This window comes from Hordeum vulgare, chromosome 1H (genome assembly GCF_904849725.1).
Source record: "Hordeum vulgare subsp. vulgare chromosome 1H, MorexV3_pseudomolecules_assembly, whole genome shotgun sequence".
Lineage (NCBI taxonomy): Eukaryota > Viridiplantae > Streptophyta > Magnoliopsida > Poales > Poaceae > Hordeum > Hordeum vulgare.
In genome coordinates, this window is record NC_058518.1 from 483458152 (window position 1) to 483530240 (window position 72089).

General features: G+C 42.3%; 3 protein-coding genes, 1 long non-coding RNA gene and 1 pseudogene across 4 annotated transcripts; 2 read left to right on the plus strand and 3 right to left on the minus strand.

Annotated features, from left to right (window-relative positions):
- Positions 1 to 36502: 36502 nt before the first annotated feature.
- Positions 36503 to 37501, minus strand: LOC123447861 (annotated as a pseudogene).
- A 322-nt stretch (positions 37502 to 37823) lies between these two features.
- LOC123447872 (histone H2B.2-like) lies at positions 37824 to 44423 on the minus strand. Its single transcript, XM_045124583.1, has 2 exons — positions 44142 to 44423; positions 37824 to 38494 (listed from the first exon to the last, which is right to left on the minus strand). Exons 1-2 carry the CDS (start codon positions 44367 to 44369, stop codon positions 38045 to 38047), a joined length of 678 nt encoding a protein of 225 aa, XP_044980518.1. The 5' UTR covers positions 44370 to 44423; the 3' UTR covers positions 37824 to 38044.
- Positions 44424 to 55390: 10967 nt separating this feature from the next.
- LOC123416960 lies at positions 55391 to 56304 on the minus strand. Its single transcript, XM_045106827.1, has 2 exons — positions 56017 to 56304; positions 55391 to 55836 (listed from the first exon to the last, which is right to left on the minus strand). The coding sequence occupies exons 1-2, from the start codon at positions 56105 to 56107 to the stop codon at positions 55529 to 55531; spliced, it is 399 nt and encodes a 132-aa protein (XP_044962762.1). The 5' UTR covers positions 56108 to 56304; the 3' UTR covers positions 55391 to 55528.
- Positions 56305 to 62982: 6678 nt separating this feature from the next.
- Positions 62983 to 68406, plus strand: LOC123401390. The gene is made up of 3 exons (XM_045095182.1): positions 62983 to 63148; positions 63229 to 63306; positions 67744 to 68406. Exons 1-3 carry the CDS (start codon positions 62983 to 62985, stop codon positions 67845 to 67847), a joined length of 348 nt encoding a protein of 115 aa, XP_044951117.1. The 3' UTR covers positions 67848 to 68406.
- On the plus strand, positions 65682 to 67483 carry LOC123447894. The gene is made up of 2 exons (XR_006631560.1): positions 65682 to 65767; positions 67419 to 67483. It is a non-coding gene; the product is annotated as an uncharacterized LOC123447894 (long non-coding RNA).
- Positions 68407 to 72089: the final 3683 nt, after the last annotated feature.

Genomic DNA, 72089 nt, shown 5'->3' on the forward strand with positions numbered 1-72089 from the left:
ACGGATCGCGGGACGGTTCGTGGGACAGTTCGAGGGACGTGAAGACATTCCACTGCATCAACCGTGTTTCTTAATGTTCCCGCTGTGCGATCTACAAGGGTACGTAGATCTAATCTCCACTCGTAGATGGACATCACCATGATAGGTCTTCGTGTGCGTAGGATTTTTTTGTTTCCCATGCAACGTTCTCCACCATCAACATGTAGATAGCTCAAAGATAATAATGTGGTAGCATCAAACAACCATAGTGTATGATCAAACACACCTCTAAACGGATAAAATCATCCAAAAGACCAAAGTTTTGAAAAAACAAATGAGAGCAAATAAAATGCAAAGCTCACCCTCTCGAAGCCCTATTTGATCTATACACTTCTCCCCCTTTGCCAACAAGTTACCAAAAAGTTCAAAGGTCTAGAACTAATCGTCTCTCCAGGCTCAATATCCTCCCATAGCTGAAGATGGAGTGGACAAGAGAGTATCGATGAAGGCTTCCGCAAAAGTCCCTGGAGCTGGAGGTGTAGACATTGGAGGTGAAGGATCAGGAGCTGAAGCTTGAGCCGATGAAGATGGTCTGGCTTCCGGAACTGGCACATGTGTTGACCTAGTCTTGGTCCTAAACTGAGTGGTAGTAGGGAGGGGCGACTATTCATCATCACTGCTGGAGCGGGGAATCTTCACTAAACCAACTGAACAGTGGTAGTTAACTTCGTCACCTTAACATCTAGGTCATGGAATTTTGTCTCCATGATCCTCTCGAGGCTCTTTTGGTTCAGCAAGATCTCAGAAACTTTCTTCTCCATCCCTTGGATGGTGCTAACTGATGTCAGCTGTGCTTCCCTGGCTACGGCGCCAAGAATAGTCGTGTCGACGACACCAGGAATCCTTCTGCTGCGGCTACGCCTTAAGGGACTTCCTAGGCAAATATGCAAAGGATTTCCCCCGTGGCCTTGGAGCCTTGCGTTGGTGTCCCCTTGAAGCGGAAAGGGTGATGTAGCACAGCGGTGGTAAGTATTTCCCTCAGTTTGAGAACCAAGGTATCAATCCAGTGGAGGAGTATCACAAGATCCTGCACAAACACAAAAAGCTTCCTCCCAACGCTATGAAGGGGTTGTCAATCCCTCATAGATTGTTCGCCAAGTGAGAACTGAAAGCAACAAAGTAACAAAGCAAAGTAAAAGCGAAGGTGTAAACGATGGATGTGAATAGACCCGGGGGTCGTAGTGTTTACTAGTGGCTTCTCTCATGAAAGCAAGTAGACGGTGGGTGAACAAATTACTGTCGAGCAATTGATAGAACCGCACAAAGTCGTGACGATATCTATGGCAATGATTATATCTATAGGCATCACGTCCAAAACAAGTAGACCGATACTTTCTGCATCTACTACTATTACTCCAAACGTCGACCGCTATCGAGCATGCATCTAGTGTATTAAGTCCAAAAGAACAGAGTAACGCCTTAAGCAAGATGACATGATGTAGATGGACAATCTCATATCAACGAGAGAGCCCATCTTGTTACCCTTGATAGCAACTACTTAATGTGTGCCTTGCTGCCCTTACTGTCACTGGGAAAGGTCACCACATGGTAGAACCCAAAACCAAGCACTTCTGCCATTGCAAGAATCATAGATCTAGTTGGCCAAACAAAACCCAAGACTCGGAGAGACTTACAAGGATATCAAATCATGCATATAAGAAATCAGGAAAGACTCAAATATATATCATAGATAATCTGATCACAAATCCACAATTCATCGGATCTCGACAAACACACCGCCAAAGAAGATTACATCGGATAGATCTCCATGAAGATCATGGAGAACTTTGTATTGAAGATCCAAGAGAGAGAAGAAGCCATCTAGCTACTAACTACGGACCCGTAGGTCTGAAGTGAACTACTCATGAGTCATTGGAGGGGCGATGATGATGATGAAGAAGCCCTCCAACTCCAAAGTCCCCTCCGGCAGGGTGCCGGGAAGGGTCTCCAGATGAGATCTCGCGGAAACGGAAGCTTGCGGCGGCGGAAAAGTATTTTCGAGGATCCCCTGACTTTTTGCTGTATTTTAGGGAATATATAGGCCAAAGATCTAGGTCAGGGGGCGGCCAGGGAGACCACAAGCCCTGCCACCGCCGCCTCCCCCTGGTGGCGTAGTGGGGGCTTGTGGTCTCCCTGGAGCCCACCTGGCTTAGCCCACAGGCCCCCTGATCTTCTTCCGTTCGGGAAAAAATCATTTCGGGGATTTTATTCCGTTTGGACTCCGTTCCAAAATCAGATCTGAAAAGAGCCAAAAACACAAAAAACAAGAACTGACACTTGGCACTGAATTAATAAGTTAGTCCCAAAAAAGATATAAAAGGTACATAAAACATCCAAAGATGACAAGATAACAACATGAAACCATCAAAAATTATAGATACGTTTGAGACGTATCACTGACCAAGAAGGACATCCCTATGGTTCTGAGTTGGGGGGTGGAGCTGGAGCATTCCTAGCAGCATGTGTTGCCTCTCGAGCAGTAGCTGAGCTAGGATGGTTGTCGTCCATCACAACATCATTGTCTTCAAAATCAGGCTGAAAGCGGCAGGTGGGGTGATCAAGTATATATGCATGCTTGTCATTGATGAGCATCTGAATATATGGAGCATATCCATAGGATCTCTTCTGATCTGTAGTAGTCCTCTTGACATTCTCAACTATCAAGTCCATCACTCGGAACCGGGTGTGGGTGTCTATATGATGCAGCATGTTGATGGAATAACCTCTAATCATCTTGTCATCACCTGATTTGGGCATGAGGGTGTATCTCATGATAGTGTTCGTAGTAGGTATTCCTGCTTGCAAAAAGTAGACAAAGCCAAATTTGTGACACGACAGAAACTCATGGGGCACTAGCTTGTACATGTTGGCCATGGAGTTGTGATTCATCTTGAGCTATGAATACACATCCATGTCTCGTTCTTATTCTTTAGGAGCACCAATGATAGTGGCCCATTCGTCAATAGTGGCTTCATACCGGTGACCCTCAGTCATCCAAACAACTCTTCCATCGGAATATAAATGATCAGTGGAATAGAATTGCATGATCATCTCATCATTCCATGCAGTCATTTCTTTGCCAACAAAATCTTCAATATCAAACATCCCTAAATTTTCTCCCATGTGATGAAAATAGTATTCATTGGCTTTGATGTATTCCCAATCGACATATCTCATCTTGTTGACTACAGGACTCCTATCAAGCAAAATTGTCTCATAGAAATCTTGTTGTTCCCTTGTGTGAAAGCGGGGATCAACAAGAGTTCTCCTTATCACAGCATATGGATCAGTAGATCTCCACTTCCTCAAACCTGCATCTCTCCTCTTTTTCATGTCTTCAGCAGTTGGGTGAGAAGCATCATGGGTTTGCAGATGAGCCCTGAGCTTCATAAGCACAGGTGCATCCACATTTTCTTGTGCAGCAAAATCTCTGGACGCAAATCCTTTGTTATTCTTAGCTGCAGGAGTATCCTTTGTAGTCCTCTTGGGAGCTACAGGCTTCTTAGGAGCCGAAGACTTCTTGGGAGCAGAAGGCTTCTTTGGCATAGCATCAGCCGTCACCTTTGTCTTCTTAGGAGGAGGAACCTCACCTGGAATTTCTTCCTCCTCATCATTAGAAGCTTCTGCTAGATCTTCATACATTGAGGTTGGCCTTCCCACAACATGGATAGTTCTCTTTTGGGCTCTCTTCCGACGTGGATTCTTTGCAAGCCTAGCTTCTAGAGCTCCAGTGTCAGAAGGTTTAGCATACTCCTTCCTCACAGTCTTCCTAACTGTGGTCTTCTCCTTCTGCTTCTGGGGAGAAGATTCTTCAAGGATGAAATCAGCATCTTCTTCATCAGAATTGAGCTTCCATCTCGACCTGGTAGCTACCTTGTGCATGCCATGGGAGCTAGGAGTACCTGGGTCAGAAAGGGTCCTCTCAGGACTAGTGCCCGAGTCAGTTTCAGCACTGGGCTCACTAAAGTTGTTCTGTGTGCCTCTGAACGTGACATCTTGCAAGACCAAGCACACAAGCACACTCGCACACAAGCAGACAAGTAGACCCTATGAAAAGATATAGAAGATCTGGAAAAGGTAAGCATCACAAAATTCCAAAAGTTTTTGTAAAATTTTAACTCTAAAAATTTTAGTTCTAACATCGAGCAAAATAGGATTTCGAATCCATCGAGTCAAAAAAATTGGAGCCACCGAGACATATGTTCTTATTAATAGAAACTTTGCACCTTTTTTCTATTTCACTGAAAAGGAAAACTAGGTTCCACCGAGAACATTCTGAGTAACCCTAAAACCAAAATTGGTAAGACCGATTTTTGCGACTCGATGACACCGAGATTCAATCTCACTAACTGCTAACCCTAAAATTTTCTTTGCTCGCTAGACTAATGGAGTTCTCTGCTAGATAGAACTTGTAGCAATAGTGGATATATAATGGCAGGACCTATTTGCGCAAAGAATCAGATTTGGAGCACAAAAGGAAATCGAATACGTACCCTAACTTGGCATAGATTCTCTACGGCGACAGCGGCGGTGAAGAATCCGTTGACGGCGAGGACTCCTGACGAAGGAGCACGGGAGAATCAAGTAGACATCCATGGGACTAGGGCGCGGCAGCAAAGGGGTGCGGCTGTTCGATGTTTGAAGAATTTTTTTCAACCGTCGAGTTCCGCGGATATCAATATCCCCTTGCTGTCGCTGATACCAAGATGAGATTTTTGGTGCCGCAGAGTTCCACAACTGTCACATGATAGTGAAACTCGGTGAGGCCGAATAAAAAAACTTGGTTGCCCCGAGATAAAAAAACATGATCAACCCTAGGCTTCGGTGGGACCGAGATATTGAGGTTGGTCACACCAAGATGCACTTTGGGAGGTTTTGGAATTCAGGCCTTGTCGAGATGGATCTCCGAGTGCTCCTCACACAAAGTGTCCCTAAAGTGCTTGCTCAAATTTTGTGATGAAGCATGAATAGAATTTGAGACGAGAAAGCATAGATGGCTAGGGAAAGGTACTTAGGCATTCTTGTATATCCAATTGGCCAAAAGAAATAGAAAGCCACACAACAACAAATGGATATCCTCGAATGAGCAAAATATGCATACCAACATGCTCACACAATAAAATGTCAAATAAAACATGTTGAACATGCACAATCATTCTAGCATCTATCAATCACTTTGGCGATGATGAAGTCATCTATATATGAGTATATTGACTTAGGAGCCAAGTAAGAATACTTGATCATAGGTCATACTCATCGATTAATCACAAGTGGGGTTACCACTTTTACATAATGCATTAATGTGTTCACATTGTTTAGGAGACGCTTATACTCAAGTCTTAGATTAAAGCTCCCCTAGATGTGACACCCCCCTAATAGGGATAAACTAACCATGGGTTTTGTCCTAGAACACTTCAAGTAGGTGTAGTAGTGGTGGATGCTCATTGTTAACGAAGATCATCTTGAGTTGGGATCAATCCTTGTTGTTTCTTACTCTTCTCACCTACATGGATTAGTACCAAAGAAAAAGGAACAAATGCAAAGATGTATATGGACATGAAGTGAAGTACATGGGAGGTGATGTCCATAGATGCATTATTTACCTTGTTCCTTGCTCACCTTTGAGGGAATGTGTGACTCCTTGAACTAATGCATGTGGTTGGAGTTGATTGCATATAGTTCTTGCCAAAATGAATAAGAGTGAATTTCATTGGCGGAGTCACCCCTCAAGAACTTTCTAGTTCTTCCTCTTTGGGACCCACATCACCTTGATGGGGATCCTTGGAGTTGTGGTAGCACTAGATGAGGTAGTACTAGAAGTGTCCTTGGGAACCCACTCGACCTTGGCTTAGGGTTCTTCCTCAAATGAGTCAATCTCCTCTTGAAGCTTTCCCTTGCCCTTGTGGTCTTGTGGTAGAAGGACATCCTGAGAGCTTGTTCCCTTGGGAGGAGTAGAACCATACTTCTCATCTTGAGGAACAAACTTGGGAATGGGATATGGACCTTCTTCCCAAACATCTCCGTTGACATTGAAGTAGACAACACCTTGCTTCTTCCGATGTCCTCCTTGCTTGCGCACAATTTCCTCAAATTACTTACTTCGGGAAAGACTCTTGAAGACACCTCTCTTTATAATCCCTTTCAATAAATCATTTTCTTGCTAAAGTGTAACTTGGCTAAGAAAATCATTAGTGTAGTCGACAGAGCTACTAGCAACAATAGCATCTAATCTAGCTTTAGAATTGTTGTTACTAGATGAAGAAACTTTCTTACCTTTGTTACTAATGTTCTTAGGTTTAACTTCTGGAACAAAAGTAGACAAGAGTAATTGTTTGGCTAGATAAGAAGAACTCTTCTTTTGAATGTCATCATTGATTGCTTTTCGAAACTCATGCTCTTGCTCTAAATTTTGCTTCTTGAAGCGTAGCTTCTCATGAGTTCTTGCAAGCTCTCTATGATCTTCTAGAGTAGTTTCATGAGCTAACTTAAGATTGTTTAATTTTTAATTAGTCGTTCAATCTCTTTCTTATCATCATCATTTGATTTCGCTTGACTAGCATGATTATTTTCAAGTTCATTTTCAATGTTATCACTAGTCTTATCAAAGAGCAAGTCATCTTCTCCTAACAAGTCATCCTCATCACTATCAAAGTTAATGTATTCAGGGTGTGATACCTTGGGGCTTTTTGCCATAAAGGAGTTTCCAATACCTCCATTTGGTGAATCAAATAAGTCGTAGGAGTTGGAGGAAACGAGTGCAAGACCGGCAACACCTTCATCTTGACTGTAGTCACAGTTGGAGTGATAGCTTCGCTCGGATAGGTTGTAAGACACGGAGCCGAAAACCTATTCACCAACATGATCTTGATGTCTTCTTCTTGAATTGAACTTGGTGTATTTGTCCTTCTTCTCCGATTATTTGCCTCTCCAGGAGTGTCTTCGTTCATAATGATCTTCTTTACTCCTTCTCTCTCTGTGAGGTGACTCGTCTCTTGAGCTTCGTCTTCTAGATGACTCTTCTCTTCGTTTGTGGGGAGGAGAGCACTCATTGGAATAGTGTCCGGGATTTCCACAGTTGTAGCAGTTTCGATCACGACTAGACAAACGCTTCTTATCATATCTTGAGCTTGAGTTTCTTTCTTTGCCTCTACTCTTGTAGAACTTGTTGATTTTTCTGACCATGAGGCTGATCTCTTCATTGTTAACAAGGTTGTATCTTGAAGTAGAGGGACCATCACTTAAAGGTTTGTAGGCACTCCTTGACTTGTTGTGCAACTCACCTTTGTCCTTGAAAGACATTTGATGAGCGACAATCCTTCCAATGACTTCAGTTTTCTTGAGATCCTTGAAGTTTGGCATCATTTGGATTAATGTGCACACGGTGTCGTATCTTCCATCCAAGGCTCTAAGTATCTTCTTGATGATGAATTTGCCGGTCATCTCTTCACTTCCTAAGCCGGTAATCTCATTTGTGATGAGAGCTAGCCTAGAATAAAGCTTAGCAAGTCCTTCACCATCCTTCATCTTGAATTTGTCAAGCCAACTTTGAAGCACATCCAACTTATATTCCCTGACAGAATCAGTACCTTCATGCATATCAATCAAAGTATCCCAAATTTCCTTTGCATTCTCGAGATGACTGATTTTGTTGAATTCTTTGGGATACAAGTAGTTGAACATGATATCACATGCTTGAGCATTGTATTGCAACATCTTCAACTCATCCGCCGTCGCATCACGACCCGGTTCTTTTCCTTCTCCGAAGAAATCACCTTGCACACCAACACGAACAATAGCCCAAACAACAAGATTATGACCAAGAATATGCATTTTCATCTTATGCTTCCAACTAGGGAAATTAGTGCCACCTAAATATGGACCTCTACGATGATAATTTCTCACACTAGACACCATACTCTCCTAGGTTGTGAAACCAATGCAATGGAGACAAAAGCTCTAATACCACTTGTAGGATTGAAAGTATGTCTAGAGGGGGGTGATTACAGTACTTGGCAATATAAAAACTTACCTTTTCCCAATTTTAAGTGTGGGCCAGTTTCAACAATTATGACTAGTCAAGTACACCCTACACATGCACATCTAAGAGTATAGCAGCGGAAAGTAAGACATGAAAATGTAAAATAGAGGGTAATGTCGGGAGATCAAACGCAAAGGTTGACACGGAGATTTTTTGGCATGGTTCTGATAGGTGGCGCTATCGTACATTCATGTCAGTGGAGACTTCAACCCATGGCGGGTAACGACTGCGAGAGTCCATGGAGGGCTCCACCCACAAGGGGTTCATGAAAAAACGACATTGTCTATTCCACCATGGCTTTCGTCCACACAAGGCTACCCTCACTCATGGTAGATCTTCGCGAATTAGGCAATCTCCTTGCCCTTACAAACATCTTGGTTCAACTCCACACCACGAAGTAGGAGGCTCCCAAAATAAACCTAACCAATCTGGGAGGCACCACCCTCCAAAAGGTAATAGATGTGGTAGAACGATGAACTCCTTGCTCTTGTGCTTCAAAAGATAGTCTCCTCAAGACTCAATCACTCTCTCTTAGATTTGGCAGGGGTAGGAGAGATTGATCTTGTGGAAAGCAACTTGGGGAGGCTAGAAATAAAGTTCAAATGGTTGGAATGGAATCTCTTGATCTCAACACATGAGTAGGTGGCTGATGACCCACAAGTGTAGGGGATCTATCGTAGTCCTTTCCATAAGTAAGAGTGTCGAACCCAATGAGGAGCAGAAGGATCTGACAAGTGGTTTTCAGCAAGGTATTCTCTGCAAGCACTGAAATTATCGGTAACAGATAGTTGTGTGATAAGATGATTCGTAGCAAGTAGAAAGTAACAATAGTAACAAAGGTGCGGCAAGATGGCCCAATCCCTTTTGTAGCAAGGGACAAGCCTCGACAAACTCTTATAGGAGGTAAAGCACTCCCGAGGACACACGGGAATTTCTGCCTAGCTAGTTTTCATCATGTTCATATGATTCGTGTTCGCTACTTTGATAGTTTGATATGTGGGTGGACCGGTGCTTGGGTGCTGCCCTTACTTGGACAAACATCCCACTTATGACTAACCCCTCTCGCAAGCATCCGCAACTACAAAAGAAGAATTAACACAAAGTCTAACCAGAGCATTAGACTAGTGGATCCAAATCAGCCCCTTATGAAGCAACGCATAAACTAGGGTTTAAGCTTCTGTCACTCTAGCAACCCATCATCTACTTACTACTTCCCAATGCCTTCCTCTAGGACCAAATAATGGTGAAGTGTTATGTAGTCGACGTTCACATAACACCACTAGAGGAAAAACAACATACAACGCATCAAAATATCGAACGAATACCAAATTCACATGACTACTTATAGCAAGACTTATCCCATGTCCTCAGGAACAAAAGTAACTACTCACAAAGCATATTTATGTTCATGACCAGAGAGGTATTGAATAGCATCAAGGATCTGAACATATAATCTTCCATCGAGTAATCCAACTAGCATCAACTACAAAGAGTAATTAACACTACTAGCAACCTTACAACTACCAATCGGAGTCGCGAGACAGAGATTGGTTACAAGAAATGAACTAGGGTTTGGAGATGAGATGGTGCTGATGAAGATGTTGATGGTGACGAGTCCCCTCCTATGAGAGGAGTGTTGGTGATGACGATGGCGACGATTTCCCCCTCCAGGAGGGAAGTTTCCCCGGCAGGACGGCCGTGCCGGAGCTCTAGATTGGTTCTGCTCAAGTTCCGCCTCGTGGCGGCGGCGATTCCTCCCGAAAGCCACCTCTTGATTTTGTTTCTGGAACGAAACACTCCTTATAGCAAAAGAGGGGAGCCAGAGGGCCAACGGGGAGCCTACAAGCCCCCTAGGCGCGGCCAGGGGGGTAGGCCACGCCTACCGGGCTTGTGGCCTCCTGGTGGCTCCCCTCTGGTACTTCTTCCGTCCAGTATTTTTTATAAATTCCAAAATAATTCCTCGTTGATTTTCATGATTTTTGGAGTTGCGCAGAATAGGTATCTCAAACTTGCTCCTTTTTCAGGCCAGAATTCCAGCTGTCAGCATTCTCCCTCTTCATGTAAACCTTGTAAAATAAGAGAGAAAAGGCATAAGTATTGTACCGTGAAGTGTAATAACAACCCATAAAGCGATAAATATCAACATAAAAGCATGATGCAAAATGGACGTATCAACTCCCCCAAGCTTAGACTTCGCTTGTCCTCAAGCGAAAACCGAGATCAATAAATATGCCCACATGTTTAGAGATAGAGGTGTCGACAAAACAAAATACGGACATGCAGGCATCATGATCACAATCAGAACAACAATATCATCGTATAATCTCTTATGCTAAAGTGATAATTCCTTCACAAAGTAAAGTATGGATCAAGAACCTTATTGAGAATTAACAACCAATAGCCTTTAGTCATTGAAGCAATTGCAATTTATTATAACATCGGAAAGAGCCAAATAAGAGATTGTAAAGCAAATCCACATACTCAATCATCCTTTTGTATTCTACACTTGCTACAACTCACGTGGTACTCATGAGATCAAAGTTTCAGTCAGACATAGAGAAAGATAGGGGCTTATAGAGTAGCCTCCCAACTACTTTACCTCAAGGGTAATGTCAACAATAATAATTCATGAATACTTACTTCCAAGTTGACATATGAATATAGATCTTTCCCTAGCATATGACGTTAGCCAAGATAAAGGCGAAATAAGGAATTGGTGTAGATCACCATGACTCTTTCAAGGGCAAAAAGTAAAGGTACAAGATAGGCCCTTCGCAGAGGGAAGCAGAGGTTGTCATGCGCTTTTGATGTTTGGATGTGTGTCCTCTTAGTGTGAAGGAACGTCACTTTATATTGCCTCCTGTGATAAAGAACTTTATTATGCAGTCTGTCGCTTTTATGCCTTTCTCATCACAGGTTCGTACAAAGCTTATTATCCACACTCTAATAGATCATACATATTTAGGGAGCATTTTTTATTGCTTGCACCGATGACAACTTACTTGAGGGATCTTATTCAATCCATAGGTAGGTATGGTGGACTCTCATGGCAAAACTGGGTTGAAGGTTTATGGATGCACAAGTAGTATATCTACTTGGTGCGAAAGTTTTGGCTGATAAGGGGTGGAAGCAAGCGTCACGTGCTAAGGGATCTCTAGTCATATAACATTGCTCTGAACCAAGCAAACGTAATTCATTATGTTGTCTTCCTTGTCCAACATCTACTTCTAAGCATGCAATAGTTTAATGAGTGTTCACAATCATAGACGGTGTCAAAGATGATATATTTATATGTGAACCTCTCTTTCTTTATTACTTCCTATTAATTGCAGCAATGACCAAGGTCTACATTTGTCCACCCACAAAAAGTTTCAATCAACATTATTTTTATATGTGGAGCCATCACTTCCCATAAGATCATTACATGATCTTTTATACTTTTGTTCTTTTATCATTCTTTTCTTTCAGATCATGGCATGAAGCAAGGCCCTTAACTAAAACACTCTTTATTATATGACTCACGAACTCGAATACATCGGGGTGACAGAAAGCAAAACTCAAGCCTAGATCACTAAGAACTTTATTCTGCTAGAGAAAGATAAAACCAAAAAGGATCGAACTAAGAAACGGTAAAGGCAAAATATGTGATGGTGATACAATACCGGGGCAACTCCCCCAAGCTTGGCACAAGCCAAGGGGATTGCCCATACCCATGCTTAATTGTCTTCCTTCGGAGGTGGTGGTGGTGGAGTTGTTGCAACCTGGGTTTGATCCTCCCTCTTCCAAGGCATAGGTGCTCCATCATGGAAAGATGACCGAGTCTCCGGAATCCTCAAATCTGTAGCAAACGTTTTGATTTAAATCTATATTCATACTCACATTTTTGGTTCTGCACGTCATAGATCTGGGCTTGGACGTGATCAATTCTATCATAGAGCCTGGAGAGGTGTTTCCCGATGTCATTGGCATCGATCTTGTTCTTGTTGGTGAACTCCGTGATCATCATGTGGTTGGCGTTGAGTTCGCTTTCCACCATCCCTTGGCACTTGAAGACTTACTGCTCCATTGCTTCGAGCCTCGCCTCCACACATCCAGTCTTCTTGGGCCCCTCAACATCACGGATGTGCAGCACCCCCTCACGCATCTCGATAGATTGAGGGTGTTGCAGCACTCCCGCAAGGTAGGGATTGATGACCTTCTCGAAGAACTTGTCCTTCGGAGCTTTTGGGGACGCCATAGCGATCTAGATCTGTCTGCACAACAACTCGAAACGAAAATAGAGGAAAATTGCGTGATACGAGGGTCAGACCTTTCGGGAGAATATATAATGATTTTTTCCCGACCAGACGGAGTACTCCACAAGAAAACGGAGTCCAGGAGGCACACGAGGTGGTCACAAGCCCCCCAGGCGCTGCCAGGGGGGTGGCCCGCGCCTGGCAGGCTTGTCGCCTACTCGTGCGCTTTCCGGACTACTTTAAATTTTTCTATTTTTCCTAAAAATTCCAAAACGGCGAAAAATTCCTACTGGAAAAGTTTTGGAGTCAGTTTACTTACCGAATCACATACCTCTTCGTTTTCGGAGTCTGAAACAGGCTGATAAATATCCCTTATGTACTCCTCCGGAGTTATGGTATTGATAATATTGCTTTCAACATTTATGGGAGTACCTGAGATATAATGCTTGATTCTTTTCCCATTTACCACTCTCGGAAAATTACCTTCCGTGTTGTTGATCTTGATGGCACCGGAATGATATACTTCCTCAACAATGTAAGGACCTTCCCATTTAGAGAGAAGCTTGCCTGCAAAAAATCTTAAACGGGAATTATATAGCAAGACATAATCACCTACATTGAACTCACGTTTTTGTATCCTTGTATCATGCCACCTCTTAACCTTTTGTTTAAACAACTTGGCATTTTCCTATGCTTGAGCTCTCCATTCATCAAGCGAGCTAATAACAAATAACCTCTTCTCACCAGCAAGTTTGAAATCAAAGTTGAGCTCTTTGATTGCCCAATAAGCCTTATACTCTAGCTCAAGAGGTAAATGACATGCTTTACCGTAAACCATTTTGTACGGAGACATGCCCATGGGATTCTTATAAGCAGTTCTATAAGCCCACAGTGCATCATCGAGCTTCTTAGACCAATTCTTTCTAGACCTATTGACAGTCTTTTGCAGAATTAGTTTAATCTCTCTATTTCTTATCTCTACTTGACCACGGGACTAAGGGTGATAGGGGGATGCAACTCTATGGTTGACATCATACTTAGCAAGCGTTTTACGGAAAGCACCATGAATAAAATGTGAACCACCATGAGTCATTAGATATCTAGGGACTCCAAATCGAGGGAAAATAACTTCTTTAAGCATCCTGATAGAGGTGTTGTGATCAGCACTACTAGTTGGGATAGCTTCTACCCACTTAGTAAGGTAATGAACAAGAACTAGGATATGAGTATACCCGTTGGATTTTGGAAAAGGTCCCATATAATCAAAACCCCAAACATCAAATGGTTCAATGACAAGTGAATAATTCATAGGCATTTCCTGACGTTTACTGATATTACCTATTCTTAGACATTCGTCACAAGATAGGACAAACTTACGGGCATCCTTGAAGAGAGTGGGCCAATAGAAACCTGATTGCAATACCTTGTGTGCAGTTCTATCTCCCGCATGGTGTCCTCCGTAAGCCTCAGAGTGACACTTCTGTAGGATCTGTCCCTGTTCATGTTCAGGTACACAACGTCTAATAACACCATCTACTCCTTCCTTAAAGGTGAGGATCATCCCTAAAGTAATGTCTCAAATCAAAGAAGAATTTCTTCTTTTGCTGGTATGTGAAACTAGCTGGTATATATTTGGCAACGATATAATTTGCATAATCAGCATTCCACGGTGTACTTCGTCAAGCATTGATGACATTCAATTGCTCATCAGGAAAGCTATCATCAATAGGTTGTGGGTCATCAAGAACATTCTCCAACCTAGACAAGTTATCTGATACGGGGTTCTCAGCACCCTTCCTATCGACAACATGCAAATCAAATTCTTGTAGCAAGAGAACCCATCTGATAAGTCTAGGTTTAGCATCTTTCTTTTCCATGAGAAACTTAATAGCAGTGTGATCAGTGTGAATAGTGACTTTGGAATCAACTATGTAAGATCTGAACTTTTCACATGCAAACACGACTCCTAAAAATTCCTTTTCAATAGTAGCATAGTTTCTTTGGGCACTGTCTAGAGTTTTATTAGCATAGTGAATAACATTCAACTTCTTATCAACTCTTTGTCCTAGAACAACGCCAACAGCATAATCACTAGCAACTCACATGATTTCAAAAGCTAAGTTCCAATTAGGTGGTTGAACAATAGGTGCAGTTATCAAGGCCTTCTTAAGTATTTCGAAGGCTTCCTCACAATCATCATCAAAAACAAAAGGAATATCCTTTTGCAAGAGATTGGTAAGAGGCCTAGAAATCTTAGAAAAGTCCTTAATGAACCTTCTATAGAAACCATCATGACCAACGAAACTTCTTATACCTTTGATATCTGTAGGGCATGGCATTTTCTCAATCGCATCAACCTTAGCCTTATCGACTTCAATACCTCTTTCAGAAATTTTATGTCCTAAGACGATGCCTTCATTAACCATAAATTGGCACTTCTCCCAATTCAAGACAAGATTGGTATCTTTACATCTCTGCAAAACTCGATCAAGGTTGCTGAGGCAATCATCAAAAGAAGACCCGTAAACGGAGAAGTCATCCATGAAAACCTCAACAATATTTTCATAAAAGTCAGAGAATATAGCCATCATACATCTTTGAAAGGTACTAGGTGCATTACATAAGCCAAAAGGCATAATGTCTATAAGCAAAGGTATCGAAAGGGCACGTGAAAGTGTTTTTCTCCTGATCAGATTGTGCAACTGGTATTTGGGAGAAACCAGATTAACCATCTAGAAAGCAGAAGTGTGTGTGTTTAGACAGTTGCTGACCCACAAGTATAGGGGATCAATCATAGTCCTTTCGATAAGTAAGAGTGTCGAACCCAACGAGGAGGAGAAGGCTCTCATAAACGGTTTTCAGCAAGGTAATAACTGCAAGCACTGAAAGTAGCGGTAACAAGTGATGGTGTAGTGAGGTGAAACGTAGCAACGGAAAAGCAACAAGTAACAAGTAGTAGCAACGGTGCAGCAAGTGGCCCAATCCCTTCTGTAGCAAGGGACAAGCCTGAACAAAGTCTTATAAGAGGAAAAGCGCTCCCGAGGACACACGGGAATTTCTGTTATGCTAGTTTCATCATGTTCATATGATTCGCGTTTGTTACTTTGATAGTTTGATATGTGGGTGGACCGGCGCTTGGGTACTGCCCTTACTTGGACAAGCATCCCACTTATGATTAACCCCTCTCGCAAGCATTCGCAACTACGAAAGAAGAATTAAGACAACGTCTAACCATAGCATTAAACTAGTGGATCCAAATCAGCCCCTTACGAAGCAACGCATAGACTCGGGTTTAAGCTTGTGTCACTCTAGCAACCCATCATCTACTTACTACTCCCCAATGCCTTCCTCTAGGCCCAAATATGGTGAAGTGTTATGTAGTCGACGTTCACATAACACCACTAGAGGAAAAACAACATACAACATATCAAAATACCGAACTAATACCAAATTCACATGACTATTATTAGCATGACTTATCCCATGTCCTCAGGAACAAAAGTAACTACTCACAAAGCATAATCATAATCATGATCAAAGGTGTAATGAATAGCATCAAGAATCTGAACATAAACTCTTCCACCAAGTAATCCAACTAGCATCAACTACAAAGAGTAATCAACACTACTAGCAACCTTACAAGTACCAATCGGAGTCGCGAGACGGAGATTGGTTACAAGAGATGAACTAGGGTTCGGAGAGGAGATGGTGCTGATGAAGATGTTGATGGAGATGACTCCCCTCCGACGAGAGGAGTGTTGGTGATGACGATGGCGACGATTTCCCCCTCCGGGAGGGAAGTTTCCCCGACAGGATCTTCCTGTCGGAGCTCTAGATTGGATCTGCTCAAGTTCCGCCTCGTGGCAGCGGAGAATCCACGAAAAAACTCCACCCTGATTTTTTTCCGGACGAAACCCTTCATATAGCAAAAGAGGGGGGCTAGTGGGCCACCAGGGTGCCCACAAGCCCTGTTGCCGCGACCAGGGGGGTAGGCCGCGGGAACCAGGCTTGTGGGCCCGTGGTTGCTCCCCTCTGACACTTCTTTCGCCCAGTATTTTTTATATATTCCCAAAAAAATCACCGTTGATTTTCAGGGCATTTGGAGTTGCGCGGAATAGAGGACTCAGACTTGCTCCTTTTCTAGTCCAGAATTCCAGCTGCCGGTGTTCTCCCTCTTCAAATAAACCTTGCAAAATAAGAGAGAAAAGGCATAAGTATGGTTCAACAAAGTATAATAACAGTCCATAAAGCGATAAATATCAACATGAAAGCATGATGCAAAATGGACGTATCAACTCCCCCAAGCCTAGACCTCGCTTGTCCTCAAGCGAAAACCAAGATCCATAAACATGTCCACGTGTTTAGGGATGAAGGTGTCGGTAAAACATAATACGTACATGAGGGCATCATGATCACACATAGAACAGCAATACATCATAGAGATTCTTATGGGAAAGTAACAATTCCTTCACAAAGCAAAGTATGAAACAAAAACCTTACCGAGAAGTAGCCAACAACCGTCCATAGTCATTGAAGCAATTGCAATTTATCATATTATCAGAAATAGTCAAATAAAAGCTTGCAAAGCAAATCCACATACTCAATCATCTCTTTTGTTTTCCACAATTGTTACAACTCACGTGGTACTCATGGTATCAAAGTTTCAGTTGGACACAGAGAAAGATAGGGGCTTATAGTTTTGCCTCCCAACCATTTACCTCAAGGGTAAAGTCAACAATAATAAAGCATAAGTACTCAGCTCCAAGTTGATATATGAATATAGATCTTTCCCAAGCATATGACGTTCACCCAGAAAAAGGCTAAATAAGGAATTGGTGAAGATCACCATGACTCTTACAAGGGCAAAAAGTAAAGGTACAATATAGGCCCTTCGCAGAGGGAAGCAGAGGTTGTCATGCGCTTTTGAGGTTTGGATGCGTGTCCTCTTAGTGCGGAGGAACGTCACTTTATATTGCCTCCTGTGATAAAGAACTTTATTATGCAGTATGTCGCTTTTATGTCTTCCTCATCACAGGTTCGTACAAAGCTTATTTTCCACACACTAATAGATCATACATATTAGAGAGCAATTTTTATTGCTTGCACCGATGAAAACTTACTTGAAAGATCTTATTCAATCCATAGGTAGGTATGGTGGACACTCATGGCAAAACTGGGTTGAAGGTTTATGGATGCACAAGTAGTATCTCTACTTGGTGCGGGAGTTTTGGCTAATATGAGGTGGAAGCAATCGTCACATGCTAAGGGATCTCTAATCATATAACATTGTTTGGAACCAAGCAAACACAATTCATTATGTTGTCTTCCTTGTCGAACATCTACTTCTAAGCATGTAATAGTTTGGTGAGTGCTCACAATTATAGAAAGTGTCTAAGATGATATATTTATATGTGAACCTCTCTTTCATTATTACTTCTTATTAATTGCAACAATGACTGGGGTCTATGTTGGTCTATTCTCAACAAGTTTCAATCATCATACTTGTTATATGTGAAGCTATCACTTTCCATAGGATCATCTCATGATCTTTCATGCTATCGTTCTTTTCATACTTTTGATCACGGCACAAAGCAAAGCCCTTAACTAAGATACTCTTTATTATATAGCTCGCAAGCTCAAGTACATCGGGGGAGACACAAGGCAAAAGACTCAAACTAAACACTAAAGACTTATTCCACTAAGAGAAGAAATAAAACTGAAAAGGAAAGAACTAAAACAAAGGTAAAAGCAAAAGATATAAAGGTGATACGATACCAGGGCAACTCCACCAAGCTTGGCATAAGCCAAGGGAGTTTCCCATACCAATGCTTAGTTGTCTTCCTTTGGTGGTGATGGTGGTGGAGTTGCAACATGACTTTTATCCTCCGTCTTCCAAGGCATAGGTGCTCCATCATGGCAGGATGAACAAGTTGCCGGAATCCTCAAATCTGCAGCCAACCGTATTGATTTAAATCTATACTCATACTCACAGTTTTGGTTCTGTGGGTCATAGATCTGGCCCTGGAGTTGATCAAACCTGTCATAGAGCCTGGAGAGGTGCTTCCCAATGTCAATGGCATCCATCTTGTGATTGCTGGTGAACTCCGTGATCATCATGTGATTGGCGTTGAGTCCACGCTCCACCATCCCTTGGCACTTGAAGACTTCTTGCTCCATTGCTTCGAGCCTCGTCTCCATGCTTCCGGTCTTCTTAGGCCCCTCAACATCACGGATGTGCAACATCCCCTCGCTCATCTTGATAGATTGGGGGTGCTGCAATACTTCCGGGAGGTAGGGATTGATGACCTTCTCGAAGATCTTGTCCTTAGGAACTTTTGGGGAAGTCATGACGATCTAGATCTGCAACAGAAACAGGCTCGAAACGAAAACAGCGGAAAACTGCGCGATACGGAGATCAAAACCCTTGGGTGTATATATAATGATTTTTTTTCTGGACCAGAAGGAGTGCTCCGCAAGAAAACGGAGTCCGGGAGGCACACGAGGTGCCCACAAGGCATGTCGTCGCGGACAGGGGGGAGGCCACGGCAACCAAGCTTGTGGCCGCCTCGTGCGCTCTCCGGACTGCTTTCTATTTTTCTAATTTTCCAAAAATTCCAAAATGGAGAAAAATTCCTATTGGAAAAGTTTCGGAGTCCAATTACTTACCGAAACAGATACCTCTTCGTTTTCAGGGTCTGAAACAGGCTGATAAACATCCCTTGTGTACTCCTCTGGAGTTATGATATTGATGATATTGGTCTCAACATTTATGGGAGTACCAGAGATGTAATGCTTGATTCTTTGCCCATTTACCACTCTAGGAAAATTACCTTCCGTGTTATTGATTTTGATAGCACCGGAACGATATACTTCCTCGACAATGTAGAGACCTTCCCATTTAGAGAGAAGCTTGCCTGCGAAGAATCTTAAGCGAGAATTGTATAGCGGGACATAATCACCTACATTGAACTCTCGTTTTTGTATTCTTTTATCGTGCCATCTCTTAACCTTTTCCTTGAACGACTTGGCATTCTCATATGTCTAGGGCCCTCCATTCATCTAATGAGCTGATATCAAACAACCGCTTCTCACCGGCAAGTTTGAAATCGAAGTTGAGCTCTTTGATTGCCCAATAAGCTTTGTGTTCGAGCTCAAGAGGTAAATGACAGGCCTTACCGCAAACCATTTTATACGGCGACATGCCCATGGGATTCTTATAAGCCGTCCTATAAGCCCATAGTGCATCGTCAAGTTTGCTAGACCAATTCTTTCGAGATCTATTGACGGTCTTTTGTAAGATCAATTTGATCTCCCTATTACTCAACTCCACTTTACCACTAGATTGAGGATGATAAGGAGATGCAACTCTATGGTTGACATCGTACTTAGCGAGCATCTTGCGGAAAACACCATGAATGAAGTGTGAACCGCCATTAGTCATCAGATATCTAGGGACTCCAAATCTTGGGAAAATGACTTCTTTAAGCATCTTAATAGAGGTGTGGTGATCATCATTTTTAGTGGGGATAGCCTCTACCCACTTAGTGACATAATCCACAGCAACTAAGATGTGAGTATACCCCTTGGAACTCGGGAAAGGTCCCATATAATCAAAGCCGAGACATAAAATGCTTCAATAACAAGTGAATAGTTCATAGGCATTTCCTGACGCTTACTGATATTCCCTATTCTTTGGCATTCGTCACAAGACAAGACAAACTTACGGGCATCCTTGAAGAGAGTGGGCCAATAGAAGCCTAATTGCAATACCTTATGAGCAGTTCTGTCTCCAGCATGGTGTCCTTCGTAGGCTTCGGAATGACACTTCTACAGGATCTGTCCATGTTCATGTTCAGGCACACAACGTCTAATAACACCATCTACTCCTTCCTTATAAAGGTGAGGATCATCCCAGAAGTAGTGTCCCGAATCAAAGAAGAATTTCTTCTTTTGCTGGTAGGTGAAACTGGGTGGTATGTATTTGGCTACGATATAGTTTGCTTAATCAGCATACCACGGTGCACTATGTGAAGTGCGAATGACATTCAATTGCTCATCAGGAAAGCTGTCATCAATAGGTCGTGGGTCATCAAGGACATTCTCTAGCCTAGACAAGTTATCTGCTACAGGGTTATCGGCACCCTTTCGGTCAACAACGTGCAAATCAAATCCCTATAGCAGGAGAACCCATCTGATTAGTCTAGGCTTAGCGTCCTTCTTGTCCATAAGGTACTTAATAGCAGCATGATCAGAGTGAATAGTGACTCTGGAGTCAACTATATAAGATCTGAACTTTTCACATGCAAACACGACTGCTAAAAACTCCTTCTCCGTAGTGGCGTAGTTTCTTTGGGCACTGTCCAGAGTTTTACTAGCGTAGTGAATGACATTCAACTTCTTGTCAACTCTTTGTCCTAGAACAGCACCAATAGCATAATCACTAGCATCGCACATGATTTCAAAGGGCAAGTTCCAATCAGGTGGTTGAACAATAGGTGCGGTTATCAAGGCCTTCTTAAGTATTTCGAAAGCTTCCTCACAATCCTCATCAAAAACAAAAGGAACATCCTTCTGCAAGAGGTTGGTAAGAGGCCTAGAAATCTTAGAGAAGTCTTTAATGAACCTTCTATAGAAACCAGCATGACTTAGGAAGCTTCGTATACCTCTGATATCTGTGGGGCAAGGCATTTTCTCAATTGCATCAACCTTAGCCTTATCAACTTCAATGCCTTTCTCAGAGATTTTGTGTCCTAAGACGATGCCTTCATTAACCATGAAGTGGCACTTCTCCCAGTTCAAGACGAGGTTGGTATCTTTGCATCTCTGTAAGACTCGACCAAGGTTGCTTAGGCAATCGTCAAAGGAAGAACCGTGAACGGAGAAATCATCCATGAAAACCTCAACAATCTTTTCACAAAAGTCAGAGAATATACCATCATACATCTTTGAAAGGTGGCAGGTGCATTGCACAAGCCAAAAGGCATACGTACATAAGCAAAGGTACCGAATGGGCATGTGAAGGTGGTTTTCTCTTGATCAGATTGTGCAACACGTATTTGCGAGAAACCTGAATAACCGTCCAGAAAGCAGAAGTGTGTGTGTTTAGATAGCCTTTCTAGCATCTGGTCGATAAACGGCAAAGGATAATGGTCTTTCATGGTTGCCTTGTTCAGTTTCCCGAAGTCTATCACCATCCTATAGCCAGTAATAATCCTCTATGGGATTAGTTCATTCTTATCCTTAGGAACGACGGTGATACCTCCCTTCTTAGGTATGCAATGTACTGGACTTACCCAATCACTATGAGCAATAGGATGGATGATTCCTACTTCCAGAAGCTTTAATATTTCTTTTCTCACGACTTCTTTCATCCTCAGATTTAATCTCCGTTGATGATCAGCAACTGGCTTAGAATCAAGATCAGTTTTAATCTTGTGCTGACATAGAGTGGGACAAATACCCTTAAGATCATCAAGAGTATATCCAATAGCAGCACGGTGCTTCCTCAAAGTTTTTAATAACTTCTTCTCTTCGTGATTCGAGAGGTGAGCACTAATAATAACAGGATATATCTCCTTCTCATCAAGATAGGCATATTAAGAGTATCTGGTAACTGTTTTAGCTCAAACACAGGATCACCCTTTGGTGGGGGAGGATCCCCAAGCAGTTCAACGGGCAGATTATTCTTGAGAATAGGATATTGTTCTAAGACAATTTTATCTATCTCATCTCTTTCATCCATATGCATATCATTTTCATGCTCAAGAAGATATTGCTCTAAAGGATCCGTAGGAGGTACGGCAATAGAGGCAAGAGCAATGATTTCATCCCTACCAGACGACTCTTTTTCATGGGGTTGTCTTCCAAACTTGGAGAAGTTAAATTCATGAGACACACCCTCGAAACTAACAGTGACAGTCTGTTTAATGCAATAAATATGAGCATTGACAGTGTTGAGAAAAGGTCTACCAAATATGATGGGACAAAAGCTATCTTGTGCAGTAGCAAGGACGAGGAAATCAGTAGGATACTTCGTCTTACCACACAAGACTTCTACGTCTCTCACAATTCCCACAGGGCAGATGGTGTCTCTATTAGCTAGCGTAATAGTGACATCAATGGGTTCTAACTCAGCAGGTGCAATCTCATCTTTGATTTCATCATATAGTGACCGGGGTATTGCACTAACACTAGCACCCATATCACATAAACTATGATAACAGTGATCTCCTATCTTGACAGAAACAACGGGCAAGCCAATTATAGGTTCGTATTTGTCTTTCGCGTGAGGTTTAGCAATTCTAGCGGAGTCCTCACAGAATTTGATAACATGCCCGTCTATGTCATCGGCTAAGAGATCTTTGATAATAGAAACACTAGGTTCAACTCTAACTTCCTCAGGGGGTGCAAGTGGTCTAATGTAACCCCTACATATCACAGTTGGAGCTTTAGAATGATCCTTTTTCCTAGCAGGGTAAGGTGGTTTCTCAGTGTAGGCACAAGGAACAATAGGATCATTATAGGCAATGGCTTTCTCTTCAACTAGATTGGGTTTAACTATGTTGACTTCTAGAGGAGGAGAATACTTAAACCACTTCTCTTTGGGAAGATCAACATGAGCAGCAAAAGATTCACATAGAGAAGCTACTATCTCACAGTCAAGTCCATACTTAGCGCTAAAATCTCTAGAAGTGTTTGTTTCAACAAAAGATTTAACGCAATCAAACTGGAAATTCATACCTGACTCCTTACCTTCTTCAAGCTCCCAATCTTCAGAGTTACGTTTGATTCTTTCCAATAAATTCCACTTATGATCAATATCCTTCTTCATAAAAGAACCGGTACAAGAAGTGTCAAGCATGGTACGATCTTCACGAGAAAGCCGAGCATAAAAGTTTTGAGTGATAATTTCTCTCGAGAGCTCATGATTGGGGCATGAATATAGCATTGATTTAAGCCTCCCCCAAGCTTGAGCTATGCTTTCCCTGTCACGAGGCCAAAAGTTATAAATATAATTCCGATCACGATGTACTAAATGCATAGGATAAAACTTTTGATGAAATTCCAATTTCAACCGATTGTAGTCCCATGATCCAGTATCATCACATAGCCTATACCATGTCAACGCCTTATCCTTCAAAGATAAAGGAAAGACTTTCAATCGTAGTCCTTTCAATAAGTAAGGGTGTCGAACCCAACGAGGAGGAGAAGGCTTTGATAAACGGTTTTCAGCAAGGTAATAATTGCAAGCACTGAAAGTAGCGGTAACAAGTGATGGTGTAGTGAGGTGAAATGTAGCAAGGGAAAAGTAACAAGTAACAAGTAGTAGCAACGGTGCAGCAAGTGGCCCAATCCATTTTGTAGCAAGGGACAAGCCTGAACAAAGTCTTATAAGAGGAAAAACGCTCCCGAGGACACACGGGAATTTCTGTCATGCTAGTTTCATCATGTTCATATGATTCGCGTTCGTTACTTTGATAGTTTGATATGTGGGTGGACCGGCGCTTGGGTACTGCCCTTACTTGGACAAGAATCCCACTTATGATTAACCCCTCTCGCAAGCATCCGCAACTACGAAAGAAGAATTAAGGTAACGTCTAACCATAGCATTAAACTAGTGGATCCAAATCAGCCCCTTAGGAAGCAACGCATAGACTGGGGTTTAAGCTTCTGTCACTCTAGCAACCCATCATCTACTTACTACTCCCCAATGCCTTCCTCTAGTCCCAAATATGGTGAAGTGTTATGTAGTTGACGTTCACATAACACCACTAGAGGAAAAACAACATACAGCATATCAAAATACCGAACGAATACCAAATTCACATGACTATTATTAGCATGACTTATCCCATGTCCTCAGGAACAAAAGTAACTACTCACAAAGCATAATCATAATCATGATCAAAGGTGTAATGAATAGCATCAAGAATCTGAACATAAACTCTTCCACCAAGTAATCCAACTAGCATCAACTACAAAGAGTAATCAACACTACTAGCAACCTTACAAGTACCAATCGGAGTCGCGAGATGGAGATTGGTTACAAGAGATGAACTAGGGTTTGGAGAGGAGATGGTGCTGATGAAGATGTTGATGGAGATGACTCCCCTCCGACGAGAGGAGTGTTGGTGATGACGATGGCGACGATTTCCCCCTCCGGGAGGGAAGTTTCCCCGGCAGGATCTTCCTACCGGAGCTCTAGATTGGATCTGCTCAAGTTCCGCCTCGTGGCGGCGGAGAATCCACGAAAAAGCTCCACCCTGATATTTTTTTCCGGACGAAACCCTTCATCTAGCAAAAGAGGGGGGCCAGTGGGCCACCAGGGTGCCCACAAGCCCTGTTGCCGCGGCCAGGGGGGTAGGCCGCGGGAACCAGGCTTGTGGGCCCCTGGTTGCTCCCCTTTGACACTTCTTTTGCCCAGTATTTTTATATATTCCCAAAAAAATCACCGTTGATTTTCAGGGCATTTGGAGTTGCGTAGAATAGAGGACTCATACTTGCTCCTTTTCCAGTCTAGAATTCCAGTTGCCGGTATTCTCCCTCTTCAAATAAACCTTATAAAATAAGAGAGAAAAGGCATAAGTATGGTTCCACAAAGTATAATAACAGTCCATAAAGCGATAAATATCAACATGAAAGCATGATGCAAAATGGACGTATCAACAGTCTTTCTAGCATTTGGTCGATGAAAGGCAAAGGGTAATGATCTTTACTAGTGGCTTTATTCAATTTCCTAAAATCGATCACCATCCTATAGCCAGTAATAATCCTTTGTGGGATAAATTCATCTTTATCATTAGGGACAACGGTAATACCTCCCTTCTTAGGGACGCAATGCACCAGACTCACCCAATCACTATGAGCAACAGGATAGATAATACCCGCTTCGAGGAGCTTTAGTATTTCTTTTCTTACTACCTCTTTCATCTTAGGATTTAATCTCCGTTGATGATCGGCAACTGGTTTGGAATCAGGATCGGTTTTAATCTTGTGCTGGCATAGAGTGGGACTAATGCCCTTCAGATCATCAAGAGTATATCCAATAGCAGCACGGTGCTTCCTCAGAGTTTTTAGTAACTTCTTTTCTTCATGCTCTGAGAGGCTAGCACTAATTATAACAGGATATATCTCTTTTTCATCGAGATAAGCATACTTAAGAGTATCACGTAACTGCATAAGTTCAAACACAGGATCACCCTTTGGTTGGGGTGGATCTCCAAGCAGTTCAACAGGCAAATTATTCTTAAGGATAGGATGTTGTTCAAAGATAACTATATCAATCTCATTCCTTTCATCCATATGCATATCATTTTCATGCTCAAACAAGTATTGCTCTAAAAGATCGGTAGGAGGCACAACAATAGAAGCTAGGGAAATAATTTCATCCTTACTAGGCAACTATTTTTCATGAGGTTGTCTACCAAACTTGGAGAAATTGAACTCATGTGACACACCTTCAAAGCCAACAGTGACAGTTTGCTTCTCACGGTCAATATGAGCATTGGCAGTATTGAGAAAAGTTCTGCTGAATATGATGGGACAAAAGCTATCTTGTGTGGTAGCAAGAACGAGGAAATCAACAGGATACTTTGTTTTACCACACAAGACTTCAACATCTCTAACAATGCCCAAAGGGCAGATAGTATCTCTATTGGCAAGCTGAATAGTGACATCAATATGTTCCATCTTAACAGGTGCAATCTCGTCTTTAATTTCATCATATAAAGATTGAGGTATTGCACTAACACTAGCACCATCGTCACATAAACCATGATAACAATGATCTCCTATCTTAACAGAAACAACAGGCGTGCCAACAACAGGCCTATGTTTGTCTCTAGCAAGTGGTTTAGCAATTCTAGCAGCATCCTCACAGAAGTGAATATCATGGCCATCAACATTGTGGGACAGGAGATCTTTGATAATAGCAATGTTAGGTTCAACTCTAATTTGCTCAGGGGGTGTAGGTGTTCTAATGTAGCCCCTACGTATCATAGTTGAAGCTTTAAAATGATCCTTTATCCTAACAGGGAAAGGTGGTTTCTCAATGTAAGCACTCGGAACAATAGGATCATTATAAGCAATGACTTTCTCTTCAACTGGATTGGGTTTAACTACATTGACTTCTAAGGGAGGATGATATTTAAACCACTTCTCTTTAGGGAGATCAATATGAGCAGCAAATGATTCACACAATGAAGCTACTATCTCAGAGTCAAGTCCATATTTAGCGCTAAAATCACAAAAAGTATTTGTTTCAACAAAGGATTTAACGCAATCAAACTTGAAATTCATACCTGACTCCTTACCTTCATCAAACTCCCAATCTTCAGAGTAGCGTTTAATTCTTTCCAATAAATTCCATTTGAAGTCAATATCTCTCTTCATAAAAGAACCGGTGCAAGAAGTGTCAATCATGGTGCAATTATCACGATAAAGACGAGCATAGAAGTTCTGAATGATAATTTCTTTCGAGAGATCATGGTTGGGGCATGAATATAACATTGATTTAAGCCTCCCCCAAGCTTGAGCTATACTTTCTCTATCACGAGGCCAAAAATTATAAATATAATTCCGATCACGATGTACCAAATGCATAGGATAAAACCTTTGATGAAATTCCAATTTCAATCGGTTGTAGTTCCATGATCCAGTATCATCACATAGCCTATACCATGTCAATGCTTTATCCCTCAAATATAAGGGAAATACCTTCTTCTTGACCTCATCCTCGGGAAAACATGCAAGCTTAAATAAACCACAAACTTCATCTACATAGATTAGATGCAAGTCGGGATGTGATGTTCCATTTCCTGTAAAAGGATTAGCCAGCAGTTTCTCAAGCATACCCGAAGGAAATTCATAGCAAATATTTTCAGTAGGTGCAGCAGGTTGAGGAGAAACTCCTTGTGCTTCCGTTCGAGGTGAAGATACCCCGAACAAGCTCCTCAAAGGACTAGTTTCCATAGTAACAAGTGACAATAAATTTCAGCACACTATATAAATGTTTCCTTACCAAATTCCACTTACCAAAGGCGCTTCACTCCCCGGCAATGGTGCCAGAAAAGATTCTTGATGACCCACAAGTGTAGGGGATCTATCGTAGTCCTCTCGATAAGTAAGAGTGTCGAACCCAACGAGGAGCAGAAGGATCTGGCAAGTGGTTTTCAGCAAGGTATTCTTTGCAAGCACTGAAATTATCGGTAACAGATAATTGTGTGATAAGATGATTCGTAGCAAGTAGCAAGTAACAATAGTAAAAAAGGTGCAGCAAGATGTCCCAATCCCTTTTGTAGCAAGGCACAAGCCTGGACAAACTCTTATAGGAGGTAAAACGCTCCCGAGGACACAGTGGAATTTCTGTCTAGCTAGTTTTCATCATGTTCATATGATTCGCGTTCGCTACTTTGATAGTTTGATATGTGGGTGAACCGGTGCTTGGGTGTTGCCCTTACTTGGACAAACATCCCACTTATGATTAATCCCTCTCACAAGCATCCGCAACTACGAAAGAAGAATTAAGACAAAGTCTAACCGTGGCATTAAACTAGTGGATGCAAATCAGCCCCTTACGAAGCAACGCATAACCTAGGGTTTAAGCTTCTATCACTCTAGCAAACCATCATCTACTTACTACTTCCCAATGCCTTCCTCTAGGCCCAAATAATGGTAAAGTGTTATGTAGTCGACGTTCACGTAACACCACTAGAGGAAAAACAACATACAGCACATCAAATTAGCGAACGAATACCAAATTCACATGACTACTTATAGCAAGACTTATCCCATGTCCTCAGGAACAAAAGTAACTACGCAAAAAGTATAATCATATTCATGACCAGAGAGGTAATGAGTAGCATCAAGGATCTGAACATAAACTCTTCCATCAAGTAATCCAACTAGCATCAACTACAAAGAGTAATTAACACTACTAGCAACCTTACAAGTACCAATCGGAGTCGCGAGACGGAGATTGGTTATAAGAGATGAACTAGGGTTTGGAGATGAGATGGTGCTGATGAAGATGACGATGGTGATGAGTCCCCTCCGATGAGAGGAGTGTTGGTGATGACGATGGCGATGATTTCCCCCTTCGGGAGGGAAGTTTCCCCGGCACGATCGTCCTGCCGGAGCTCTAGATTGGTTCTGCTCAAGTTCCACCTCGTGGCAGCGACGAATCCTCCGAAAAGCCCCCTCTTGATTTTTTCCAGACCGAAACCCTTCTTGTAGCAAAAGGGGGGAACCAGAGGGCCAGCTAGGAGCCCACAAGCCCCCTAGGAGCCGCCAGGGGGTGGCCGCGCCTAGCAGGCTTGTGGCCTCGTGGTGGCGCCCCTCCGGCACTTCTTCGGCCCAGTATTTTTTATAAATCCCAAAAAAATCCACGTTGATTTTCACGGCTTTTGGAGTTGCGCAGAATAGGCATCTCAAACTTGCTCCTTTTTCAGGCCAGAATTCCAGCTACCGGCATTCTCCCTCTTCATGTAAACCTTGCAAAATAAGAGAGAGAAGGCATAAGTATTGTACCGTGAAGTGAAATAATAGCCCAAAAAGCGATAAATATCAACATGAAAGCATGATGCAAAATGGACGTATCAACTACCTCTAAGCACTTGAGCAACCAATTCATCATAATACCTCACCCCTTTTAATAGTATTGGCTTTCCTATGGACTCAAATTGATTTCTCACAAATATAAAATGTAGAGTCTTCTTGCTTGAAGCCTGAGCCAATCCTATTCCTTTCCTGCATCAAGGGTCTTCTCTCACAATCCTATGGCCAAGACATCTTTAAGCTTTTCTGAAATATACTTGAATAAACTCATTAGTCCAATGATGCATATCTTGTGATTAATTCCAAAACCACCTTAGGCAGAAATTGTGCTTTTAGTATGACTATGTATGGAATACACGCCTACATTACATTGATGAATTGGAGCTAGTTCTGTGTCATTGTAATGTGTAACTATTACATGATTGATGTCATATAAATCATTATCGATCACCGGTCCACGTGACTACACTTTTCATATATTTAATCATGCTAACTTTCTATAGCTGCTACTACTGTTACAATCACTACAAAATTGTTGCTATCACTGTTACTATTACTATTACTATCTTGACTTGCTACTAAAACTTTTGCTACAAAGACATATCAGAGGTGTGGTTGAATTGACAACTCAAGTGCTAAGAACAATAAATATTCTTTGGCTCCCCTTGTGTCAAATCAATAAATTAGGGTGCAATACTACCCGTGAAGATTGTTAGATCCCATGTGCTTGTGGGTTATCATTAACAAACATAATATTAGTCATTGATATAATCCATGCAAAACTATGAAAGAGGAGAGGATATTCACATACAAACATACTATCTTGGACATATTTTATGATTGTGAGCCCCCATCAAATATTATATAATGATCGAATAGTTTATGTTGGACAAGGAAGATATCGTAATGAGTTATGTTTGTTTACGTTCACATAGAATTTATATTGTCATGGATCCTCTAACATGTGGTGCTTGTTTAGGATCTTTTACTAGCCCAAAAATTTGCACTAAGTAGAGATACTATTTATGCACCCATCTTAAGCCGAGTTTCTTGCCATGAGAGTCCACCATACCTACCTATGGATTGAATAAGATCCTTCAAATAAGTTGCCATTGGTGCACAAAGCAATAAAAATTACTTCTAAATATGTATGATCTTTTATTTTAAGGGAAAATAAGCTCTGTACGATCTTGTGATGGCAAAGAAATAAAGTGACACACTGCATAACAAAGGTTGCTATCACAAGGGGCAATATAAAGTAACGTTTCTTTACATTAAGACCTTGCACATCCTAAATTCAAAAGTGCATGACAACCTCTGCTTCCCTTTGCGAAGGGCATATCTTTTACTTTCATGTATTTACTATTATGCAAGAGTCAATAATTTTTATCCCTATTCCAACCTATTAATTCTTTATTTGGCAAGCATCATGTGTTGGGTAAAGATCCATGCATATACATCAGTTGGATGTAGGTGATCATGAGTCATTATTGTTGACATTATCCTTGAGGTAAATAAGTTGGGTGGCACAAACAATGGAAATGTTTGCTTCAAAAAATGAATTGAGTATCATCAATTACAGAAGACTAAATGGTGGTTGAGTATGTGAATTTGCTAAAATAAAAGCTCTTACATAGACTCTTCTCTGAAATATGATGAATTGTGATTGTCTCAATGACTAATAATATAGTTTGTTGATTGTCAATAAAGTTTATGCTCCATACTTCAATAATTGTGGATAGATTGTTACTTATTTATGAAAAGTTATATGACAAAAAGTTGCCTCTATGTTAATATTCATGATGCTCCCATGTCCGTATTTTATTTTTATCAAGGCCTCTTTTTCTAATTATGTGGTCATTATTATTTAACTGGGCTTTCTCTTGAGGACAAGCGAGGTCTAAGCTTGTGGGAGTTGATACGTCCATTTTGCATCATTATTTCTTATTAATGATTATATTATTCTTGGTCGTTATTCCACTTTATGATACAATTCTTATGCCTTTTCTATTTTACTTTACAAGGTACATCACGAAGAGGGAAACTGTCGGAAACAAAAATTCTAGACATAAAAAACAAGAAAAAGGTTGAAAATTCTCTAGACACCAAATTACCTGAAAATTCACAAGGATATATTTTGGAATATATTTGAATTTATGGAGCGAAGAAGTGCCACAAGGGGCCACCTGTGGCTCCCAAGCCAATAGGGCGCGACCACCCCCCTTGGCGCGCCCTAATGGCTTGGGAAGCCCACAGGCAGGATGTAACGACCAAGATGCGGTCCTTTCCGATCTGGGGATCGAGGCCCCGAATTGGAAAGAAGCGCATCTAAGCGTCTCGCAAACAGGTAACACAGCACATACATAATAATAAAGATAGACAATCAGGGATTCAATTGCCTTCTCATAAATATCTCAGAGTACATCACATATACAACCAAGGTAGTTTCGCTACGGACTACAAAACATAGAAAGGCTATGCTACCATGTCTGCAGGCCCACGATCACGACCACGCCTCAGTCTTCTGGATAGTTCAATACAGGCGGTATGTCTCGTCATTGTACTGCCACGCCAGCTGCGTGTCGTCGGGATCATTTGTCTCTGGGATACCTCAACCTGTTGGTATTGTGGAGGAATCCGTGAGCCACGGGGACTCAACAATCTAAGACCTTGGTGCGAGAACTAGTCAAGTTATTGGGTAGGATAAGGTGAAGTGTTTAAGGTTGCAGCATCCTAAGCTTGATTTGGTGGCTATCTTACGTAGCATTTATGAAGGTGGATTATACTAGCGGTCGCGAATACTTGATCACTAAGTGATCCTGAACACCTACCTACATCATTCATAACCCCACCGTGTTCCCGGTCGAAGAGAGATCTTCGAGGGGACAATCACGGTTACGCACACAGTTGGCAATTTTATTAGCTTTTGTTTAAGTTATCTAATACCGGATGTTAACAAAATATTCCAAGTTGCCACATAACCGCGGGCACGGCTTTCCGAAAGATTAAACCCTGCAGGGGTACTCCAACTAGTCCATCACAAACGTACACAGGCCGCAAAGTAATCCTCTATCATGAATCTCGTGATCTCGTCAGATTCCTTAGAGGAAAACCTCAACTCTGGGGGAAACCAAAGCTTCACTGGGATTCCTATACGCAAGATATATCGCTAAGGTAAGGCAAGACTAGCAGGACCTCCCGTCGTGTCGACGACCCTGATAAGAGCCGCATATCTCAGTCTCAGGACACGACGGATGAGCTAGACGTCGGGATGGCTAAACCTCTGGGTGACTAGTGGGGCCCCGGACATCGCTCAGGTGGGACCAACACTCATGAGGAGCACTGGCCCGGGTTGTTGATTAAATTCCTCGGGGTAGCTATTCCCTATGCAGATTATTATGTGATTAGCAGATTATAACCAATGTTGGGTCCTGCCGGACAAGTCTTAGCGCTACGCGATTTATCGAGGGGGTCCCCATAACAACCCCGAACGTGTTAGGAGCGATCAATATGGAATCAAACACCGGTAGCCGGAAACTATGGCGGCAATAACGGAACAAAGCACCCGGCAAAAGGCTATGCCTTCCATCATTTACCAAGTATATAGGTGCATTAATTAAATAACAGAAATTTAAGATAATGATATCAAGCTCATGTTGTCACATGAGAAAAAGCACCTGCATCTAGCAACGCTAACATTAGTAGCTGAGCAAAGCCTACTTAGCCATTCAAGTTTGCTAGGAAGGGATTAGTGTTTGGGTTCATGGCATATCAAGAGGCAATTTAATTCAGTGGTAGGCAGCGAGCAATATGACATGGAAACGCAAACTAGCATAACAAGTCTAGAGATGGAATCAAGGTCATATCATCTTGCATGTGATATCCTCAGCTTGGAATGGTTCTTGATCGTCCTGCACGTACTCTCCTGACTCCACGTATTCGTTCTCCGATCCCGGTGCTACCCAACATAAGAATAACATCCAATGAACAACAGCACCTCAAGATGCAACAAGCACATGATGCATGAGATGAAGAATGAGCATGCATCACTATTTCTATCACTAACACAAGCTTAAGGAGCTAAACAAGTTCCTGGACAGAACTTCATGCTAACCTATTTTTACATGCATGAGGATGACATGATCAGATGCGTCTCGTGAAAACGATGCAAAACCATATAAAGAATATTACAATTGGAGCTATGGATCAACGGGAATCAACGAAACAAGATATGAAGCCCTACGTGTCAAAATCATCACCACACACTCAAATGGCACAAATATGGTATTCCCAGGTTGCCAAGACATATAACAAACCATCATGGATGGGGTGGAGCAAAGAAGAACACGACAACATCAACTAAGCACTCACAATCGTCAAAATGACAAAACTACATAATCTGCCATAAACTGCATCATAGCACTTTGTGAGCTACATGCATATGTGGTTGTAGCTAGCCAAGAATACTACCAGCACAATCAAGAATCACACAAAAAGGAATTAAACATAGGAAGATACAAGGCTGCAAACTTTCCCAAAACCATCAGGTTACAGGGACTTGGTGAAAATTCCTGCACCTGCTAGAGTGATAGAATCTTAAACACCACTTTATGCGTTATTTCATAAGGGCCAGATTTGGGTGCATGTGTTACATGCTATGGTTAGATTTATCTTAATTCTTCTTTCGTAGTCGTGAATGCTTGTGAGAGGGGGTAATCATAAGTGAGTTGCTTGTTCAATTAAGAACATCACCTTAGCACCGGTCCACCTACATATCAAATTATCAAAGTAACGAACGTGCATCAACTCAACATAATGAACATGACCAGATGGAAATTCCCATGTGTCCTCGAGAACGTTTTCCTTTATATAAGAGAACTTTCAGGATTGTCCTTTGCTACAAAAAGGATTGTGCCACCTTGTTGCACGCTTGCTACTTTTGTTACTTATTACTTGCTACCAATTATCTTGCTACAAAACTATCTATCATTGTTACTCACAACACTTGCAAAGAACCTTGCTCAAAATTGCTTATCATTTCCTTCTACTCCTCGATGGGTTCGAGTTATCGAAAGGAATACGATTGATCCCCTATACTTGTGGGTCATCAGCCACCACTACACGAAGTCGTCATCACTATTACCGCTAACATGGGGATTCTAGAGGTCTTCATGATTGCATACAAATGTTACCTGAACTAGTTCCCTGGCATAAACTCATAAGTGAAATCGTCATCATCATTTGTGCCCTTCGATGATGCTACACTCTTACTTGATGTACCACTCTTCGAGCTGGCAGAACCACTGGATCTGTTCCGAGCTTTCTTGCTAGGCATAAAGTCATCATCGTCGCTCTTCAGTTTCTTACAGTTACTGTCACCCCTCTCAGATGCAACATGAGCATTGAATTTGTCCTAAGATCGTTTGCTTAGACATAAAGTCATCCTCAACGTCTTCAATCACTTCCTTGGAGTTAGCGCCACCCCTCGCTGATGCAGCACTCTGTCGTGCTACCCTCACCTCTGGTATAGGGCCCCACATACACTTCATTCATCCAAAGTTGAAGATATTCTTTTTCAATAATTCCGCATCCGTAGGTACCTCCGAAAATTAGAAACAACAATAAAAAAACATAATTACATAAGAGCATGGGATCTAAATGGGTACAATCTAAAATGAAATATCAATTACCTTAACGTGGTGCTCATGTTGCTTATGTGGGAAGCTCATTCTTGGATTGCCAACAAGTAAATGCCTACCAGTAATGCGGGGCACTCATATGTTTTAGTTCAACAATCCTATCCCACCTTCCACGCAACCGGAAAAGTGTTTGCCGAATCTCCTCTGAGTTGCTTTTTGAGCACTTCTTCGGGAGCCTCGGACGGGAAAAACACTTACCCAACTTCGTACGGTGCCTATCACTACAAACTAATTCTTCAAAACACACACCTCCCCTAATAGGCATTTGGTTTCTGACGACATTGTACAAGAGCAAATGAGACATCAGTGGAGTAAAATCGCGGAAATTGTCGCCTAACATGACTGGAAATATTGCTAAGGAAAGATGCAGAAGATAACATGCGAGGGGGAGGGGTTATAGAATGAGGATAAGGGGTTGGAGGGAAAATTAGCAGAAAGGATGGTGGAAAAATATGAGCGGGAAACAATGGGCGGAAAAAGAATGGGAACGCTAAATGGTTAAGGTGGAAACAATGTACTAGCGAGAAAAACAAATTGAACAAAAAATACTCTTCAGCCTAGAGGACACCAAATAGGGGTCTTCGATCTAGTGGAAACCGACGAGAGGTGTCATGCATCTTCAGTCACCAGTTTACGTGAAGAGGTGGGCTCCTGAACACTCTTTGGCCTCGAGTAAACCAGAGATTGCTCTTCGGCCTTGGTCCATCGATTTTCGGCTAGGTACAAGCCGAAAACTGTTCTTCGGTCTAAGGATGGACGAAAAGTGCCTCTTCGGCTAACACCGAAGACCAGTCTTCGTCTTGAGCAAGGCCGGCGGGGTCATAGTTTTGATTTATTTGAATTAGGGCACATCTTTTTGGATACTTTTTTAAAAATATTTTATAAAACATCGGAATTGTCCCTATGCAATTGGTTACTAGAAAGGTAGTCATCATTGCAGTTTTTATATGTGGAAGAGGCATATACTAATATACTATCCGTATTTGAAATCATATGTACTTATGATTGAAACTCTAGCAAGCATCCCAAAATACTAGGAATTTATTAAGGTAAAATCCAATCATAACATTAAGATAAATAGAACCCCCTTCATCCCGTATGTATCAATCCCTACACTTAGCCATGCTAATATTTGTCACTTCGGTCAGCCTATGCATAGTTTTCTCAACATACAACTAGCCCTAAAGTGTGATCCACATACAAGTAACCAAAGTGACGGTATTTACATCAGTACATGTATTAGTTTGTATCGATTCTTGACACAGTTAAGAAAATCTACTTTGCTTCGAGTAGTGGGTTTAGGCTAGCTTCATTAAAATCCGATATGATCTGAGGTGCAAAGTTCTCTGCATTTGCGATCCTTGCAGTTCTACAGATATGCTAGGCATCTGATAAATACATCCAGCAAAAATGCAGTCAGCTTTATTCCCCTTTGCCTTTCATGCTAACTCTATTATGTTTAACAGATTCAGAATCGTCGCAACGTCCTTGACAACGATGACAAGCTGGTAAGCTTAGTGTAGACTATCAATGGCAAAGCTTGAAAGAAATCTTTGGAGGGGCGAAGCGGTAAAAAAACAAATACAAAATTATACGAATACAGCAAGTTAGATATTGCAAATATCAAACAACTTCGATAATTATATTGATATATTGATCTTCTCCAGATTAGCTTACAAAATACATTTCTAATCAGTAGAGACTTCGGTTCACTACAAAGTGCTATTTAACCATAGAGTATTCAGTTCACTGCAGATCAGCTTTTCATGTGCATTGTGATTTGAATCAGGTTGGGGCCAGATTTGAATCCAAGAACTCTCTAGTTGCAGCTGCCCAAGATTTTGGTGCCCCAAGGAATCTTAATCCAAAAACACTTTGATTGCAACACTCTAATTCCAGCAAAATTCTTACAATAGGATATAATGGTCAGAACACACGCGAGCATCCAACTACAACCACAGAGCAGCACCGGGGTCAAGAAGCCTTGGTGCCCATGATGCTGGCAATCTGAAGCTACACCAAATGTGCATAGAAGGCATCTGAGGTTTCCTCAGTTGACAGCAACAAAGCATCGCTCTAGAGCCATTTGTCAGCACACAAGTGATTGGAAACGATGTCAGATTAAGGAGTGGTTAACAATGATGTAAAAACTAACACTATAGGTGTAGCTAGCGATTCGGTCCTGAAGCAAAGCAAAGCAGAGCAGCTAGCGATTCGGTCCGGAAGCAGAGCAAAGCGGAGCAGAGCAGAGCGAAGCAATGTGAGCGCAAAGAGAGAGGCATGAGGGTCTGACCTCTCGAGGATGAACTTGCCCTCCTTGTACCTCTGGTCCTTCTCAAATGCAGACACTTGACACATAGGTAACCATGGCCATATTGAGTGCTCACACTACACAACCAATCAAACAAAGCCGCTGAAATGAGGAAGATGGATGGAGGTTCATGTTACGGACGTATTTCCAGCCGAGGATGGCTCCGCAGGCGACGCAGAGGATGTCGCGGACGGTGTGCAGCCGGTGGTCATCATCCGATCGTCCTCGCTCTCCCCGGCCACCACGTTCACGCTGTATTTGCCAACGAAGGAGGAAAGCGGTACATACACAATGAACAGAGCACAAAGCACATCAAATCTTCTGACTGAATGATAATGCAGCAGCAGCAGCAGCCGTGTTACAGACAAGAACAGAGCACACAGTAAATGAAACAGAGAATACAGTAAAGAAAACAGAGCACAGAGCAGAGAGCAGTAGCAAGATGGTGGATAAAAATGGAGAAGTATGAGCAAGATTCAGGCATGGTAGGCATGGCGATAGATCACTTACACCTTGTCCAAGAGGTAGACCTTGCCGTGCTTGCAGCGGAACATCTGGCCGGCCAGGGGACGGGAGACAAGAATGGATGTTAAGCACCAAATTAAAATGGAGAACGGACGGGAGACAATAATCTTGTTCAGCAACAACATTTCATTTTTCTCGAAAACAACTCACAATTGCCATTTTCAGAGTAACACCATCAAGAATAACACCAAGATGCTGCTCAAGATGAGCTGCTGCTGCTAATACTAATTGCAGAGTGCCAAAAACAAGAACAGGACATGGCACGGCAAGCAGTTCGGTTGATCTTACTACCTCCGTGCCAGCAGGAAATTCAGACCAACCGACTGAACAACACTGGGTTCTCAACATTGGTATGCACCGCATAATTCAGTTCTTAGAACCAACGGCGACAGCGCGCATTCAGAAATTCCCATGAAATTCAGTAACATTCAACGAGGCGACCGCTTGCGACATTAACATTCAGATAGTTTAGCAAAATCAGCTCATACAACAAACGAGCCAACAAAGTGTTGGCAACCATACAGCATTCAGACAACTACGACTACTTCTACTTGCAGATAGATAACCAGAGTCAGCAACCACTAAGAGGAGATAACAGCAACCAACCACATCTGTTACTTCAGGAAACACACGCATCGGCAGTCTAGGAGGAGGTGAACTTGGTGACTGCCTTGGTGCCCTCGGAGACAGCGTGCTTGGCGAGCTCGCCAGGGAGGACGAGGCGGACGGAGGTCTGGATCTCCCTGGAGGTGATGGTGGGCTTCTTGTTGTAGCGGGCGAGCTTGGCCGACTCCCCGGCGAGCTTCTCGAAGATGTCATTGATGAAGGAGTTCATGATGGACATGGCCTTGGAGGAGATGCCGATGTCGGGGTGGACCTGCTTCAGCACCTTGAAGATGTAGATCTTGTACGTCTCCACGCTCTTCTTGGCCTTGCTGCCCTTCTTCCGGCCCCTCGTCTTCGCCTCGCCGCCGGCCTCCTTGGAGGCCGTCTTGCCCGCCGGTAGCCGCTTCTCGGCCTTGGGCTTCTTGCCTGCCGGGGTCTTCTCTGCTGCCTTCTCCACCTTGTTCTCGGCGGCCGGCTTCTTGTCTGCCTTGGGGGCCATGGCTGCGGCTGGAGCTTCGGAGGTGAGAGAGGGAGTGAGGTGTTTCGCTCGGAGGTGGGGAATTGCAGATGTGAAATGAGGATCGGGCCGGCGAGATTATATGGTGGGGAGGAGGTCGCGCTGATTGGTGGAGAGGCCGGTGCCCTGGATCGGTAAGCTGAAGTGATCCCAGCCGTTCACAGATCCAGGGGATGGACGGGCCGGATGCGCTTCGTAGCGGATTGATGACCTGGCTCAAATGGCCGGCGGGAATTTTATGACTCTCCACGTACTGCACCTAGGTCCAAGCTACCGGTGATACACAGTTTGTGTGTGTGGGAAACCGGTGGTACAAGGACAAGGATGGTATTACCACATTTTTTAATGAATAAATGTAAAATATCTGGATTCCATGCAGAGCCTAAGGAAAATGATGGTACCACATTTTTGAATGAGTGAACAAAAAAGGTCTCTACTCTTATATACTCCCTCCATTTTAAAACGTAGCGCATATTTTATTTTCTAAAAGTCAAAAATGCTTATGTGGTCCAAAGTTTATAGAAAAAATATTGACATCTATAATATCAAACTCAAACAAAACAAATAAAAAATGAATCTCATGATCGATATAATGATACTAATTTTGCACTACGAATATTATATTTTTATCTATGAACTGTGTCAAACATAGGCTTGTTTGACTTTAAAAGAATATATTATGCACTGCATTTTGGAATGGATGGGGTATAGATCATCTTATAGAGATTTGAGTTACAGTCGTTGACAGCTAATTCACGCTCACTAATATTACCACACAAGTTATCGCGGCGGTCGTCTTCCCTTATGTATGGTTGATTCAATTTGACATGTTTCTGAAATAATAATTTTACTTTGGACAATGTTAGAGATTATAATGGAACGAGTTCATTTTAAAGGACTTACCAATATTGTACATTTAAATATCTTGTTATTTTGAATGATTGAAGGTAGTTGAGCAAAGTCATTTGTGTGTTTGGTTAAAGGGGTGGATAGGTTGTTGTGGTGAACTCTATGATAGAGCTCCTAGCACTTATAGATGGCAAACAATATTTACATCAAGGCAAGAGAGCTTCATCTTGGTTCTCCATCAACGCAAGAGAACTTCATGTGCGAGTGCATAATATATGAGAGACGCTCAACATTTTAATCATATATTGGCTCTTTTATTAGACCATCAATAATGCATATGAGAGACGCTCGACATTTTCATCAAGGTCTTCTCCTTTCAACGACTCAAAGAAAAAGAAAAGAATTTTAGAGAAACACACCGAAGTTTTTTCTGAAGTTTTTTTTTAAGAAAACAAACAAACAATGGAAAAAACGTAAAGACTATTTACAAGCGAATCTCCTAACAAGCAAAGGAAATAATTTTTGGTTTCGTTTTAATACTACAACTAATTAATCAGGAAAGAAAAAAAACTAGAAATAATTTTGGATTTTTCAAAAAAAAATCAAACACACAATAAGAAAGCGGAAAATAAAGCTAACATGGATATACAATGAAAGAGGATGAACACCGACAATTTATATGAAGCGTGTGAACATGAATGTAATATCGATGGAAAATACGTACTCCCCGAGCCTAGGCATTTGCCTAACTTGGTGGTCACCATTCGTAGTAGCCATCTGGTCCGGAAAAGTACTGAGGCTGAGGCACGTGAGCATCCCATGTGTGAGCAGCGACTTTCACCTCAGCCAGCTCCTTTCGATAAGCGATTATGTCGACTGACAAATGTTGTATATGTTTCTGGCATGATAGTTAAACAAAGAGGGTGCATGCAACACAATAAGGTCATGAGTATTCTTGATGTATACTAAGTTAAAACAAATATGCTGCGGGGGGTAGGTTCATGAGTAAACTTATGCTCTATCATGGACTGGTGATCTAGATAAACCTTAGGCAATAAGTAATCAGTTTGGCGTATGTCCACTTTAAAGTGCCTTGCTAAGCGAGTGGCATAAATACCACAATGAACCTTGCCCTTGGTTCGGTTAGGTGCAAGTGGTGTACGACAATAGCTCCTAGGTTGTAACTGCTATCACCATAAAGCGTGCGATGCAATATAGAAATGGTGGGGGCCCTAAGACCACCACTCTCACTCGTAGTAGTTATACATTCCCCATGGATACAACAAAGTAATGCATAGACAAGAAATATAAACTGGTCGCCCTAGCATTTGCTACGCCCCTAGTTTCTCCCAAATTTAAGGTAGGGATGAAGCTCTCCAACTCCTTAATTTAGGGTCACGCATTGCTCTGTCAAAAGGAAGCAATCACATTTCACAAATTTCACATAGTGGTATATCATAATGCATTGCATATAAGTCAAAGTGTACCATGGGAGTATCAGGCCCATTGTTAAAAAAAAAGTTTTGCACAAAGGAATTCATACGGAGATAGTATTGGTCACACTTATCCGCAAGGAAATTGGTCAACCCGACATTTGCAATGAATTGCATGAACTCTTGATGAAAACCTGCCTTGCTCATGAAAGGGATGTGTATCCATTCACATGGCCTAACTTTCGTGTTGCGAAAGATATGGATGCCATGGTCCTGGATCCTCCCAATAACTCCTTTGGGGCTTCGGCTTGAAGAACCTCTCCTTAGGAAATTCATTTTTCTACACAAAAAATTCTCAATGGGGATATGCATATCCTCGACAATAAGGGTATAATACTTCTTCTTGACAGTAGGAAGAGAAATTTTAGAACCTCCAATGGTGACTGTGGCAATTGGCTCAGTGATATTTATATTATTAACCAAAGTTTGCTTCTTCGGAAAGTGCACGGTATGTTGTTTTCCATTTATATGAAAAGTGACTTTGCTTTTGTTGCAACCAATAACAGCCCCTGGAGTGTTCAAAAAGGGTCTACCAAGGATGTTCAACATGTTGTCATCCTCAGGCATAATAAGAATAAAGAAGTTTGTTAAAATAGTAACATTTGCAACCACAACAGGAACATCCTCGCAAATTCCAATAGGTAAAGCAGTGGATTTATCAGCCATTTGCAATGGTATCTCAGTAGGTGTAAGCTTACTGAAATCAAGTCTTTTATATAGAGAGAAAGGCAAAACACTAACACCGGCTCCTAAATCACATAAAACAATCTTTAACATAAAAAAATTTAATGGAGCAAGGTATTGTGTGTATACCCGCATGTGCCAAGTTTGTAGGCACTCCACCATCAAAAGAATAATTAGAAAGCATAATAGCATTGACTTTATCCTAAGATCGTTTGCTTAGACATAAAGTCATCCACAACGTCTTCAATCACTTTCTTGGAGCTAGCTCCACCCCTCGCTGATGCAGCACTCTGTCGTGCTACCCTCACCTCCGGTATAAGGCCCCACATACACTTCATCCATCCAAAGTTGAAGATATTCTTTTTCAACAATTCCGCGTACGTAGGGTACCTCTGAAAATTAGAAACAACAATAAAAATAATAATTACATAAGAGCATGGGATCTAACTGGGTACAATCTGAAATGAATTATCAATTACCTTAATGTGGTGCTCATGTTGCTTATGTGGTAAGCTCATTCTTGGTTTGCCAACAAGTAAATGCCTACCAGTAACGCGGGGCACTCATATGTTTTAGTTCAACAATCCTATCCCACCTTTGCTGAATCTCCTCTAAGTTGCTTTTTGAGCACTTGTTCGGGAGCCTCGGACGGGGAAAACACTTACCCAACTTCGTACGGTACCTATCACTACAAACTAATTCTTCAAAACACACACCTCCCCTAATAGGCATTTGGTTTCTGACGACATTGTACAAGAGCAAATGAGACATAAGTGGAGTAATATCGCGGAAATTGTCGCCTGACATGACTGGAAATATTGCTAAGGAAAGATGCAGAAGATAACATGCGACCGGGCGGGGTTATAGAATGAGGGTAAGGGGTTGGAGGGAAAATCTAGCAAAAAGGATGGTGGAAAAATATGAGCGGGAAAAAATGGGCGGAAAAAGAACGGGAACGTTAAATGGTTAAGGTGGAAACAATGTACTAGTCAGAAAAACAAATTGAACAAAAAATACTCTTCAGCCTAGAGGACACCAAAAAACAATTGAGTTTAAGTTAGAGATAAGGAGATAAGGAGATAGAGATAGAATTAGTTTAAACCACATGTAACTTGTCTTGTACTTCAAGCCTCTACCCCTCATGTACTCCTATATATACCCCTATAAGGGTTAGATCAATACAACACAATATACAAAACAACAACAATATTCAGCCTTACACAATTTCCACACGGGGGGCGTTTGCTTGATTCAACAACCGTCCAAACCTGACAAACTATTTGATTGATTTTGGGTTGTATATGGCCCTGAAACTCTCTGCCGCACATTCGAGTTGTTATGGTCGATTTAAGCAACTCAGACTTTGGTAATTCCTGGTTGATTTACAGAACAGGCAACTGAAAATTGGCAGAGGTGATGTCTCTTTCCGCGTTCTAAAGCAAAATCATAGGCAAGCAAAAGATGACCAAATTGGCAGAGGTGCCTCCTAGTCCTGCAGATTCAGGGTCTTGACTTTTGGAGACCACCGCTGCGCCTTCACATTTTTCAGTTGCGCCTTCACATTGTCTAGGTCACGCAGGTGCACACTTGTATTGAACTTAAACTTCTCGATCGAAGATTACGAAAAATAAATAAGTAATCCAAGATTAAGAAAACAGACATGCAGGTTTGGCAATGTAAAACAGAGCATCATCTTGTTTTAGCTCAAAATTAAACTAAAAGTACCACTGCAAGTATTTTGGAACGGGGGTACTTTACAAGAAATGGACAACTCACATTTCCTATTTTCAGGGTAACACTCTCATGTATGACACCAAGCTACTCGAGTACAAACAATTCTCATTTTGCCACGTTAATGATCCAAACTCTTTTTTGCCGGGTATAATCATCAGTCAGTGGCAGCAGGTATTTACGCCCGGTCAATTGAAGACTAGATTCTGCACCTAATGCAGAAACGGAACCTAATGCTGGAGGATCAAGAATCTGCAAACTTACTTGCATTGTCAGCAATGAAGGCACGATCATGGCAGAGATTAGTTTAAGCACATAGTGAAAATCAAAATCACCAATCATGGCACAGAATTGCATAACCATTTCTGAATCTCTGTTGGAACAACAGAACAGTTCGCACTACCAACGAGGGGTCGGCAAGCATTAAGCGATTCCCATGAAATTCAGTACTCCAACATTAACATTCAGATAGATCAACAACTTCAGTTATCACAACCAAACTAGCCAAGCCAACGAAGCGTTGGCAATCATCCAGCACGCAGGCGGCTACTACTACCACTACTTGGAGATACATAAGCAGAGTCAACGACCACTACATTTGTCACAGCAGGCGACGCATCATCAGCCTAGGAGGAGGTGAACTTGGTGACTGCCTTCGTGCCCTCGGAGACGGCGTGCTTGGCGAGCTCGCCGGGGAGGACGAGGCGGACGGATGTCTGGATCTCCCTGGAGGTGATGGTGGGCTTCTTGTTGTAGCGGGCGAGCTTGGCGGACTCGCCGGCGAGCTTCTCGAAGATGTCGTTGATGAAGGAGTTCATGATGGACATGGCCTTGGAGGAGATGCCGATGTCGGGGTGGACCTGCTTCAGCACCTTGAAGATGTAGATCTTGTACGTCTCCACGCTCTTCTTGGCTTTGCTGCCCTTCTTCCGGCCCCTCGTCTTCGCCTCGCCGCCGGCCTCCTTGGACGCAGTCTTGCCCGCCGGGAGCCGCTTCTCGGCCTTGGGCTTCTTGCCCGCGGGGGTCTTCTCCGCCGCCTTCTCCACCTTGTTCTCGGCGGCCGGCTTCTTGTCTGCCTTGGGGGCCATGGCTGCGGCTGGAGCTTCGGATGGGAGAGAGGGAGTGAGGTGTTTCGCTCGGAGGTGGGGAATTGCAGTTTCAGATGTGAAATGAGGACCGGGCCGGCGAGATTATATGGTGGGGAGAAGGTGCGCGCTGATTGGTGGACAGGCCGGTGCCCTGGATCGGTAAGGTGAAGTGATCCCGGCCGTTCACTGCTCCAGGGGATGGACGGGCCAGATGCGCTTCGTCGCGGATCGATGACATGGCGGAAAGGGTAGGCAACCGTATGAACGAAGTTTATGACTCTCCGGGTACTGCACCTGGGTCCAAGCTACCAGTGATACGCAGGTTGCGTGTGTGTGTGGGAAGCCGGTGATACAAGGCAAGGACGGTATTACCATATTTTTGTATGAATAAATGTAAAATATCTGGATTCAATGTAGAGCCCAAGGGCAAGGATGATACCATATTTTTAAATGATTGAACAAAAATAAGGTCTCTACTCTTATATACTCCCTCCATTTAAAAATGTGATGCATATTTTGTTTTTTAAAAGTCCAAAATGCTTATGTTTGCCAAAGTTTATAGGGAAAAAATATTGACATCTATAATATCAAACCCTGACAAAAAAAAAATGTACCTCGTGATCGATATGATGATACTATTTTTGTATTATTAATATTATATTTTTATCTATGAACTGGGTCAAACATAGGCTTCTTTGACTTTTGAAAAACATATTATGCGCTTCATTTGGAATGGGTGGGGTATATATCATCATCTTATAAAGATCTGAGTTACACTTGTTGGCGGCTAATTCAAACTCACTAATATTAGCACTCAAGTTATCGCGACGGTTGTCTTCCCTTATGTATGGTTGATTCAATTTGACTTGATTCTGAAATAATAATTTTACTTTGGACAATGTTAGAGATTATAACGGAACGAGTTCATTTCAATGGACTTGCCAATATTGTACATTTAAATATCTTGTTATTTTGAAGGATTGAAGGTAGTTGAGCAAAGTCATTTGTGTGTTTAGTTAAAGGGGTGGATAGGTTGTTGTGGTGAACTCTGTGATAGAGCTCCTATCATTTATAGATGGCAAACAATATTTACATCAAGGTAGGAGAGCTTCATCTTGGTTCTCCATCAACGCAAGAGCACTTCATCTACGAGTTTTAAGTATTAGGTTTCCAAATTCTTGTAATCTCGTTCTCCCAAACTTCATGTACCATGCTTACTATTTTTTATTAAATTTACATTAGGTAAATTGCATGTTATTTGTTGTAAAAACAAAGACATGCCACACAAATAACTTTTTTTATCAAATTTCAAAAGTGTCATGGACTAAGCCGCATATAGTACTTTGTGTGAACCATATTCTATGATGGTATGCCATGGAAGGTTGTTGAATATAATCTTTTAAGGAAGATACCTCGGGGACCCTTTCGTTGAGATTTGATGGTATACCATGGAAGGTTGTTGAATATAATCTTTATGGAAAATACCTCGGGGACCCTAGACTTACCACGTTTGTAAATAGGAGAAAAATTCATGAGGTCATCATACTTTTCTTGGTGGACACATTAGCGTTATAGTTACAAATAGCCGAAATACGGTCCTCATAGATGTCATGGAGGTTCACATACAGTCCAATATACAGTTTTGTGTACGTATTTGCTTAATTGGCGTTTGACTCGCCTCGCCACGTGGCGTTTGACCGTCAACTCAGCTCAGGGTCGTCGCTTGACTGCTATACGTTGGTAAGCCAGGGGCTTTCGCAAAATTGACACGCATTTACACCCAGCATCCCCCACTTGGTCGGACTGCAGCCACACCACCTCGGTCATCTCTCCTCTCCCCGTCGCTTCTCCTCTCCCTCTCGCTCAACCCTAACCAACGTCGTCGGCATCGCTACCGGTCGCCGCCGCATCCATTGCCGCCATCGTAGCCACTCGAACCGCTGCATCCACTACCGCCGCTAAAGCCACTCGAACCGCCGCATCCACTGTCATCGTGCTTCCCACCATCACATCCATCCCATGTCCTCTGCTTCCGCCGTGCAAGGGTCGTCGTCATGTCATCTTCAAGCTCCGTCCGCTCTAGACTGCATGGTCGCGCCGTCGTTGTCCCATTGTCGGTTTCCCCGACCGTGGCGACCCCGTGACCTTCTACCGCTCGACCACTGATGACCATGATGGTTGGGCGCTCTACAAGCGCAAGAAACACAGAGTGAGCTTCCTGTTTTCGCTCCCTTGCTCTTGATATGAATTATTTAACTAAACAGGTTTACCGAATTTTGACATTAAAACCGATCTTTCACCTGATTTGCTAATGCTTGATTTGTTGCTTCATCTAATAACACATGATTTGCTAATATGGTTTGTTTGATCTGAAAATGCAGGTGACCTATGATTTCTGGTGCCGGGAGCTAGAATATGTGCAGAATCTGATTGAAACTAGGGTTCTTGTTGGTAATGCTACTGTTGATGCATTTGGTGGAGCTCAGGATAGAAGGGGAGAGCTTGAGATGAATATGAATGAAGCAAATGCAGGAAGAAGGGGCATTGATGTAAGAGGCAATGCATGCAGAGTCAGTTTTGGCAGCCCTATTGAGAAGAACTTTGCCACCAAGCATCAAGCTGCTATGCTGCTTGGACTGGGTAGAGAAATCCTAATGGTAATGAGGCTAGTGGTGGCTAGTGTCATGGTGCTTTGTGTGCTCTGTTTCATCCTAATTATGAAGAACTGATTAAGTTGGTTGAGTAGGGATCTTAGCTGTTGTAGTTTACATGTTAGGAGACAAGGAAGTTGTTGGTCTATAAAGTTGTAGTAGTTCTTAAGTGAGAAACGTGCCCAAAGTTAATCTAAGTTGTAATGTAATGGTGGATTTTGTTGTGGTTGTAATGGATGATCTATGAAGTAATATGAAGCCTGGAGCTTCATGCCTACATATTGTCACATAACTGTACTTGTCAATATTCTTTGTGTATTTTTGACTCAAAATGGAGTAATGTAGATGGCTTCAAATCATTATGTGGAAGTGGCAAATTTTGAAAAGCAGCAACACTCGTAAAAAAGTCACAACATAGCTCAGCTCAATTTGGAAATATCATAAAACATAAAGATATAACATTTATCTATTTCATCAAGGATTCCCTTAAGCTTCCTAATTTGTCCTTTGTCTCCTCTTTGTGTTTGAGGGAAATCACCAATCATGTACTCAAGCCTCCTTTCTCTTGCTTTAGATGATCTCTCTCTCTTCTACTAATTGTCCCTCTCTTGCATGGCTTGGTTCCTCTCTTTTTCTGCCTTTGCCGTGAATACCTGATGCATGTTTGTACTTGACTTGTCAGCCATTTTCTTCTTGTCAAGCTCTTCCTTAGTCTTTTCTCGATTCGGCGGTATTGTTGGATTGAAGTGGCCCATACCGACATTACTCATACGCAAACGAGAGACTGGTTTCATCGACTGACATGCAACTCGTTGCATAAAGATGACTGGCGGGTGTCGGTTTCTTCAACTTTAGTTGAATTGGTTTTGAACGAGGTGGTCCTTGGAGAGAGGTTAAATAGCAATTTGCACATCTAAGTTGTGGTTTTTCGTAAGTAAGATGCGATCATACTAGATACCCATAGCAGCCACGTAAAACATGCAACAACAAATTAGAGGACGTCTAACTTGTTTTTGCAGGGTATGCTTGTGATTTGATATGGCCAATGACGTGATGTGATATATTGGATGTATGAGATGGTCATGTTGTAATAGTTAATATCGACTTGCACGTCGATGCTACGGCAACCGGCAGGAACCATAGGGTTGTCTTTAAACTAACGTTTGTGTTTGCAGATGCGTTTACTATATTGCTAGGTCGTAGCTTTAGTAGTAATATCATAGATAGCACGACAACCTCAATGGCGGCAAGATGATGGAGATCATGATGACGGAGATCATGGTGTGGCGCCGGTGACAAGAAGATCATGCGGTGCTTTGGTGATGGAGATCAAGAAGCACAAGATGATGGTCATATCATGTCACTTATGAATTGCATGTGATGTTAATCCTTTTATGCACCTTATTTTGCTTAGAATGACGATAGCATTATAAGGTGATCTCTCGCTAAAATTTCAAGATGAAATTTTGTTCTCCCCGACTGTGCACTGTTGCCACAGTTCGTCGTTTTGAGACACCACGTGGTGATCGGGTGTGATAGACTCAACGTTCACATACAATGGGTGCAAAACAGTTGCACATGCGGAACACTCGGGTTAAACTTGACAAGCCTAGCATGTGCAGACATGGCCTCGGAACACAAGCGATCGAAAGGTCGAGCATGAATCGTATAGTTGATATGATTAGCATAGAGATGATTACCACTGAAACTATTCTCAACTGACGTGATGATCGGACTTGAGTTAGTGAATTTGGATCATGTACCACTCAAATGACTAGAGAGATGTACTTTTTGAGTGGGAGTTTATCAGTAATTTGATTAGTTAAACTCTAATTATCTTAAACATGGTCTAAGTCCACTTTGAAATATTTTATGTTGTAGATCAATGGATCACGCAGTAGAAACCCTGAATTTCAATATGTTCCTAGAGAAAGCTAAGTTGAAAGACGATGGAAGCAACTTTATAGACTGGGCTCGTAATCTAAAGTTGTTCCTGCAAGCTGAGAAGAAGGATTATGTCTTACTGCAGCGCTAGGAGATGAACCACCCGCTATGTCTAGCCAAGATGTTTTGAACATCTGGTTAACACGTAAGGAAGACTACTCGGTAGTTCATTGTGCAGTCTTGTATGGCTTAGAACCGGGACTTCAACGTCGCTTTGAGCGTCATGGAGCATATGAGATGTTCCAGCAATTGAAGTTTATCTTTCAGAAGAACGCCCGGATCAAGAGGTATGAGACCTCCGATAAATTCTATGCTTACAAGATGGAGGAGAATTCGTGTGTCAGTGAACATGTGCTCAAAATGTCTGGATACTCAAACCGTCTAGCTGAGCTGGGGATTGAACTCCCGCAAGAGCCTATCACTCACATAATTCTTCAATCACTGCCACCTAGCTATAAGAGCTTTGTGTTGAACTATAACATGCAAGGGATGAACAAGTCACCCGACGAGTTATTCGCGATGCTAAAAGTCGCAGAGTCAGAACTCCGGAAAGAGCATCAAGTGTTGATGGTCAATAAGACCATTGGTTTCAAGAGAAACGGCAAAGGCAAGAAGGGTAACTCCAAAAAGAGCGACAATTCTGTTGCCAATCCGATGAATAAACCCAAGGGTGGACCTAAGCCTGAAATAGAGTGTTATTATTGCAAGGGATGGGTCACTAGAAGCGCAACTGCCCCAAGTATTTGGCTGATAAGAAGGCGGCCAAGGAAAAATCTGGTATATTTGATATACATGTTATTGATGTGTACTTAACCAACTCTCGTAGTAGTGCCTGGTTATTTGATACCGGTTCTGTTGCTCATATTTGCAAGTCGAGGCAGGAACTGCGGAATAAACGAAGGTGGCGAATGATTAAGTGACGATGCGTGTGGGAAATGGTTCCAAGGTTGATGCAATTGCCGTCGGCACAGTCTCACTTCAGTTACCATCAGGATTAGTTATGAACTTAAATAATTGTTATTTAGTGCCCGCGTTAAGCATGAACATTATATTTGGATCTTGTTTATTGCAAGACGGTTAGTCGTTTAAGTCAGAGAATAATGGTTGTTCTATTTCTATGAGTAATATCTTTTATGGTCATGCACCCAATGTGGAGGATTGTTCATATTGAATCTTGATAGCGATGATACACATATACATAACATTGAGATCATACATACCGATGTGTGCGGTCCAATGAAGATGACTAAGACTCCGTTCTCCGGAATAACGGAGCGTGCAAGTGACTTGTTGGAGATCATACATAACGATATGTGCGGTCCAATGAGTGTGGAGGCGCGCGGCGGATATCATTATTTTCTCACCTTCACGAACAATTTGAGTAGGTATGGATATATCTACTTGATGAAGCACGAGTTTGAAACGTTTGAGAAGTTCAAGCAATTTCAGAGTGAAGTTGAAAATCATCGTAACAAAAAGATCAAGTTCATACGTTCTGATGGTGGGGGTGAGTATCCGAGTTTCGAGTTTGGTGCTCACTTGAGACAATGTGGAATTGTTCACATTTGACACCGCCTGGAACACCACAGCGTAATGGTGTGTCCGAACGTTGTAATCGTACTTTGTTAGAAATGGTGCGATCTATGATGTCTCTTACCGGTTTGCTGTTATTGTTTTGGGGTTATGCATTAGAGACAACTGCATTCACTTTAAATAAGGCACCATCAACATCCGTTGAGATGACACCATACGCACTGTGGTATGGCAAGAAACCAAAGTTGTCGTTTCTTTAAGTTTGGGGATATGATGCTTATGTCAAAAAGCTTCAACCTGAAAAGCTGGAACCCAAAACGGAAAAGTGCGTCTTCATAGGTTACCCAAAGGAGACAGTTGGGTACACCTTCTATCTCAAATCCGAAGGCAAAGTGTTTGTTGCTAAGAAGGAAGCTTTTCTTGAGAAGGAGTTTCTCTTGAAAGAATTGAGTGGGAGGAAGATAGAACTTGATGAGGTTGTTGAACCTCTAATCCCTCTAGATGGTGGCGCATGGCAGGGGGAAACCTCTGTCGAAGCGACGCCAGTTGAGGAGGAAGTTAATGATGATGATCACGAAACTTCGGATCAAGTTCCTATCGGACCTCGCAGGTCGACAAGATCACGTACTGCTCCTGAGTGGTACGGTAATCCTGTCTTATCAATCATGTTGTTAGACAACAATGAACGTGTGAATTATGAAGAAGCGATGGTGGGCCTGGATTCCAACAAATGGCTGGAGGCCATGAAGTCCGATATAGGATCTATGTACGAAAACAAAGTGTGGACTTTGGAAGTATTACCTGAAGGCCGCAAGGCTATTCAGAACAAATGGATCTTTAAAAAGAAGACGAACGCGGACGGTAATGTGACCAATTATAAAGCTCCACTTGTGGTAAAGAGTTTTTCACAAGTTCAAGGAGTTGACTACGATGAGTCATTCTCACCAGTAGCGATGCTTAAGTCCGTTCGAATCATGTTAGCAATAGCTGCATTTTTTATTATGAAATCTGGCAGATGGATGTCAAAACGGCATTCCTTAATGGTTTTCTTAAGGAAGAGTTGTATATGATGCAACCCGAAGGTTTTGTCAATCCAAAGAATGCTAACAAAGTATGCAAGCTCCAGCGATCCATTTATGGACTGGTGCAAGCATCTTGGAGTTGGAATAAGCGCTTTGATGAGGTGATCAAAGCATTTTGGTTTATAAAAGTGGTTAAAGAATCTTGTATTTACAAGAAAGTGAGTGGGAGCTCTGTGGCGTTTCTAATATTATATATGGATGACATAGTGCTGATTGGAAACAACGTGGAGTTTTTGGAGAGCATAAAGGATTAGTTGAATAAAAGTTTCTCACTGAAGGACCTAGGAGAAGCTGCTTACATTCTAGGCATTAAGATCATTAGGGATAGATCGAGACGCTTGATAGGACTTTCACAAAGCACATACCTTGATAAAGTTTTGAAAAAGCTCAAAATGGAACAGTCCAAGAAGGGGTTCTTGCCAGTGTTACAAGGTATAAAATTGAGTAAGACTTAGTGCCTAGCAATTGCGGAAGATAGATAACACATGAGTTCCGTCCCCTATGCTTCAGCCATATGTTCTATCATGTATGCAATGGTGTGTACTAGACCGGACGTCAGCCTCGCCATAAGTATGGCAGGCAGGTTTCAAAGTAATTCAGGAGTGGATCACTGGATGGCGGTCAAAAATATTCTGAAGTACCTGAAAAAGACTATGGAAATGTTTCTCGTTTATGGAGGTGACGAAGAGCTCGTCGTAAAGTGTTACGTCGACACAAGCTTTGACACTAATCCGGATGACTCTAAGTCTCAAACCGGATACATATTTATTCTTAATGGGGGTGCGGTAAGCTGGTGTAGTTCCAAGCAAAGCGTCATAGCAGAATCGACATGTGAAGCGGAGTACGTGGTTGCCTCGGAGGCAGCTAAGGAGTGTGTCTGGATGAAGCAGTTCATGACGGATCTTGGAGTTGTGCCGAGAGCACTAAATCCTATAGCTTTGTTCTGTACAACACCGGTGCCATTGCTTTAGCAAAGGAACCAAGGTTTCACAAGAAGACCAGACACATCAAACGACGCTTCAACCTCATCCGCGACTACGTCGAAGGAGAGGACGTAAATATTTGCAAAGTGCACACGGATCTAAATGTGGCAAATCCGCTGATTAAACCTCTTCCACGAGCGAAGGATGATCAACACCCGAACTGTATGGGTGTTAGATTCATAACAATGTAAATCACATAGCGATGTGAGGACTAGATTATTGACTCTAGTGCAAGTGGGAGACTGTTGGAAATATGCCCTAGAGGCAATGATAAAATAGTTATTATTATATTTCCTGTTTCAAGATAATCATTTATTATCCAAGCTATAATTGTATTGAATGAAAACATAGATACATGTGTGGATACATAGACAAAACAATGTCCTTAGCAAGCCTCTAGTTGGCTAGCGAGTTGATCAAGGATGGTTAAGGTTTTGTGACCATACGCAAATGTTGTCACTTGATAACTCGATCACATCATTAGGAGAATAATGTGATGGACTAGACCCAAACTATGAATGTAGCATGTGATCGTGTCATTTTATTGCTATTGTTTTCTGCGTGTCAAGTATTTATCCCTATGACCATGAGATCATATAACTCAGTGACACCGGAGGAATACATTGTGTGTATCAAACATCGCAACGTAACTGTGTGACTATAAAGGTGCTCTATAGGTACCTCTGAAGGTGTCCGTGGAGTTAGTATGGATCAAGACTGGGATTTATCACTCCGTGTGACAAAGAGGTATCTCGGGGCCCACTCGATAATACAACATCACAAACAAGCCTTGCAAGCAATGTGACTAAGTGTAAATCACGAGATCTTGTATTACGAAACGAGTAAAGAGACTTGCCGGTAACGAGATTGAAATAGGTATATGGATAGCTCCTATTTCTGATGCATAACCTAATGTTTGATGAACTGCTACTTTCCAGTACGACACTTTAAACTGCTTAGTATAGGTGGCTGAGTCATCCCCTCTGACCCTTAGTATAGAGTTTTTTCAATATTAGTTATGTATTTTATTTAGCCTACAAATGACCTTTGTAAAACATGGGGCCTAGCCACACAAATAGTTTGCAATATTTAGTATTGTCACACAAAAAAAATGATAGACATTTAAAGTTGTTAGAATTTTAGAACTTAGAAAATATATTTTTAAATAATGTTTTGGCCCGTGTTTTAATTATTTTGTGTAGTTATATAATTTATAAAATGTTGGTTTCTCCACCATAATTAACTAAGGATTATTTGCAACATTAGGAATATTTTTGTTTTTATGTTTTGAAGAATAACAATTTGACTTTACTTTTTAAATTTTGAATTTGGTTTTGATTTTTAACAAGTATCAACTTGTCTTAGTTAATCTTGATGACATGACACCATTAGCATGAGATTACTGTAGCTTAACTACCATGGCGTCATAGTGTATCCATAGTAGCAGCACGAGGCCGAGTGCCCGCCCTACTGTTATACTGTTAGTTGCAACGCGGGTTTTAGACCGTGCTCTCCTATCCCGGCCTACCCTAGGGTGCACTTTGGGGAGCACTTAGTAGTAGCGCGGGTAATGAGAAGCGCATGATATTGTTTGAAATATGCCCTAGAGAGAATAATAAAATGTTATTATCATTTTTTCTTGTTCATGATAAATGTTTATTATTCATTCTAGAATTGTAATGACTGAAAACTTAAATACATGTGAGATAAATAAACAACACTCTGTCCCTAGTGAGCCTCTACTAGACTAGCTCATTGATCAAATATGATTAATGTTTTCTAACCATAGACATGAGTTGTCATTTGATAATGGGATCAAATCATTAGGAGAATGACGTGACAGACAAGACCCAACACAAGCTTAGCATATGCGTGTCACCAAAGTTTGATTGCTATAGCTTTCTTCATGTCAAATATCTATTTCTTAGACGATGAGATCGTGCAACTCCTTGGCACCGGATGAATAATTATTGTATATCGAAATGTTACTTCGTAATTGGATGATCATAAATGTCCTCTACACATGTATCTCCGAAGGTGTCTCTTGGATTGCATGGATCGAGACTAGGATTTGTCACTCCATGTGATGGAGAGATATATCCGGGCCCCCTCGATAATACAACATCACAAGAAGCTTGCAAGAATGTGACTAATGAGTTTTGTCACGACATGTTGTATTACGGAATGAGTAAAGAGACTTACCGGTAACAAGATTGAACTAGGCATGGATATACAAATGATCAAATCTCAGGCAACTAACATATCGCGAGATAAAGAGAACTGCATACGAGATTGGCTAAATCCTTGACATCGTGGTCCAGATCTTTGTGAAATATGTAGGAACCAATATAGACATCTATGTCCTCCTGTTAATATTTTGTCTAGGGTTTAGCATCCTGTGGTGGAGCGGGGGCAAGGGATGCCCGTGCTATCTTAAAACTTATGTGTGTTAGCAGTATGGATGTTTAGTTTCTTGTTTATCTGCTGTTTTCATGCTTGTTTTTGTCTTGTTTACCTACTAGTTTATCCGATGTTAGTGCTTTGTGTGTTGTTGTCCCTAATATGATGGTAAGGCCCCCATATTTGAATAAAGTGAGCAAAACACAAACGTGTATGCAACCAAAAAACTGTGGTTTGAATTTGCTCATCCCTTAAGCACAAATGCGGGCAAGCAAATAACCGATCCTAAAATAGTCATCGATGCAATGAAGGCAACCAAACAACATGCATATGTTGGTTTGGTGCGTGTTTTTGCTCAACCAGGCTCTGATGAGATGTGTATGAAATGGAGACACTATTCACTCAAGTCAACCAAACACACCATAGCGTATTATAGAAGTAATAACATAACACAATTTGCATATTCTTGAAAAGAGTAAAATGTGAAAAGTTAACACGAAACAATTTCTACAAGATTCACGGAAGAAATTCAAGCGTTACGAAGGGCCACTTGGTTTGCTTGTTTGTTACATCTGCCTGACATATCCCATCATCGCCTGGAGAAACGCGCGAGATACATCCATCATCTGTTGGTGACTGTAATCACGCGGTGGTGCAGGTTCAGTAGGGGACGACGCCGGCGGAGACCTTTGCTGCTCATGCGCATCTCCGTGGCGATGGTGCGGCGACGGAGACGGAGGTCCCTTCGGCGATGGCGGCGTATACGGACGCCTGTTCCCTGCAACATCGGCGAGGTTCAGGTGTGATGCGGGCAGCACTGCGGCGTCTCCATCGACACCTGACGCGAGCATGCGCTTGTAGTCGTATGCATCACCTGAAGTGGGGAAAAAGTAAGAGTAAGGGAATTTCTCCTGGTACCAGACGGGAAATCAACAAACCAAGAAAGTATATCCATGAATCGTGTATGCTTGTGGACAGAAACTATACCCATAAATCATGCATGCATGTGTACAAAATGAACAAATAGCGTATGCACTCATGTAATACTACTCACCCAGTACCCTTGCTTCCAGAGGTTCAGAGAGCAGGAGGACCTGCAGGAGGAAGGCGAGGAGAACCTTTGAAGGGAACGATGATCTCTCCATGGGTTAAGGCTTAAGAGCAGCTAGGTCCTTCCTGTAGATTGGTACTAGAACTGTGCGTTGAGGCCGTGAGCAAGGAGCATATATGTACTGCCGGCCGGGGTGCTCAGTCTCACACCCGTGTGGACATCCCATCCATGTGCCTAGCTCTCTAGTCAACGTGTGAGTCTCACTCGACTCGATCCCTTGCTGTCAAAGTGTCAAAGGGGCTTCTCTTTAAGACCAACAAGCATACAAACAGTCTTCTAGTAGTACCATCAGCACGTTGCCCACTTGTCCCGGTGGAAGTTTTTAGCTATACCTGCCCTATTTCCATCAAAAGAAAAAGAAGCTATACCTGCCCTGTTTGCTGTTGCAATGCATGTGTTCACCCTTTTCTGTAGTTTGGGGTGTGCAACCGTAGAATATATGGTATAGCTACTACCTACGCTGGAGTTTTGTATTCTGCGTGATGGGAACAATGATTGTGGCTCATGCATGTAAGCCATCGTTCTCACTCCTTTCCTTTCCTATCCTTTTGTTTTTGCCGCCAGTTGGTCGCATACAACTTCAGAAATAACCTGATGCAATGTGAAGCGAGAGGTCCGTAAAAGCAATTTCACACACACATATGTACACGCACACGCACACGCAAAAAAACCCGGTCGCTACTGGTTTTTATATGCACGACCAATCACTGATTTTCCTAAAAGAATATCGACCATTGACCCATCATTTGACGCTTGCCTGGTCAACCATTGACTTTTGAGGAAAAGGAAACGAAAATAAAAAATATTTATGAATTCAACAAAGTTCATGCATTAGAAAAAAGTTCACGAATTTGAAAGGAATTTGCAATTTTGGAAAAAAAAAGTTTCACGAATTGGAAAAGGTTATGGATTTGTAAAAAATACATTAATTTTGGGGAAAAAATACGAATCTGGGGAAAAATCATGAATTTGGGAAATTTTCATATATTAAAAAAATACAAATTTGAAAAAAGTTTAAGTATTTTGGGAAAAATGTTCAAAAAAGTTCATCGAATTTTCCAAAAAAAACAATATGAAAAAGTTCATGGATTTTTTAAAAGAAGTTTTTGGATTTGAAAAAAGTTCATCGATTTTTCCAAAAAAAAAACACAATATGAAAAATTTTGATGAATTTTTTAAAATAAGTTTTTAGATTTGAAAAAAGTTCATCGGTTTTGAAAAATAAGTTCACGGATGTCGTAAAAATATATTCACAGATTTGGACAAAAGTTCGTCAATTTTGAAAAAAAATCTTGAGTTTGAAAAAACCCATAGATTAGAAACAATCATATGTTCGCAAAATTTGTGGATTTGAATAGATACATAGTCGTGAAAAAAATCACATGTTTTCGGAAAAAAGGGTTTAGGGTTTCCGCTCGTGCTTGCGGTCGTGGGCAGGCCCATTCAAACGTAAAAAGTAAGGTCAAAACATGTGTGTGGAGGCTTGCACAACAGTCGCTCCCAACAACCGACTTGTTACAACTTACATTACAGAAAAATATCAACTGCCTCTTGTTGTGGGCGTTGTGGTGTGGATGATTCTTGGCAACAGTAATTGTTACATTGTAATGTGGCTCGGTGCGTATGGGCGTTACAACTTGCAAGATGCTGACTTGGGAAGCACTTTATGGAGTTATAGAACGAGACTGTGAAAAGATGGACTTTCTAGCTAACAGAAGAGCTACCACGTCACAATTTTGTCGAAGTCCTCGTCACTCTCTCGGCTATATGGTATGCTCGATGACAAACACTCCATGAACATATGTCTCATAGTACACATGCTACACATAACTTCATAATGAAATATATAAAGGAGCTAGATGATTGTAAGCATAAGAATACACATGCCACGTCTACCCATGTGGCAAGGCATCAATGAGTAGGATGGATACCACCTGTGCAAGGTGTTGCCAAGATAAGAGCTGATGACGTTGTATCTTGTGAAGCGAACGAAGGAGCATTTAGTGTAGTATGCATATATTCATAGGGAGTCTATGTAGGCGCCTCAGCCATAAGGATCTCCGGGATTATAGATCTTGCATCTCTTGGAGCGCTAGCTTGTCGAGAGGCTATGGCTCTTACACAAGACCTATTACTGTCACATGTGATGATTGCTTTAGATTGTCAAGTAGTAGTCAATAATATCAAGCAGGGAACCGGAGGAACCTATGTAATCACGGAGATCATGGCTACTACATGCAAGTTTTAACAGTGCTCCATCATCTTTGAAGGGCGTGACACCATTTTTGAGGCACATAGCCTTACTAGACATGCTTTCGGTTAGAAGTTTGGTCGTCATCTTTGACGGATGAACCCTCCATATCTTTCTTGTATTTTATGAAACATCATTGAGTAATAAATGTCTGTTTAGCCCAAAATAATACAACTTGCGCTTGAACTAGCCAAACGAGCGCCAAATAGCAAGATCACTAGCTAAGAGACACCCCTTGCAAACGTCACCCGCACCTTCTGAGGGGTTCAAAAGTGGTGCGTTGCATGTGATCTACTTATCTCAACCTATGTGTTTTCATTTTCTATATATTTTATTTGGAATGGTTTATCTTTTAAGCCGTGCGTTCAAATCCTGAACCGCTTTTACCGTTAGATTTCCCGCATCGAGATCTTCGAAAATAGATCCCATGTTAATAGGTTTTGATGATTTTTTCATGAAAAAACCAAAAGAAAAAACTCAAGACAGAAGCACATTTTATTCCTTTTCGAGGGGCAAAAACCCTAAACAATTGTACCCTACGAAAGCAAATATGTGCCCCACGAGAAGAAAATATGTGCCTTTGGTGGAAGAAAAGAAACATGTATTTTCCTTTTCTCGTGAAAGCAAATTTGTGCCTCCACGAGAAGCACAGTTGTGCCTCAAGTGGAAGAAAAATCACATATTTTTTCCTTTTCCAAGAGGGTCAGCTGTGCCTCCCATAGAAGAAAATTTGTGACTTCATGAGAAGAAAATCTAAGCCTCTTACGGAAGCAACCCCCCTTACGGGGGTGCACATAAGCAAATCTACGCTTTTCATAAAAAAACATGTGTTTTTTCTTTTCGCGAGGCACAATTATGCTTCCATGAGAAGTAAGTATGCCCCATGTGGAAGGAAAAAAGAGAGGGAAAACATGTTTTTTTGCGCGATTGTTCTTTTAAAACCTAGGAAAATAAAGAAGCTAAAACCCGCGAGAAAAAATCCCATCTAAAACCCCGAAATGGCGGACATAAAAAAGCAAAGGGAATGCCCAACATGCAACACGTGGTGATCCTTGCGGGGATCCCGCAAAGGGTACCCCTTGATTAGTTGCTCCCGCCGAATAGGAGCTGAGATGTTGAACTTGTTCTAACCGACATGCTTAGCACCCCCAACTATGCAAATGGGCCCATGTACGAGTGGCTAGAACTGTTTTTTTTTCCTTTTTTTAAAAACTATTGGAGCTCTCTAGAAAAGAAAGTTAAACACACTCTTCACTTTCAGCGACCGCCAAGCAAAACTTTTCTAGACTAAGCTACACTACATACACAAACAAAGATGATTGCTTCAACCTAAATTAGGGTACTGGAGGGTCGTAAGCTAGTATAATCAAAGAGACCAGAGCAACTTCGACACATTTGCAACGATGCTACTTCATCTTCGAAGGACGTGTGTCGAATATAGCGGCTCATAGCCGAGTGTGAAATTTTGGTGGACGGGGGCATTGAAGGACTTTATTTAAAAGATTCAAAAATGATATTTTTATGTTTCAAAAAAAATCTAAAAATAAATATGTGAAAACTTATACATATTTGCAGTGGATCTGTAATATGTCGTTCAAATTTTTTTCTTTTTGCAAGCTGCACAAAAATAACAAAATTCCGGCCCAAGAACAACAAAAAAGGGTCATTCTTCATTTGTATTTTTGTTTTTTATGTATACGACACACATTAAAGTATATTGTCATGAACTTTTTCCTCGACGTGTTATATATGTATTTGCATACGTATAATATTTTTGACTTTTTTATGATGTGGAAACATGTTTTTTTTAAGTCCTTCATGAAGTCCGGGCTCCATTTTCGCTCATAGCCTTGCTATACATGTTTAGGACTTCCTTTAGGACGTCATGCGTGGTTCCTTAATCTGCCTAATCTGTCTTGTATTCCAATGTATGTGGATCATGATCAATAAAGTGAAGTGTGTTTAGACTCAAAAGATAAAATAAAAACAAAGATGATTAATGTCATCTCAAAAAAGGAGATGATTACTGTTCAAGTGATCTCGAAATGAAGAACTAAATTAGTAACTTGACTTAAAAAAAGATGATTAATGTTCAGCTGATCTCGAAATATAATTAACATTTTCAATTTGTTTTATTGTGATGGTCAAACATTTCTAAGTTAAACATCTACAATACAAATATACTACCATAGAAAACATCAAACATTGATATAATAATTACTCCCTCTGTCTTAAAATTCTTATCTTAGATTTATTTAGATGTAATGTATCTAGTCAAGTTTTAATATTTAGATACATCCATCTTTAGACAAAGCTAAGGCAAAAAAATTAAGATGGAGGGAGTACTATGCAAGGCAACATGTTTGTAGGCAGATTAATCTACTCCTTCCGTTCGAAAATATACGACCTTTTAGAGATTTCACTAGAAGACTACATACGGAGCAAAATGAGTGAATCTATACTCTAAAATAAGTCTATGTACATCTGTATGTAGTACATAGTGCAATCTCTAAAAGGTCTTATATTTAGGACCGGAGGGAGTATAATATATAAATAGTTTATACTCGCTACACTAATTCTCTTGACATGCAGCCTGTTCACCTCAGCGACGTGCCACGTCAGCAATTATTCGACCACCTCATGCACTCCATCACATCGTATCTCCGAGGAACTAGTATATCAGGCCCGGCCAAGTAACTCACGTGCAGGCGTGTCATCTGTCATTTGCCGCTCGTGATCAGTGAATAGGATCCACCGGGAAACATGGGTAACTCGGCTCACTTGGTTCATGGTGGTACAAAGTACCTTTTAATAGACTGCGGCAATGTTCGTGGGTTGCAATAAGATATAAATATTTTAGCATTTAGCTTTGTGATTCATCTTCTCATATTAATGTGATTGTGTAAATAAATATTTATCAAATCCTGCTCGTGAATTACTTTATATTTTGGTGACAAATTTGGTAAATAAATTGAAGTGGAATTGATTCAGAAGATAAGTAAATTAAGGTGATTGATTATCATAATTGAAGAATTGAACAAAAAAGTGGTGGAAAAAAAAAAGTCAAATATAGAACCTTTCATTCTTTTTAGGTGTGTGTATATATATAGAGAAGAGACAATCCATTAGTTATGGCTATTAGGGTGTATGATATAGTTTTTTTTGCGGGGTACGATATAGTTTGTTAAAGTACATTATCACGAAAGTGGTAACTTACACTCATTTCTTGTCTACCATCTCTATACTAAGCAACTCTAGGAGATCCCGCAAAAGACGCAAACCCGTAAAATTCCGGCGAGTATGCGGGTTCGGTTCAATTTTCCGGTCAGAATAAAGCCCGCATACTCGCTCGATCCGTAAATTTTTTTGCCGCGGCCCGCAAACCGCAAGCCCCGACCACTGTATCTACGGTTCCGCGACGCGTTTGTAGGTCGAAACCCTATCCCCCGCCGCCGCCGAGCCACGCAATTCCCCACCCCTTCTCCACATTTCTCGCCGCCGACGACTACCTTCCGCCATGTGGGGCAGGCGGCACGCGGGACGGCAGCCGTTTGAACGTGTGACGGGAGTGGACGGGAAGTGCGTCGTCGGGACACACGTCGCCGGGATACGCATCGCCGCTCCTTCACTGCGTCGTCCGTAAAGAATCAATGGAAGGCTGACCCGCGACGCAACCTTCACATTGATTCACGCGAGAAATGAGGCGATGAGGAGACGAACGCGCCTAGTTGATGACAAGGCTGGCCCACACACGTCTCGTGCCGTTTCGTGCCAAAAACGTTTCTCCCGACGTCCCGAATGTCCCCAGCACGTTGGGTTCGACACGATACCGCTGGAGCCAATTTCAAACCTAACTGATGGAAAAAGGCTCTTGAAATGCAACTGAATCGTTCTTTTCGCGTCGCCGATAAAAAATGATATTAGAGGGACCTCTTGGATGCGGGTGGAGATGCTGGACCGACAGGCCGGCCACACCACCAGAGTTGCGTAGACATCACCGCCACTGGATGCACCGTGTGGCGCGTGCCTTTACCGTGCCGATGCGGACTCGCCACCCTCCGTCATGTGCGAGGTGTCGATGCTTCCGTGGAGAGGACATCTTTTTGCTTCATTCTTGTTTTCGGCGCTTGCGGTTGTTATCTTGACACGGTTTTCTCTCCCGTCACTTGTTCCTGATTCTTCACTTCTCCCAGTGAAATCAAAACAGCGTTGCTGTCTTTCGTAAAGAAAACAAAATATAGAATGCCCTGGTTTGCTTGCATGGTAATGGCACGTTTTCCCCCCTGCGTGGTAATTAAACACCCGCCAGTTCTCAAAACAAAATAAAAAAAAGGAAAGTGGGAAAAGAAGGAAACGCGTGCAAAATTCTCTCTCGCGCGGGCGCTGGTACGAGAAAATGTCCACGGGCCGATGGGACCTGCCTGCCTGCCACCGCCGATCCCTCCACAAATAGCACTAGCACTCGGTTGCGTCAGGCTCTCGTAGCTGCTTTCCGTTCCGGTACCGAGGGTCAGATCTCAGATCCCTCCTTGGTTGGAACGAACCAAGCCCCGTCACCAACCAACGCACCTACCCACATACCCACCGACAACGCGGGCCCGCGACGGAGCCGGACCCATCTGCAGCCTTGGCTTTCCGCCGGAGCCGCGTCAGGCCCGATGTCTCCTTTCTCTTCCCCCCCATCCCTTATCTCCTGCCTCGCTCCATCCAGGCCCGATGCGGATCTCACGAACGAACGAAGGAACCCTAGACTATTTCTGCATCACTCCATCCAGCAGGCCGTGACGATTTCTGGAGCCACGATCGACCACGCCGTGATACCATGTAATCTTCCCTTGGGCAGGAGCCACGACGTGCTAATCCCCGACGTTTTTCTTCTCCTAATTCGTCTCCCAACCCTGCAGATCCCGCTCTCCGCCCCGGCGGCGGCGCAGCAGTTGCTCGAGGATCATTCGTCGTGCCCTTTTGTTACTCCATGAAAGGTTCGTTGTTTCTGCCTCTCTTTTATATGGTGATTCTTGGAGATTTTCCTTCCTCTCTGTTTCTCATGAACAGGCTACTCCCTATTTCATAGTCACGCTCACGCCCTATTTCATAGTCACGCTCACGCATAAACTCGGCTAGCTTGTTCATGGATCCGTGGCTGTATTCTTGTCCGATTGTAGATTTGACATGCTAGTTTGTTTGATTTTAATCTGGCGCTATGGTGTTTATTCGTTATATCGCTACATGTTTGTCCGCCGCGATTCAAGCCACCAGACTTTGGTGTGCACCAATACATGTTTTAGAAAATCGGATAGAATTTGTTGACTTCCGATACAACATGAACCTGTAATTTGATGAAAGTTTAATCCCGTATTTAACCAGATAAATAAAGGCTAATAAAAGCAATTCTAGCTGTGAATAGTTCCTTTTTTTTGTGTGTGTTATTCATCCCGCTCATTTTCGCTGTCAACACTACAATTATAATTTGGATAGGAGTATTAGTTTTGGTGCAATGATAAATACACATTGTATTTGTGAGCTGTTTCAGAAACATGTGTTTTTTAGAAGAGAAACATGTTTTTGTTCAAAACGAGGATGCGCACAATACAGTCATACTCTTTCCTGGGACGATAAAGCCTTTGATGTAAATTCGTACCCGGGTTCATGTTGTGTACACAAATAGTTATAATATGATCTGTTGTTTTTCGAGACAAAGACATCAGGTTTTTTTAGGGGGAAACGCTAGGCATCGGTCGGCTGATCGGTAATGTCCGGCACCAATGTGTCTTCCTCGCCCGCACCTCCTGCTCTGTGTCGTCCTCTCTCAACACACCCGCATGACTGCTTCTCCCGCTCGCAACATCTGCGCACCTCTGCCAGCTTGGCTCACAGCGATGCCGTCCCTTGCAGCATCACCAACCATCATCTCGCAGCGGCACTTGTCATGCTCTAGAAGCTTAGGATCAACACATCCCTCTTGCATCACCGTGTTTCTCTGTTGCACAATCGGTGGCATCTCCGTGCCCGCCCTGCGGTAGTGGTGCCTGGCCCTTGCAGTGTGCATTGTCGTCATCGCAGCATCGGTCGACGACATGGTTCATTTGCAGCACGACCTGGCCATGAAAAGCCGGGCCCGACGGCCCAACCCGAAAATCCTGCGCCGGACCGGAACTAATTGTTCCATCGGACTGGGCTCGGGTCTGAAATTGTGCCCGACGGTCGGGCCGGGCTCACGAAAACATGATTTTAGCCGCAATCGGGCTGTGTTGAGCATTTTTGGGTTTGGGCCCGATTTATTAGGCCCGACGATCAGACCAGGCTAGACTCGGGCCTGAGTTTTTAGCATCGGGCTTTTTTCGGCCCGGCCCAGCACAACAAATTCCCAGGTATACTTGCAGCACTGGCAACTCTGGGTCGCAGCATTTTTTTTCTTTTCAAAACTGGGTCGCAGCATCTTGCATCATCGCTTGTAGCATCGGTAGCCGGCGTGGTCTGCTTGCAGCACCAATGCGTATGCACCGCTAATAGTATTCTTACTGACGCTTCCCATGTGGATTAGAGCGGCATGGCAATTGCCTGAGAAATCAGGGCCGCTCGTTGGTGGCTCGGTTGCTAGTTTGTTCGGGTAAACAAAGCTGTGTCGCTCCAGGTCACAGGTCACGTAGGAATCTCCAAACAAGATACATTTGCACCGTGGCACCTAATCACGAACCAGATCTGACATGCATGCGGGCAACATTTGTAAGGACCGTGCAGGTGTGTACAAATTGGAAAACTGAGTTACACCATGTAAACTGATGAACTTCTTTCCACGTCAATGAAAAGGTACGTAAGCTTTATGTGTGTGCGAAAAAAAGAATGTCAAACCGGATACAATATGATCAATTATCTAAGACGGCCGGGCAATTTCTTTCATCCCAGACACTAGGGAGTTGGAATTTACTCTGTTTATTAATGTATATGTAGTGGGTTTGTAGGTATGAATGAAATCATTGGCGTGGCCACAACGAGTTCATATGACCTCAACCAATAAGCGTTGTGTGCATTTTATCTTCTTCGACGAGTTAACCTTATTAACCCAAGAATGTATTATGTGTACCTTGTCATGTTTTCTTTTCGTCTTTCCTCCACCTCCTTAACTTTCAAAGGTTGGTCCACTATGCTGTCATGGCATTCTTCTCAAATTAGGAACGTGTGCAACTAGCGATTAAGCGAAACCGATTAGTAGAATTCCAGTTCATCTGGGTCCGTTCTTGCTCTTTGTCCTCAATTTTTGTCCCTTTGAAGGTAAATAAAGGATGGAGGGTAGCTTCCCTTCCACTTGTTGGCATGTTGAGCTATTGTGAAGCGGTAAAGCTCCTCATCAGCGTGTCGGTAACCGGATATTTGTGATGGATATATAAAGATGATAACTTTTGCCGATTAGCCCGTTTTTTCATGGAGAAGTAAAGAAAAAAGGTACGCATGCTACAATCACACCTGGTCATTTGGTAGTTCGATTATTTGTGTTCCTTTTAGTCATAGAAGTGAAGTGACCCCAACTCTGTCGAGATCTAGTGAAGTGACCCCAACTCTGTCGAGATCTAGTGAAGTGACCCCAACTCTGTCGAGATCTGCTCTCACGGTTTCACCTAGACATGCATTTGAAAGTGTTCAACTCTAAATATCGTGCTATATGGCGAGCGCAGAGATGATATGATCCATGGAGCTATCTTTTTCGTTTGCTTTCCATTTCATACCCAGTCTTCTTTTTTACTATGGAAATTACATTTTGATCGTTTAATTTATGCTACTCTTAAAATTGTCATTTCACTTTTTTCCACTTGACAATGCACCACAATAGCCGCTTTGTATACCTATGCGAGTTAGTAACACATTAAGAAGAATCGATTTCATCATTAACTAGGAGTGGAATATTAGTCACACTGCAAGTTACATTCATAGAACACCTAGATTAGGTTGGTCGTAATGAAAGTATCATAAACAGTATCATGCATGCCAATTAGGCTTATTTGATGATGTGACACATCATTAAATAAAGAAAGAGAGGATGTGGTAACATATTATGATACCGTATCATATTAAGTACTAATTTGTGTCATGCATGACAATTAATAAAACAACCTAGATACTAACTTATGATAATATGCATTATTTAAATAATGTCATATACACTAGTATCATATGCATGATACTAGTATATGATAGTTAAACTCGTTACCACATGATGACACGCACCACCTGGTTGCAGCTACGACCGCCTCCACGGCCATGGCCACCACCAGCATAGACTGCGGCAATGTGGAAATGCACCTCACTTGCCGTACTGCTAGCTACCCTACTCTTATCCTAAGCCGAATTAGGACCTAGCACAGCTTCCACGCCTCACTTGCTGTGACAGGTCCTGGCCAAGCTACCACTGGATGGTCCAGGTCGCGAACCAAACACGGTCAGGAGCTGTCACACCAAGCACAAGCGGACCAAATAACACCTAGCTCAAAAAAGGTCAACCAGAAACAGATGACACCCAAACACTACCAGCAGGATTTGAGCCATCTCAAACAAGCAGTTTTGACAGGAACAGATGACTATTGCAAAATTTCTCATCGCAACATTCGCTGTATCACCACATTGGTCCACTGGTTCAACAGCAATAGATGATGGCACAAGTCTTAGATTCAGCGATCATAACATGATAGCAGGAATTCGATTAAACCCATAAGTTCCTTAGCCAAAATTTCATCTCCATTTGTAAACCACCCCTCTGTCCACTATGTCCATGTCCGTATTCCAGTAGGCCTGCAAAAATTTATAAGGAAAAGTTACATGTTAGTGGTTCAGATTTCACAGAGAGACCAACAAGATACATCAAATGAAAGGAAGAAACCCTTAAACTGATTACAACGATGCATGCTAGTGGTTCAGATTTCACCGAGAGGCCAACAGAAATTCACATGTTAGTTAATTATTAAAGTTGTTTTTGTCTCTGAGACTGATTTCATATTTTCAGATGTGTTGTATTTATATGCTCATTTTTTAGATGTAATGGCAACTTAACCTGATCTTAGAGGTTACCCAACTAAACCTTTCAGATATAATGTATTTACAGGCACACCGACCAACGGTCCGGATTTGATCTCATTTGCATGTGCAGCCTTTACAGTTGTTCAAACATTTACTATTGTATTGATTTCGATGGGGTTTGGATATGGACCAAAGAATTTAATCAAAGTCAGCTGCCATACAAATAAACACCAGCGAGGCAAACATTAATAACCCCGCCATAGATATTAGAGGAACAGCTCACAGGTCGATGTCTAAGACACGAGTGAAATATGACACCATATACATACTTAGTACTACTCCATGAACATGACCAATCACAGTAGTAGTTTGAGCATGACAGGAGCTGTGACCGGTTGTTCTTCTGGCAGGGTTGAATTACAGCAGCAAGGTTAGCGAAGCAAATGGTGATAGGAAGCTTGATGCCACACGCTTTATTCATGATGCATTTGCTAGTCTAGGAAAAGAAACATAGAAGATATTGCTGATTGAGGGAGGCTCCAGGCCAGGAGCGTCACGCCCAGCACACACAAACCAAATGAGCCCAGCTACCCAATTACGCTGCATCTGATTACACCCTAGCTCAAAAGCAGGATTTGACTACATACCATCTCAAACAAGACAGTAATAGATGATGACATAATTCACTATTGCAATTTATCACCACCATATACTCAGCCACATCTAATATCCTACTTCATGTCACTATTATACATTCCAGATCTCAAAACTGTATGCTGCTGTCACGACAAACAAGAATGCAAAATCTGATCTCATGATCAAATATAGCCCATAGAAAAGAAACATATAAGATATTGCAGATTGAGGGAGGCTCCAGGCCAGGAGCGTCACGCCCAGCACACACAAACCAAATGAGCCCCGCTACCCAATTACGCTGCATCTGATTACACCCTAGCTCAAAAGCAGGATTTGACTACATACCATCTCAAACAAGACAGTAATAGATGATGACATAATTCACTATTGCAATTTATCACCACCATATACTCAGCCACATCTAATATCCTACTTCATGTCACTATTATACATTCCAGATCTCAAAACTGTATGCTGCTGTCACGACAAACAAGAATGCAAAATCTGATCTCATGATCAAATATAGCCCATAGAAAAGAAACATAGAAGATATTGCAGATTGAGGGAGGCTCCAGGCCAGGAGCGTCACGCCCAGCACACACAAACCAAATGAGCCCCGCTACCCAATTACGCTGCATCTGATTACACCCTAGCTCAAAAGCAGGATTTGACTACATACCATCTCAAACAAGACAGCAATAGATGATGGCATAATTCACTATTGCAATCTATCACCACCATATACTCAGCCACCGCCAGCCACCTAGTGAACATCCAATATCCTACTTCGTGTCACTATTGTACATTCCAGATCTCAAAACTGTATGCTGCTGTCATGACAAACAAGAATGCAAATCTGATCTCATGATCAAATATAGCCCATAACTGAAACTTCACCAAAAATCCATACCCAAGCTTGAGAAAATTGTGAAAACATTTATTCATACTCCCTCTGTTCCTGAATATAAGGTGTATTATTTATGTATATTGTATAAAACAATTGTAGAGCCTGTGCTCAAGAAAAGGTAACAAATTAAGTTGTACATGGAGGGCAGGTTTTGCACTCCACCAGAACAGCTTACAGCAAGACATGTCCCATCCTCAATGAGAACAGCAGAACACTGTACACAGAACACCAGCATGCTGCCTGACACAAAATCCTGCAGTTTCAAGTGAAAGGAAGCAGAGATGCACGGCGATACATCATCTCTTGTCAAGACTTTATACACCGTACGACCAAATCACGAAAATCTAAAATCTAATGTACAGGTCGTTTGAATTGCATACTTGACTACCCCCATTTCACAAAATCTTTTGCAACAGTGGAAAGCATTTTGGGTTAAAAAAAGGTGCGAGATTGAGATACAAGAAGGTTGGTAAGCGGTTGTCTATTGCAGTGGGCGGGCCGACCAGAATTCATTCCTTATTGGTTTGACTACAAGCCGAATTTGGCAAAAGTCCTAAAACATTGCTGGCTCGAATCTAAACCACACGCGCGTACAAATCACCTCACATCCGTCGATCCGTACCCACTCAATCAATTGACCACGTTAGACTCCAAGCCGCACCAACCCGAGACGCGCAATCGGGAAACAAATCGAACCTGATATTCAGCGGGGGGCCGACCCGATCCTCTTTGTGTAGAAGCGGTGCGCCGCCTGCAGGACCTTCCGCGCCCCTTTGTTGTCCGCGCGGGCCGCCTTGATCCTGTAGATCCGTGTCAGCGGAAGCTACGCAACGAAACCGAACCAGAAGGAAGGAAATCGAAGGGGAAGGGACTCGCCTCGAAGCCCGATCTGACCCGGGACGAGAAGCGAAGAGGCGGTGCGCGAGGCGGCGGAGGTGCTCGCGGTACACGTAGGCAGTGATGATGATGCCGCCCATGAGGAGAGGCCCTTTGCCCGCCCGAGAGGCCGCGCGGGCGACGGCGCGGCCGGCGGCGACGACGGCGGTGAGGAAAACCCTAGCCATGACTCTCGTCTCGCTCGTGTTCGTGTGGGAGGAAATGGTTGGAGCTGGCTGTGGGAGGAACAGGTGAAAGTGAGGGGATTCAGGGCATCTTCAATGGTTGTAAGGGCATCTTCAATGGTTGTAAGATAGTTGTTGGTAATTTTGACACATATGATTTTTGATGATGTGTCATTGCAATAAATGAGGAAAGAGAACAAGGTTGTATGTAAATTAACCAACACCCTTGCACAAGCTCCAATGTAGAATGAGAGAGCACCTTATTTATTACCTCACATCTTATTGGGCAAACTAGATATAACCCATTGGAGTAATTGTATGTTAAGGTGTTGGCTGATGACATGGCATATTTTACCAACAAGCTAACCAACAAACTGTTGGAGATGCCCTCAGAAAGTGGGAGGGGCGTGCTTGCGTTATGTGATTGTGTTTTGGGGGTTTGTGAATTTGTGATTTCATACCATGCATTCCAACTACCCCTAGTCGCCCCCCCTTCCCTAGACGTCATGTGTGGCGACGGTTTTGCCCTTCCTCCCCGCCCATCTACATCTCACCTCTTCTCTCGTCGTCAATCCACCAGGTGAAGCCCGGACGTAATTGGCGACAACGGGACTTACTTGTCTTGACTGTCTCTGGTGGTCAATGGATCCTGCGGTGCCAACTAGTGAACCGTTCGGCTCCTCGAAGGGCGATGTGTGCAGCGTGGTGGGAGGCCATGGTCTGCTATTGCAGGTGCGTCGCGGGCAATGGCTGGACCCCTTCCCCGAGGTTCGAGCAGGTAGAGGGGCGTAGTAGGACACTCGACAAAAGCCTTGTGTTTCAATAGGCTTGATGGATGCTTGCGACAATGGCACGATGGTGCCCTCCTTTTTCGAAGCAGTTGCTAAATGGCACCTCCTCTCCACTAGAATGGAGTTGGCCAGTTCTTAGGCTTGTCGTGGTGTCTGATAGCATGGGCGACATTTTCTCAAGGTTTGGGAAGGGGGAGGAGGTTTTGGGTGGCTATAGGCAAATGCTTAAGCCTCCGACAAGAGTCGATGTTGGCGGCGACAGTGTCCACAGATGTCGTTTTTTTCTTGAAGGCATCACCGAAGAACCCACATGCTTCTCTTTGAATTGGGGGCATCTTGGCGGTGAAGGTCATGTTTCGTCGGTGTCGGCATTGTTGTTCTTGTTTCTTTTTCTTCTTTTTGTCGGGCGACTTTGTGTGAATATCTCTTAATAAATTACATCTTGTGTGATTTTTGGCTTAGTTTTTCTTATAAATTGGTCTATTCTTTACGAAATTGCAGGATCACTCTTCCCCGTGACAAGGTTCCCTAAAAAAATAGTTGGTACCTTGTGATCAAAAGAAGATTTGTTATTCGCTGACCATGACCTAGAGTTTGAAGGCCATCAAGCAGAGGGGAATGCAAGATCTAGTTGCACAGTGTGTCGTGGTAAGTTACTCAAGTGCACAGTGAAAATTCCAAATCTGTGCTGACAATGTTTGCGGTTTATTTATTGACTAACTAGGATGCATATCATGTCATTTTGGCACCATATTCACATGGTTTTTTCTTATATATTTTTCCAATTGAGTAGGGCAACTCCTAATTTTATTTGTCATGAAATGGTTCTATTATCATTCATCCTAAGTTAAGGAGACAATGAGTTGACTCACACTCCCAACCAGGGAAGCCAATGAACACCGACAGAGGTAGGATACTGTCTTCTTTTCCTCCAGGAAAGGCAGGAGCTCCATCCGTGCAATATATTAGAGGGAAAAGAGAGTTTATGCATAAAGCCAAGACAAGGAGGCCCAAAAGGCCACGCCAAAGAGGACAACATTGCTACAATCGGCTGAAGTGCGATTTTCTGAAAATTCTTCCCCGAGGGACATCACTTTCGTCGTTGAGTGGTAGATCCCCTACAAAATACAATTATTTGTAGTCAAAGAAATCGAGGTTTGGATCACTTAGTGCTTGTTCGGATGCACTCCACTCCATCAAATTCTCAGCTCCACTCCCCGCTCCTAGATAGCTGCTCCTCATGATAAATCGGGAGCTGGCAACCTGTTCGGCAACAAACTCCACTCCATGTTCTGGATTGCTGGCTCCCCATCACACATCAATCTGATTTGACACTTATCAATGCAAGCATGAGTTTGCTT

Excerpts from the sequence above, each read along its gene's own strand:
- LOC123401390 (XM_045095182.1), top strand. The coding sequence starts at position 62,983 with ATGTCTCCTTTCTCTTCCCCCCCATCCCTTATCTCCTGCCTCGCTCCA. Across the intron at positions 63,149-63,228 it reads CGACCACGCCGTGATACCAT|ATCCCGCTCTCCGCCCCGGC; the intron begins GTAATCTTCCCT and ends CCAACCCTGCAG. Across the intron at positions 63,307-67,743 it reads CTTTTGTTACTCCATGAAAG|GGTTGAATTACAGCAGCAAG; the intron begins GTTCGTTGTTTC and ends TTCTTCTGGCAG.
- LOC123416960 (XM_045106827.1), bottom strand. The coding sequence starts at position 56,107 with ATGGAGAGATCATCGTTCCCTTCAAAGGTTCTCCTCGCCTTCCTCCTG. Across the intron at positions 55,837-56,016 it reads TCTGGAAGCAAGGGTACTGG|GTGATGCATACGACTACAAG; the intron begins GTGAGTAGTATT and ends TCCCCACTTCAG.
- LOC123447872 (XM_045124583.1), bottom strand. The coding sequence starts at position 44,369 with ATGGCCCCCAAGGCAGACAAGAAGCCGGCCGCCGAGAACAAGGTGGAG. Across the intron at positions 38,495-44,141 it reads TCTTCAAGGTGCTGAAGCAG|GCAGACAAGAAGCCGGCCGC; the intron begins GTCCACCCCGAC and ends ATGGCCCCCAAG.